Below are 59,345 nucleotides of genomic sequence, written 5' to 3'. Positions count from 1 at the left end.
TTATTGTCGTCCAGCGACCGTCGTCGGCTCATGACGTCGGTATCTTCTTGCGAGCAGATGTCCCTCGACCAATGAGATAAGAGTGATTCTGTATCGTCAACTCGTGTCTGTCAGCTCATTGGTGAAAAGCAGGAGAGAGGCTGGGATCAAATTTACCGTAAGTTTCCATATAAAGCGCCAGTCAATTCCATTGACATTTTAGACTTTTTGATTCTCACAGAAATACGGGACAAACTGCGTCCCGTTTCAGGTCAATACGGAACACACACTTTTATTTCCAAATAAGGGACGATTCCGTTTTTCAAGGGACGGTTGGCAACCCTACTGCAGAGTGAAGAGTCAGCCCGCTCGTGGCGGTGGAAATTAGGGAGCTCCAGGTTCCCGAGCCAGTCTTGAGAATGAACTGAGATCTTGGAATGTCCAGAGCCGAGACCAGGAACTAGGAGAATGGAGGAGAAAGATGGTGAGTGATTGCACTCATAACACTGGAAGCCTTAACAGTTCACAGGAGGCTTAAAACAGAAATGTTCACAGTTCTGGAAATAATGTTCTCCACTTAGGAAATAAGGTTTACAGTTCAGGAATTATCTTCAGAGGTCAGAGGTCAAGTGCTGCGCATGTGTGACGCAGTTCCAATTAAGCAGGACTCGATGATGCCAGAGTTCATATAGTTCTTGTATATAGTTCTTGGAACAGTTCTTAGTCATGCACAGTCACTGGCATGTGAGAATATGTGAGAACGGAATCCCACAGAAACATGAAGGAACTTAACTGGAGCAAAGCACAGCAGCGTGCTCTGAGCTGAGAGCCAGAGAGTTCCAAAGTGATGTTGCGGTGCAGGTAGCCGTAGGACCAGGAGCCGGTGCAGCATGGGAGCCTCGCAAGTTAGTGTCTGGGAACACCATGAAAGACCATGCTCGAATACTGGAATTAGATAGCTGGCCAGGTTACCTTGAATATAGCTGCGGAAAGCTCCGTCGTCTTAGCGAATGGAAGCAGCAGGAAGACAAGGTCAAGTTCAGGCCTCTCGGAGGAGCTGGAAGCCTCAGGAATCATCAACAAGCTTCAGGGAATACCGGGAGCATCTGGAACCTGGAAGGATCTAGTGAACTCAGGGTTTATGTAGCCCGCTGCTCATCAGCCTCTCATAGACTGCTGGTGTCTGACCGTGATCACAGGTGAAGCGCAGCAGGTGCAACTTGGCTCTGAGTGTGCCATCTGGAGACAAACCTCACAAACTACAACAGGATTAAAAACAGGAGGCACACCATGACATCATTAATGACATGACACTATTATTATTGTTATTATCATTATTAACATTATCATCAGAATTCTTCTTCTTATTATTATTACTTCTATTTTGTCATTTGATTTTTACTTTGTAATGTGGAGTTGCGTCAGGAAGGGCATCCGGTGTAAAACCTGTGCCAATTCAACATGCAAATCCAAGGTGAAGTCATGAGGTCACTGGACAGAGGTATTTGGCAATGCTGATATCTTTGCAGGCAAGTAAAGGTCCACATCTTTAGGATCCTGGTGCTGCTTGTATTGCCGTATGGTTGTGAGACTTGGATGCTCACCAGTGACCCAAGGCGACGACTCTTTGGTACTATGCGTCCTTGAAGGATCTTTGGGTACCACTGGAATGACTTGGTATCAAACGAGCGGTTACTGAGAGACTAGGAGTATCCCTTGTACTGTGAGGGATTATCAGCTCTCACATTTTGGCCATGTGGCCCATTTCACTGTGTATGATGATCCAGCACGCATGTACCAGAGTGTCGAGGACCTCAGTAGCTGGAAAAAGCAGAGAGGAGGTCCATGTTTCACATGGTTATTTTAGAGATGTGGGTATGACCAGATGTCTGCCTGAGTGGTTGCCACCCAGGACTCGAGGCGGTTCCGTGTTGTGGAAGTGGATGCAGCGCATGTTCTGACTTGAACATAATTTCATTATCATAAATACTGGCATTACTTATAAGGGAAACTGAAACACCAAAAATTCTCTGCGTTTCAGATTCTACTTTTAAAAGTGCTGCCACCTAATGAGCTCTAAGCGCCACTTGACCCCTTTCCCAAAGCTGTCAAATCTTTACCTTTACATCCATGGACAACATAGTTTGGGATATAACATAATGCTGACATGAGATACTGTCTTTTTAAAGACAATGGAGGTGTTACATCCACATCAATTTAACAGTATATAGCAAAGGAATGATTTCTATGACTAAAATGTGCTTACTGAGTACCGTAATTAGGCCCAGAGGCCCATTGCCAATGCGTATCTCCTGATTCCGTAGCATGAAAGCAACTGAGTGTACAACTCTATGATACAATTCCCCCTGCTGTGGACGGGAGGCCAGAGTAGTTCCCCAGCTGAGGCAGTACCTATTTACAGCTGGATGGATTGGGGCAATGCCAATTAAGTGCCTTGAGTTGACCCAATAAACTACACTCAACAAAAATATAAATGCAACACTTTTGGTTTTGCTCCCATTTTGTATGAGATGAACTCAAAGATCTAAAACTTTTTCCACATACACAATCATGGATGGATTATCTCAGCAAAGGAGAAGTGCTCACTATCACAGATTTAGACTGGTTTGTGAACAATATTTGAGGGAAATGGTGATATTGTGTATGTGGAAAAAGTTTTAGATCTTTGAGTTCATCTCATACAAAATGGGAGCAAAACCAAAAGTGTTGCGTTTATATTTTTGTTGAGTGTAGAAACAGTCACATTTGTAGTTAATTGGGCCTTTATCGTATTGCACAGGTCGATAAGAGACCAACTACTTGTACAAATAAAAGGTTCAGATGCACAACCCAGTTAGTCTCCCCCCTGCCTACAAATGGAGGAAAATACCTTAGAAAACTGAGCTTTCTGTAAAAAAAAAAAAAAAAAAAAAAGGTTGAAATTCTTTCATATTTTGCACACTGATCATTACCTAATAAGCAAAGTGCATGCTGGCCTCCACTAAGAATTTATGATTTTTGCATCTGAACCCTTCAGATGCTTATTGAAAATTAATGAGCAACAAAATGCTGCACTTTATAGCAGTGGTTCCCAACCTTTTTTGTTTGATGCCCCTACGCCACCACCACTTTCATGTAAGAAACGTTGAGCATCCTCACAGCCCACAGGACACCACCTGCCTTAAGAACAATTTGTGGTTGAGTAATAATTATAATTGGTTTTTACCCTTTTTCTCTTTGAATCATACAAAGAAGAATAATTTTAAATCAGATTTGTCGACTCAGTGTGCATTATGATTATTTAATATTTGCGCTTCTAATTTTGACAACCTCAAACACTCCCTGTAATCTTTGGCGTCCCCCTGAGGAGGGCTTGGACCCCAGGTTGGGAACCAGGGGTTTGTCGTATGCTATTTTATCTTTCCTTACACCTACTGTTGTTGTTACATAATGTAACAATTAGAATCATACAGCCAAACAAATACATGCATTTTTAAAATGCCTATATTTCTACATTAAGTTTTGGTTATCTGTCATACAACAAAGAAACACATATTTCAATATTTAACTAGTGGAATCTAGAATCAGTTGACTGCAGACCATCCCACTTAATTTAGCCAAACAGAATTTTAATGACTGAACACAGTGCAAAAACAGTTAAAACAAGAAATTGTGAATAAAATCAGACTCGATAAATTTATAATGCAGTGTGTACAGTTTATGGACCACTTAAGGCTCAACGTCAATACGAATTTTTCCAATAATCTGATCAGACAGCAGGCATTTCCAAATTTCTGTAGGTACATATTGGCTCAATTCCAGCTCTGGTAAATCTGTTGTGTTGTGGAAATGTGCAGTGCAGCCGGTTAACGATCATACAGCTCCTTCATCTCCTTAAGGACTTTAATACTCTCGCTGTATCTTAGCTGGTTCCTGTTGGAACATTCTTTCCATCTGTGAGTGACACACACACACACACACACACACACACACACACACACACACACACACACACACACACACACACACACACAGAGAGAGAGAGACAGAGGGAGAGAGAGAATGTATAAAAATACTTGTAAATACATAAAATAATATGCAAACCACTCAAATACGTTAGCAGGAGAAAAAGAAAAATAGTACTGACTGCTGAGCTTGTGCATCAGCACTTTACAAGCATTCCGATTCTAAACCATCAGGGCAGGCACACAATCAGTAGAGTCAGTCAGTGGGTTTACAATATTTGTGCAAGTAATTTCATTTAAAAATACCTCTTATGTTGAGCAATGCTGACATGTTTTTTTGTAACTTATTTTTACTCAATTTTCTTTCAGTATATAAAACAAAATATCTGTACCAACTGGCACAAAAACACGTAACATGGGGAGGATCTGAATGTAAAACAAGACAACAGATTAAAAATAAATATTGTATACATACACAGACACATGAAACCACACCTCTACTTGTCCCAGCATTTTAGACAGTGTACACCTAGTACGCATACAGTGCCCTCCAAAAGTATTGGGCCCCTTTGTTTTTTCACACATTTTAATTTGTTTACGCCATTTCAAATACAAAAACTAAATCAGGCTTCTCAATACAAAAATTTTTAAAATTATCCTCCATAAACTCAAACTCAAAACAAATCTCTACAACTTGATATAAATTGATCAAAAACATAAAAGCCAAGATGATGTGTTGCATAAGTAATGAGCCCCTTTGGTATAATACCTGTAAATAGTCAATTTTATTGCCAGTTTTCTTCAGACAAGTCAGGGGATAGATACATGAACATTTCCAAGTCACTGAATATGTTTTGGACTTTATTTACATCAATTATGAAGAAATACTCTTTTAATTCATTTTATTAGTAATTGGAGTGGGCCGCAGCCTCAACTGTACCTAAATTCTGGGTCTTTTAGTGAAGTTTAGGGCTAGTGGCCGGCGATCTCCTTAGTATTTCTCTGTTTTCTTGTGTTTAATGCTGACAAATTATACAGTATTTCTTGTCTTTTCTGATGCTGATTCTGTTTTTTCTCTCTGTTTAAGGTGCAGCTCCATCCAGAGATGGGAGTTGTATTCGTGTAGGCGATCCTCCTGTCCTGTGCGCCAATAGCATTTCTTGTATATTCGTTCGTGAATTGTTCTGTGAATTGTTCTGTAATTTATGTTTTGTAGCATGGCCCAAGCAGAGGGTCACTACTTGAGTCCTGGTCTGCTTGAGGTTTCTTCCTCAGAGGGAGTTTTTTTCCTACCACTGTTGCTCTGGGGGGTTGGTAAGGTTAGACCTTACCCTGTGTGAAGCTGCTTTTGAGGCAACTCTGTTGTGATTTGGTGCTATATCAATGAAAATAAATTGAAATTAAATTGAAATTGAAATACAAACAGCACAGCGCTCTATGGTAAATCTGTATGGCATAAACAGTTCTCAAAAACTGAGTGACTGTGCAAGAAGGAAACGAGTGAGGAAAGCCACCAAGACACCCAGACAACCCAGAAGAAGTTATAAGCTTATGTGTCTGTGACTGGAGAAATTGTGCATAGTGCATGTTTGCATTATGTATCATCAGTATTGCCAGCTTCATGGTTTGTGCATGTCAGCAAAAGAAGAACCCTTATTTAAATAGATAATGATGGTGACCAATCCCACCTATCATAATGTCCTATCTTAACAAAATGTGTGTCCCACTTGCAGATCACAAAAACATGCATAATCTGTTTTATTAGTGCATTAGTGCAGTGATTTTCAACCTTTTTTGGGCCGCGGCACCCTTTTTATATTTACAAAATCCTGCGGCACACCACCAACCAAAATAATAGAATTCTATTACCTCTGGTTTTGCGCAAAACCCAATTATCACAATAGAAAATTGATACAGAAAACACCGCATTTCGAAAATCCTCAAGCATTTTGCGCTCTGATCTCAAGTGTTTTTTTTTTTAGACGTGTCAACACTTTTATTCACAATAATCTGCCACTCTAATATTCACGGAGTGCAGAGGCTGCCTTCAGCGAACCCAGTTGTGAGCGAGAAGGCCCAAGTCTGACCACGGTGACATCAACGGAGGTCAGGGCGCCTTCCCCGCACACCTCCACAGTCAACGCGGTTTCTCCTTCCCCAGAGGAGCCATGCTCCGTGAGCAGCTGAGATTCACGCTGTAGTCAGCAACCCATAACCATGGAGATGCACAACGCTATGTGCGCAAGTATGTACAAAACCACCATGTACGTATGTAAACTTAGGCAAGTCAATTTGACTTTATCGACACTTCAAAAATATGGCTTTAATTATGCAAAATTCTGTAATGGAGAAATTGTAGCTCTTCACCCAGTTTTGTTTTGGTTTGAGACCACGTTCATTTCACTGTGTGGGATCAGCATCATGGTCCCTGCATCCAGTCGTCTCCTGCGGTCGACTGCTCTCTGGCGGGTGCAGCACCTGTCCACTTCACCTGTCGGGAGCAGCCACTGTGCTGGAGAGGCCCATAGACCCCCCGGGACTGTCACTCTGGAGCGGCTGTAACCAGCTCGCCCGGACCAAGACCCGTAATCTGGGCCTCCCGAACCATCACCCGTGTGTAAATGTTAAATCAGTTTGCTATGACCCGCTAAGAGGCAGTAATTTTTGTCTGTTATTGTTACATAAAAGGCCTGTTCTGGTGTAAATTGTGGTTCTTAATTGTAAGTATTTTAACAAATATTAAATCTTGTGAAACACTTCCCAGATACTTCCTTTGTTGTATTTCATTTGGTATGCATTTGTTAAGTATTATTTCACCCTGTGGGACAATTTTTATTTAATGATTTTTATTGTTTTTATATTAAATACAATTTTAGTTTAACAATTTTCCACCTTGTTTTTTGTTACGCAGAAAAGTTATGTTAGTAGTACAGCGCTTTGCTGCCATCTACTGGAATAAAAGAGCATTACATCATCTGCCACACTATTACAGCACATACACCCGATAATGGTGATATTTGATAATTGCCCACGGCACCCCTGACGATCGATCGCGGCACCCTAGGGCACCCCGGTTGAGAATCACTGCATTAGTGTATATTTTGGAATAAATAATTCTGTTTATCAACAGCATAACTCTCCATTACTTAATATTTGTACATTTGTTTTGGCAAAACACGTCAGTAACATTTTGTGAGCGACATACCTTTGCCTTATCTTCTTCCAGCGTTCCATGTGTTCACATATGAAGTGACCTGATGTAAGAGGTGAATCTGGCAACTGTGGAAACAGAGTTCATTTTCATTAGATAATTTTAGTGTGCAAATAAACATCATAATGCACTTCAGTTAATTCATGCACGAGCAATCCTCAGCAATACACCATCAGTGATTCTCATGCACACATTATACAGTGCCTGTGTAACAGTAGGTTTGTCGGTCTGTGGGATCCTGAGATTGACAGGTTCACCGGAGGAGCTGACTGGACACAAAGTTGGAGGAGGGAGTCTGTACACATCCTGACATTTTCCGTTGATCATGTCAGTAACCTGGCAAAACAAACACAGCACATACACACACACAAAATGGGAATACAACAAAAATTATTCCTGTTCTTTCTGTTAGTTGTCTCAGTGAATTTGCTTTTCTGAAAATTACTTAAACCTATTAATGATAAAAAAAAAAGATTCAACAGACAGGCAAAGTTCCTTAGCTTACAATGTTTATTCATTCGTTAATTTTTTATACCTACACAAATCTGATCCCCGCACTGGCATGGAATCTTGCGTGCCAATGAGTAAACTCATCATAAACCGTGCAAGTCTGCGTGCCAGTATGCAAAATTTTTTGGAAATGTTAAAATTTTTTGGCACGCATAAATTTCGTGCCACTTGTGCAAACTAGTTGTGAACATTGCTCAACCTATTCACAAACACTGCGTGCCACTGCACATCACTGCATGCAGGGCCACACAGAAAGGACCAGGTGGAAAGTAATCCCAGGTCCTTCTTGTTGTGAGGCAACAGTGCAAACCTCTAAACCACCATGCTGCCTACACACTGTTTAATAAAAGAAATTAAAAAAAATTATGGAACAATTCAACTAACTGAGAAACAGAAGGAGGAAAGCACAACCTCTTCAGCAAGATTAACAAGAGTCATCAGGAGATGACATATCCACCCCAGTCCCCACAAAACAGTAATACAAGTGTTTGGGGACCACCCAACTACACCCTTATGCTAAATATGAATGAAACTCATCAACTGGTTATTGAGATATCACGTTAAGAATGGTAGTGATGGAAATATCTTGAATATCTCACTGTGACCTTGAAATTAATAACCTAAACTTAGGTCAGACCTTACTTGTGTAAAGGGCCTTGAGGCAGCTTTGTTGAGATTTGGCACTATATAAATGAAATAAATTGAATTAAATTGAAGTCAGGGGATAACCCAAGTTTACACTTGTGGTAAATATGAATGAAATTGGTGAAAAATCAAGCTAACAAGCAAAAACAGTTGGACGGACACCTTGATCGCTATATTCCCCTGTATTTCATTCCATGGGCATAACAATGGATGAGAATGGATTTACAGAGTTTGTTGTATACCAAAAATTAAACTGATTTGTCTAATTACACAGTAATTAGCCTTTTCCAAAACAACGTCTCAAGATAATGAGTTAATGGTTTTCATTGGTTCTCAAGAGAACCATTCTCTCATTACTTATTCACTTGTTAATTTCATGTTCTACTAAGTATAAACTGAAATGGCTAGTTATTGTAGGACACTAAGGAAGGACAACAGGAGTGACTGAGGTTGAACGACATGTCATCTGGGTTTCACTGGCAAATACAACCTTATCCACATGCTCAAAATATTCACACAACTCAAATAAAAGCAGTAAAGTATGTGTGGGTGAACCACAGAGCAGTTAAAGAAAAGTTGATGAAAGGGTTAGGAAAATTACTAAAACCTGAGTCCAAACATATTCTAAATAGAGTCTTGCATGACCAGGAATTCTCATTTGCACTTAAAAAGAGGGCTGTTATTTAGTCATTATATATAACACCTAAACAGACATTTGATTGGCAGATTGAATGTCATATGGCACCGATTATTTGTTCCATTGTACAAAAAAGGAATAATCAATTACATGTTTAATGTCATTTATCGTGAATTTTGGTTCCATACATTTCACTCTATTGAACAATTCCACTACCTTTTTTAAAAATACATCCATGATACAAGGGAGCTACTCCATAACCTGATTAGAAGCTAATGCAGTGTTCTCAGGGATATCTTCAACAGTTCACGATTTTTCACTGGATTGAGGAAAGCAGATGTGTGCTTCCACACTCCGTTTCATTCCTCAGTGGTGCTCACTGATTTCAAGGGTGTGCCAACACCTTGCCTGGCAGACAGTGTGAACTGTTGTGCTGGCACAGAGCCTTCTCTTCCGCTTGTTATCCTTAGAGGTCTAATTTTAAGGAAAATATAAAATGACATATACTTCCAGCCTGGGGCGACACGGTAGTTTAGTGCTTAGCACTGTTGCCTCACAGCATGAAGGTCCTGGGATCGCTTCCCACCTGATCCTTTCTGTGTGGAGTTTGCTGTTTGCCCGAGTTCCCATGGGTGTTCCTCTCACTTCCAAAGACATGCAGATTTGGTGAATTAGTGATTTTAAACATTGACTGGTGTTTGCTTATGTGTGGCCCTGCGATAGCCTGGCAGTCTGTGCAAGGTGTACCTTGCCTCTCGCCCGCCCTATTCGGTGTTTCATCGTTTCCCATAATGCCCCTGGCGGCCGCCTACACTTCCCAGAATGCACCGTGGTGCCAGCAGAGTTGTGCTGTCTCACAGCGCATGTAAACAATGGCAAAGCGAGGATGTGGATGGCGCCGATTCAGCGAGTTCACGGGCGATTATGATGACATGTTCTCTCAAGTTGAGAGGGTTATCTGGAGGAGGTGTAGCACCTGTGATAAACTTCTGCTGTGCGCCGATGTTGTCTTGTTGTTCACACTTCACGAGGTGTGCCCTAAACCGGAACTCAATTATGCTACGAGAAGTTGTTGTAATATGGACGTATAATAACTTCCCACAATTTAAAACTGGGCCAACATTGAAAATGAACTCTAAAAAGCCCTTTTTTTATATATACCTAGGTAGCCACTGTTTGCTACTAGAACAGATAATGTTCTGAACGGGAATTATTTTTCAGTGTTAAGAGGCTCACCTCTTCCTCCACCATAGTATGTGGGGGACTTGGGGAAGGAGGTGGTTCTCGGACAGAAGGATTGTTTCTCATCCATGCACGGCAGATAGGATACAGTGGTGTGCTGGTGTTAAACTGAGCCAGATCCACACTGCGATCAAACAACTTTATGATGTAAGCATCTGGCAAAAACAAAACAAAACAAAACTAAGAAATAAGACGGTTGAAATAAACATTCAAAAATATACACTGAAGTCAAACAGGTGGTCACTAAATGAAAAAGCAGACAAATAATACATTTTCTTGCAGTACTGCTTGCATGATCAGTGTTCCATCATTATGATATAGCAGTTGAGTGGTGAGTCCTCATCACGCGACATGTTACCATAAGCGATATACACTGCTCCACTTTCAAATGTGCCAGTCTTCAGTGATGATATCCTAATGATGGAATGAAGACGGATTTGCGCCGTTTTCAAAAATAAACTATGATCATACATTCTAGAGTAACAAATTTAAGATTTTTAAAAATATGGATGAGGATAAAATAATTAACCCTCCTATGAAATTTTAAGTATTCTTCTAAATTTGGCTAAGTGCTTTTTTAACAAAGCAAGGAATATTCAACACATCATTTCTAAACATCCTAGTTTTATTTTGGATAGTTACATAATTTTATTTTGCACACAGAAACAACATTATTTCACAAAAACCAAAAACTATTAGGTTAAACGTTAAGTCAATTGCGGATCCTTTTCACTGGATAACGGCCTGCAGTTAATGTTAATTGTAGTTTTCAACATGTCTCCTGAGTCGCAGTTTCGTCCCTATGCTAAAGCCAATAAATATCTAGCTGGTTCCTATCATAACTGCGTGAGATACTGCAAAGTCATACATTACGTGTTGATATTGCAATGATTACAGCAAAATAATAATGGTTGGCACCGCTTTTTTTCACTGCGCTAGAGGTACAGCCAAAGTTGCTGCTTTCCACCGCCCACTCATTATAGGAAAGCAGCATAAAAAAATCTGCACTTTACTTTGCTTATGCTGATTGCTTTCTGGTATGCCCTCATCCATCTCTTTTCGCTTCTTCCTCCTGTGCTGTGGAAACCGTCCTGATGGCCTGGAGAAAACGATAAATACAAACATTAATCAATGAATGATGAGGAAATTTGGACATAAACGTTCAATGTGCTAAAAGACTGCTTCAATTGCACTTATGTATTTGCTAGAAGGAAGAAGTTTGTATCTGATCTGCAATATCAAACTTGCTGCAATGACTACAGTTATTACAAAAAATAAATAAAAATAACAAGCAAAAACCAAACATACAAAAAGAATAAATTCTTCATGCAGCTCTAGGTACAGCTCCTGATAATGATTCTTCTATTTTTTTTTTTAGGTATCGCTCCAACTGTGTTGTAGTACTAAATACAGTTGTGGTTCAGAATTACTGACACCGCTATATTTTATTGACGCATTTTAAAATATGGAAATAAATAAATGCAAACAAAGTAATTTTGTCTAATCAAAATACTTTAAAAATGTCCAGTTATTTGGCAACAAGAACAAAACAAAATACGTTCATAAAGTGAAATAAAATAATCCTGACATAATGCATACTGGACACAGTTCTTAGCACCCTTTGATGAATTTACAGTAAAACATCACTTTAACAGCCAATTTTCTTTAGAAAACTCAGGGGACGGATACATAAACATTTCCAAATCACTGAATATGTCTTGGATGTCAATTACAGAAATCTTTAAGAAATACAAACAGTATGATACTGTGTGGTAAATCTGTGTGGGGGAAGCAGTTCTCAAAATGGCAATTGACAATATTAATCTTTATGAGATGAAGCATCTGTTACAGTTTTGTTATGATGCAGACCCAGAAGCAGAGCTTTTACTTACCATTATATCTAATAATGTGAAGCAAGAAATATTATATAAAGGTGTGTGTGGGGGGGGGGGCAACAACATGTGGCTCAAATGACTGACATGACATACGATTTGCCAATTATAGTGTAAAATTAGCGATACAGGAAAAACAAGACTATAAAAAATGATGTAAACATTATGTAATTGGTAGAAAATGAAAGGAAAACTAAAGACACTTGCCTTTTCCCAGCAGACGATGGAGACAGATCCCTATGGAGAGCACAGGGAATATATATATTCTTACAAAACACAAACATTTACACTTTGAAGCAACATAACAGATGTGCAATTGCTTCCCAGCATCAGTCACAGAATTTCACACATGCAGCTGCATTTCGCAATTACATATGTAACCTACAACGGAATATTTATACATACTTGCTTAAGGAGTCTGGAGGCATTTTCCCAGCATCACTGTCATTTTGTTCTCTGCCCAAAACAAATTCACATGAGTTTCTACAGTACTCCTACAGTAATCAGATAGGCCTAAAAAAAGTGACATTTACTAACCTTTCTGTTTCAGTCTTCTCTACTAATCCCTTTAACACAGCATCCAGTCGGCCACGAGGACTATTCCCATCTAAATCTGCAAAATGTGGTAAATACACATTGTAGGGGATCAAATTAACAAGAACAGAATAGAGCCTTTATTGTCATTGTACAACCCCTGGCAATAATAATGGAATCACAGGCCTCGGAGGATGTTCATTCAGTTATTTAATTTTGTAGAAAAAAAAGCAGATCACAGACATGACACAAAACTAAAGTCATTTCAAATGGCAACTTTCTGGCTTTAAGAAACACTATAAGAAATCAGGAAAAAAATTGTGGCAGTCAGTAAGGGTTACTTTTTTAGACCAAGCAGAGGGAAAAAAATATGGACTCACTCAATTCTGAGGAATAAATTATGGAATCACCCTGTAAATTTTCATCCCCAAAACTAACACCTGCATCAAATCACATCTGCTCGTTAGTCTGCATCTAAAAAGGAGTGATCACACCTTGGAGAGCTGTTGCACCAAGTGGACTGACATGAATCATGGCTCCAACACGAGAGATGTCAATTGAAACAAAGGAGAGGATTATCAAACTCTTAAAAGAGGGTAAATCATCACACAATGTTGCAAAAGATGTTGGTTGTTCACAGTCAGCTGTGTCTAAACTCTGGACCAAATACAAACAACATGGGAAGGTTGTTAAAGGCAAACATACTGGTAGACCAAGGAAGACATCAAAGCGTCAAAACAGAAAACTTAAAGCAATATGTCTCAAAAATCAAAAATGCACAACAAAACAAATGAGGAACGAATGGGGGAAACTGGAGTCAACGTCTGTGACCGAACTGTAAGAAACCGCCTAAAGGAAATGGGATTTACATACAGAAAAGCTAAACGAAAGCTATCATTAACAACTAAACAGAAAAAACAAGGTTACAATGGGCTAAGGAAAAGCAATCGTGGACTGTGGATGACTGGATGAAAGTCATATTCAGTGATGAATCTCGAATCTGCATTGGGTAAGGTGATGATGCTGGAACTTTTGTTTGGTGCCGTTCCAATGAGATTTATGAAGATGACTGCCTGAAGAGAACATGTAAATTTCCACAGTCATTGATGATATGGGGCTGCATGTCAGGTAAAGGCACTGGGGAGATGGCTGTCATTACATCATCAATAAATGCACAAGTTTACGTTGATATTTTGGACACTTTTCTTATCCCATCAATTGAAAGGATGTTTGGGGATGATGAAATCATTTTTCAAGATGATAATGCATCTTGCCATAGAGCAAAAACTGTGAAAACATTCCTTGCAAAAAGCCACATAGGGTCAATGTCATAGCCTGCAAATAGTCCGGATCTTAATCCAATTGTAAATCTTTGGTGGAAGTTGAAGAAAATGGTCCATGACAAGGCTCCAACCTTCAAAGCTGATCTGGCAACAGCAATCAGAGAAAGTTGGAGCCAGATTGATGAAGAGTACTGTTTGTCACTCATTAAGTCCATGCCTCAGAGACTGCAAGCTGTTATAAAAGCCAGAGGTGGTGCAACAAAATACTAGTGATGTTGGAGCATTCTTTTGTTTTTCATGATTCCATAATTTTTTCCTCAGAATTGAGTGAGTCCATATTTTTTTCCCTCTGCTTGGTCTAAAAAAGTAACCGTTACTGACTGCCACAATTATTTTTCCTGATTTCTTATAGTGTTTCTTAAAGCCAGAAAGTTGCCATTTGAAATGACTTTAGTTTTGTGTCAGGTCTGTGATCTGCTTTTTTTTTTACAAAATTAAACAACTGAAAGAACATCCTCCGAGGCCGGTGATTCCATAATTATTGCCAGGGGTTGTAAAAGGAGTCATTTGTCCAGTGATGGCATTTTTCTGCAGATTTAGTTGATGCTTCACATGAATGACAGGGAAATGGACACGCACACCCACACAAGACAAATCCAAACTGACGAGCATGAAAAATGAACCATTTACTAATTAGCTCTTTTTGTTTGCTCTTTCCCTCCCTCATCTCACTCTCTCTCTCACTCAGTGTGCACGTACATTGAGGAAATATGATGGTAAATCGCTCAAAATCCAGCATATGTCAAAAAAGCAGCAGATGTCTGTGGAAATATGACATCATCTATAGCAGACAAACTCCACATGAGATACCAACACACACAAAAGCAGATGAAGCAGTTACACAGAAAGGTGTTTTTGTGCCACCAGCTGTGGATCGGGTGCATTTTAAGCCACATGACAGACTCACAACTGCTGCTGTTTTGTGTAAAGGTGGCTTAGTGGTTAGCACTGTTGCCTCACAGCAAGAAGTTCCTGGTATCATTTCCAGCCTAATCATTTCTGTGTAGAGTTTGCATGTTCTCCATGTGTCTGCATGGGTTTTCTCCAGGCATTTTGGTTTCCTCCCACATTCAAAAACATGCTTATTTAGGCCCTTGACCAAGACAGCACCTCTACATCTAGAGTTGGTTCCGAGTGCCGGACTGTGGCTGCCCACTGCGCCAAGTGGTTGGACTGTTTCTAACTGTAATTAGAATGTGTTAAATGCAGAGGACATATTCCATTGCATGTATGTACAATGACAATAAAGGCCATTCTTCTTCAAGCTATACAAATTGGTGTAATTCCTAGAGTCAACACTATTTTTATTAAGGAGGTGGCTATTGATAACATACATACATTCTACCACTTCATACGGCATCCAATAAGAAACTGCTGCAACCATAAGGTATCCAATAAGACACTGCCATGATTATCATGAGATAAAGAGGGACATCATATGGTCAAAGCTCTACAGGAGGTAACTAACAATTTTTAAGATCAAAATTTAGGGTTAGAGTTAAGATTCTGTACAAACAATGACATTGGGTAGTTTAATTAACAATGGGTGCCGAACTAATAATTCACAGTTTGCATATGGCATTGATGAGCAGGGGTGGTGGCCAAGTGGTTCGTGCGCTTGGTTTTGGTGCAGAAGGTTCCTGGTTCAAATCCCACCTCTGCCACATTTTTCCTTGTAAAGTGGAGTTGTGTCAGGAAGGGCATCCAGCATAAAACTTGTGCCATTTAAACATGCAGATCCATCCCAGTTTTGCTGTGGCGGCTCCCAGTGCAAAAACAAGGGAGCAGCCAAAGGGACTTACTTATATGGCACCAATAGCAACAGCATTTTAAACCCATTTGAATTAATGCTGAAAGTCTACACTACAAACAGTGAAGGTCTACATTACAAACACATCTGAACAGTTTCATTTCAGCTCCACTGTACAAAGGCAAAATTTTTAAAATTGTGTCTGTCCAACTACTTATATAATTAACTGTAATAATTAGGGCAGGGTTTTCACAGATTTTGTCTTTTGTGTAAAACAAAACAAAAAATCCTTAAAAATAAGAGAAAGAAATTAAATGTTGCTTGTTTTTAACGGTAAACAAAAGAATGCAAATATGTTACTGTAAATACACAATAAAGGACACGGTCACATTTCACAAACTGGGCCTAAAAAGTGTAACAGTTCAAAATGGTCTTTTTTTTTTCAAAATTCATTATGTAAAGTATACACATGTATCCCTTTCAAATACAAGCTTCTGGATTTAATTATTCCATTTAGTTTTAGAGAAAAAGCCAATTTATGTGACATAAATAAATATATATTGGAAGTCAAAACGTTTTGTCGATTTTCTCGGAATTTACCTTTTTTTTTGACAAAAAATAGCATTATTCAGTCAATTTTCATACAAAATCTATGAACTGGTGTCAAAATGTTCTGAAGAACCTGTTTTTTCATAATATACCATATTTAAATACATCTGGGCAAAAAATTACTATTAACTACTGAATTAATTATTGAATCACCATCACCACCGCCACCATCTCCGAGTCCACCCCTGATAAAATTAATTAAACGGACCAGAAGTTCCTTGATTTATGTCCAAATGTTATGACATACATATCACTGGAAAGAGAACATTCCAAGCTTTAAAATGACACCAAGACTGCCTTGATAAGTCTTCTATTCTCTAAGAAATTACATCTGATGTTCAAATTAACCAGAGCGTTACAAGTCCACCCTTTTTGATACACCAGTATCGATAAAGATCTTAACACCGTTTTGGTTGATGAATTCATTTCACTAATAAGTTCAACCAGATCGGACTTCTTTATCTTTCGTGTTCTTCCTGTCAGCTTGTGTTCTAGACGACACGTTTTGGGTCACTTTTAGTAATGTGACACACTCACCTGACTTCTCAGTCTTGATCCTGACGTGATGCATTATTTCCACCTTTCGAAATTCCACGCGATTAAAAAAAAGGCTTACTCTAGCGTTAAAAATTTACAACGATCTCAAACGTGATGTTCGAATGCATTTGTATGAAATTCTGCTAATAACGATGCAAAACTGAAGCTATTACATGGTAATAAAACTGCTACAGCCTTCGGTTGCTAACGTCAACTAGCTGGTTAGCTGGGTCTGACTCGAAACGTTACAACACCTTCATGTAACTTTGCGCACTTTCTATAATTCACTATCAAGTAAGCGGATCCTTTATTACGATATTAAATGGAGTGCTAGCTAAAATTGCCCATGCTAACTTAGCTTATTTTTGTCCGTCGACTAGCTTTCCTCTTCCGCGCGCTGTGGGTGTTTAAGAAAGCGATTGGCGCAAATCGGGTACAGAGCTTTTACATGATTGGAACAATGATGTGTCAGTCATGTTAAACCATGTCCCTATTGGCTAAATATCTTGTCGTAATGGACATAAATGATGTCTGTGTCTTTTCTTGCTTTTCGGATGTTGGTTTTAGTTGTTAAAGCGAGCAAATATTAACTTGTGTTTGTTTTTCGAAGTGATAAACTTATGGGATATTTTGGTAGCCAGTAGTAATCTACAGTGTTGTCTTTCTTGTATCCAACGAACACATTGTGGCGAACTGGGGTTTGATCCCATGGTAACTTTGTGCTGTGGACGTGCCAAGTCGACGCGGAAGGCGGGTAATTAATGTGTTTTAGTCTCATTTTTTGACATTAAAAAGATAACTCAGATATCCTACTCCACCAGACTGAGCTCAAAAAGTCATCCCATCGTATGCTTTATCCATGACAAGCCCTTATGAAATCCAGGTAAGGTTTCCAGACCACATTTATGTTACCCTATCATTCACAGTTAATCGTGTTAATATCTTGACAGTGATGCTGTGTTCACAAAGCAGAATCCTTTCTGCCGAAAGTCTCCGCTGGGTAAGACGCACTACCACCCATCATGCGTTCGGTCCCTGTCGAAGACGAAGAAAAAAACTGTAAGTTTAAGGTTGATTTTTTTTTTTTTTTTTTTTTTGCTCTGTCATATTTGAGTACATCTTTAGAAGTTCAAATTAAACATGTTGCACATTGTTTTTGCAGTCTTTGAGTCCAGTCCATTTAAATAAGCAAGGAAGGCCACAATCACACACTGTGGGCCAAGAGACCCAACAGCAGTTTGACAAACTGGATGGACAGTCTACCGTTTCAGAGTCCTGGCCGGTCAACAACTGCAGATTGTCTCCAGACAGCGATATGGTTTTGTCTGCAATGGTACCACAGAAACTGTCTGTAGCAGCAAGAAACACTAAGGAATCTTCTGACCTAGACATTCAGGAGTCGTCGTTGCTGGCAAGGTAACTTCAGTTTCTTTGAGTCTGGAACAGGGGGCACCAACCCTACTCCCGGAGATCGCCTGCTCTGCGTGTTTTCCAACTGTCCCTGTTCTACTCACTTTTAATTAACCAAGCCATATGTGCTCAAGACTGTGGAAACACCAGTTTGACTAATTAGGTGTGGTTGCAGCAGGTGCACAAGGAAAACGTGCAGTGCAGTTGCACCAACCCTGATCTCCAGGATCAGGGTTGGTGACCACTGGCCTAAAATCTAGATTTTAGATCAGCAGTACCCAATTCTGGTCCTCAGGGATCCCTTACCTGCACATTTTTCATGTCTCCCTGCTCTGCTAAAAGCTGATTGGCTCACTGTGGTGTCTACAGCAGGGTCTGCAGCAGGGGTGGGCAAGTGTTTACCATGAAGGTGCCAAGAGAGTGCAAGTTTTACTTGCTACCAATCACCACAGCAGGTCATTATGTCACAAATTATCAGAATTTTGAGTTGAGGGGAGGAGCTAATCTGTAAAACCACCTGCAGAGTAGACTGGTTGCAAGGAAATCCTGCACTTTTTAGCTCTTCGTAGCACACTGCTGCCCACACCTAGTCTAGAAATCTAGTCAGTGGTTTACAATTCCAGTCCTTGGGTACCCCTAACCTGCACATTTTTTAACTCTGCTTTGCCAAACGTATTGGCTCAGTCAGGTGTCTGTTAGCACGAGGCACACCTGAGTGATGTAAATAGCTTTTGGTAGTGGTGCTCCGTGACTGGGATTAAGACTTGCTCCTCTACCTCATATCCTTAAGCATAATAGAAACAAAACTCTCAATTTTTGCACCTAAAGCTTCAAAAGTTGCACACGATGTCAACTACAGTGTCATGAAGTGTAAAATTGGACTTGTTGTAAATGGTATTAACTTTTACTATCTCAGGTACATTGAACATTTTCGACATGGTCATGCTCCGAGTCAAGAGGCTTGTCAGCAGCTGGTTTCAGCCACTGGAGAGGAGCAGGGACCTCCCTGGCATATATCACCTTCCAGTTCAACTCCAACTAAATCCAGTAAAAAAGGTGTCTTCAAATTTATCATGAGCATCCTAGTATAATTTGAGTTTGTTTATGTTTGTTAGCATCTGTTCACAAATGTCACTTTGGTTTCAAGCTCTGCCGACATGAATTGTTACCAAGTAAATGTCCTCAAATGACTCTGCTGGTGAAGTTACCCTAAATGTGCAAGTTAACAGACCATTAGGTCACATTTGACTGGCATAAAGAATATATAGACTTTAGAAGGTTACATGTGCCATCATTAACATTGCACAGTTATATTCAAAGCTACTAGATCATCTTTGTGAAAAGCTTGAATTACACATCTTTGGGTTGTTAATGCTTAGATTTGGATGTACAATATCGGCAGCTGTCTGATGCAGCACTTTAAAACAAATTGAAAATCTTAACACTTCTCACAGCCTGCAGCTGCCAAAACAACTTTTCTGACACATTATTTGCGTTGATGGTAATCCAACTGCAGAGGTTCTCAAAAGCGTGATGTCTTCATTGGCAACTATTGACATCACAACAATTCAGAAAACATGTAAATAAATAATGTCATTGTTCAGAAAATGAAAATATTTTATTTTATGTAGTTAAGGTCACTAAGATGTATGCTTTTGTTATTAACAACAAAAAGAAGAATGCCAGTGAACTTGAATTTCAGCCAACATAGTGGTTACTAGGGATGGGTATTGATAAGATTTTATCGATATCGATGCCATTATCGATACTGCTTATCAATCCAATTCCTTATCGATTTCCTTATCGAATTTTCTGTGTACTAAAAGTAGGCTTTACAAGTTTTCGATGTTAACAGCATTTTATTGAGTCTTAAAGTAAATAAATATGAAATTGGTCACTGGATCCTTAAACTCTGGACATAAATAGAAATAAACAAAATCTGTAGTTTTTGTCCAAAGCATTTCCTTTCAGACATTTTGACATGAATGTCTCTCCATACCTCTGAGCTGAGCTCAGCCGGCTGCTGCACGTCAGCGCAGGACGTCTCATTTTGGGAGGAAAAAATGTTTTGATCGATTGCAGTTTGTTTGTATTACAACATTTGGAAAGAGTCGAGGTCCCCTAAGGGGGGTCCAGGGGCATGCACCCCCGGGAAATTTTGGTGAAAAAAAAATGGTGCAGTTTGGTGCATTCTGAGAGCATTTTGGTCAGTTTTTCTTGGTTTAAAACCCAGTGATATTTGACTCTTACCCTGGAACAAAATATGGCTCAAGTCTTGATTTCATTAACATTTATTGACTGTCTTGTATGTATTGTCTGTAATAAGTTCCACAAATAGACTGACTGTCTGCATTAACTGACTTTAATTCTGCTTTCATTGTTTTCATTCTACATTTACAGTGGGGCCAAAAAGTATGTAGTCAGTCGCTGATTGTGCAAGTTCTCCTACTTAGAAAGATGAGAGAGGTCTGTAATTTTCATAATAGATACACTTCAACTATGAGAGACAAAACGAGAAAAAAAATCCAGGAAATCACACTGTAGAATTTTTAAAGAATTTATTTGTAAATTATGGTGGAAAATAAGTATTTGGTCAATAACAAAGTTCAACTCAGTACTTTGTAACATAATCTTTGTTGGCAATGACAGAGGTCAAACGTTTCCTGTAAGTCTTCACCAGGTTTGCACACACTGTAGCTGGTATTTTGGCCCATTCCTCCATGCAGATCTCCTCTAGAGCAGTGATATTTTGGGGCTGTCGCTGGGCAACATAGACTTTCAACTCCCTCAACAAATTTTCTATGGGGTTGAGGTCTGGAGACTGGCTCGGCCACTCCAGGACCTTGAAATGCTTTTTACTGAGCCACTCCTTTGTTGCTCGAGCGGTGTGTTTGGGATCATTGTCATGCTGGAAGACCCAGCCACGTTACATCTTCAGTGCTCTCACTGATGGAAGGAGATTTTGTCTTAAAAGCTCATGATACATGGCCACGTTCATTCTTCCCTTAACACGGATCAGTCGTCCTGTCCCCTTTCCGGAAAAACAGCCCCAAAGCATGATGTTTCCACCCCAATGCTTCACAGTAGATATGGTGGTCTTGGAATGCAGCTCAGCCTTCTTCTTCCTCCAAACACAACAAGTTGAGTTTTTACCCAAAAGTTCTATTTTGGTTTCATCTGACCACATGATATTCTCCCAATCCTCGTCTGGATCATCCATATGCTCTCTGGCAAACTTCAGACGGGCCTGGACACATACTGTCTTAAGCAGGGGGACACGCCTGGCACTGCAAGGTTTGAGTCCCTCTCTGCGTAGTGTGTAGCCTTTGTTACTTTGGTTCCAGCTCTCTGCAGGTCATTCATCGTGTTCCTCTGTGTAGTTCTGGGATTTTTGTTCACCGTTCTCATGATCATTTTGGCCTCACGGGATGACATCTTGTGTAGAACCTCAGATCAAGGGAGATTATCAATGGTCTTGTATGTCTTCCATTTTCTTACAATTGCTCCCACAGTTGATTTATTCACACTAACCTGCTTGACTATTGTAGATTCACTCTTCCCAGCCTGGTGCACATTTACAATTTTCTTCCTGGTGTCCTTCGACAGCTCTTTGGTCTTGGCCATGGTTGAGTTTGGAGTCTGTTTGAGGCTGTGAACAAATCAAATCAATTTTATTTATATAGCGCCAAATCACAACAAACAGTTGCCCCAAGGCGCTTTATATTGTAAGGCAAAGCCATACAATAATTACGGAAAAACCCCAACGGTCAAAACGACCCCCTGTGAGCAAGCACTTGGCGACAGAGGGAAGGAAAAACTCACTTTTAACAGGAAGAAACCTCCAGCAGAAGCAGGCTCAGGGAGGGGCAGTCTTCTGCTGGGACTGGTTGGGGCTGAGGGAGAGAACCAGGAAAAAGACATGCTGTGGAGGGGAGCAGAGATCAATCACTAATGATTAAATGCAGAGTGGTGCATACAGAGCAAAAAGAGAAAGAAACACTCAGTGCATCATGGGAACCCCCCAGCAGTCTAAGTCTATAGCAGCATAACTAAGGGATGGTTCAGGGTCACCTGATCCAGCCCTAACTATAAGCTTTAGAAAAAGGAAAGTTTTAAGCCTAATCTTAAAAGTAGAGAGGGTGTCTGTCTCCCTGATCCGAATTGGGAGCTGGTTCCACAGGAGAGGAGCCTGAAAGCTGAAGGCTCTGCCTCCCATTCTACTCTTACAAACCCTAGGAACTACAAGTAAGCCTGCAGTCTGAGAGCGAAGCGTTCTGTTGGGGTGATATGGTGCTATGAGGTCCCTAAGATAAGATGGGACCTGATTATTCAAAATCTTATAAGTAAGAAGAAGAATTTTAAATTCTATTCTAGAATTAACAGGAAGCCAATGAAGAGAGGCCAATATGGGTGAAATATGCTCTCTCCTTCTAGTCCCCGTCAGTACTCTAGCTGCAGCATTTTGAATTAACTGAAGGCTTTTCAGGGAACTTTTAGGGCAACCTGATAATAATGAATTACAATAGTCTAGCCTAGAGGAAATAAATGCATGAATTAGTTTTTCAGCATCACTCTGAGACAAGACCTTTCTAATTTTAGAGATATTGCGCAAATGCAAAAAAGCAGTCCTACATATTTGCTTAATATGTGCATTGAAGTACATATCCTGATCAAAAATGACTCCAAGATTTCTCACAGTATTGCTAGAGGTCAGGGTAATGCCATCCAGAGTAAGGATCTGGTTAGACACCATGTTTCTAAGATTTGTGGGGCCAAGTACAATAACTTCAGTTTTATCTGAGTTTAAAAGCAGGAAATTAGAGGTCATCCATGTCTTTATGTCTGTAGACAATCCTGCAGTTTAGCTAATTGGTGTGTGTCCTCTGGCTTCATGGATAGATAAAGCTGGGTATCATCTGCGTAACAATGAAAATTTAAGCAATGCTGTCTAATAATACTGCCTAAGGGAAGCATGTATAAAGTGAATAAAATTGGTCCTAGCACAGAACCTTGTGGAACTCCATAATTAACCTTAGTCTGTGAAGAAGATTCCCCATTTACATGAGCAAATTGTAATCTATTAGATAAATATGATTCAAACCACCGCAGCGCAGTGCCTTTAATACCTTGGGTGACCAAATACTTATTTTCCACCATCATTTACAAATAAATTCTTTAAAAATCCTACAGTGTGATTTCCTGGATTTTTTTTTTTGTTATTGTCTCTCATAGTAGAAGTGTACCTATGATGAAAATTACAGACCTCTCTCATCTTTCTAAGTAGGAGAACTTGCATAATCAGGGACTGACTAAATACTTTTTTGCCCCACTGCATCAAATTCCAAGTGTGTCTTTAAAAACAAATCTATAATTACACCCTTTCTGTTTTTAGTAAACAATACACTTAAAGACAACTATTGTCAATGAAATTTCTTTGGCCACTTGTAATTTAAAACTGATGCAATAGCTAAAAATGTAATTAAAAATGACCATCAGCACATCAGTACTACATTTTAATGTCAAATTCCACCACCAGACCAATTGATTTCTAAATAAAGTGTTGTGAAATGCCATCACCAAAATGCAGTGCTTTCAAATGTTGTAAAATAAATAATGGAAATCATGACCAATGAATATACCTGTACAGTATTTAGCACAGTGCTTTTAATTTTACCTCAATATATTATTTTACAAAATCTATCAAGTCAATTTTGAATGGTTTATCTGTTAAAGAGTAAAAAGTGAAGGAAATCAATTGTAAGGCTTGAAAGAAGTTTCTGTAGGAAGTATTTTAGCCATAAGGTCAATTAAATACTTTAAATACTTGACCCTGGACTCATCGAGAGGATTTAGTGCTGCTATAACAGACTGATGCAGCAGGTGGCAGCAGTGCAACAATAAGGATGCCAGCTGCCATTAAACACCGTAGAAGAAGAGAGGGGTACTAGATTTGCTTCATCAACATAGCTGTCTCTGTCAGCTCCAAATGTAAACTGAGAGAGAACCTCTAATGTTCACGTACCACAACATGGCAGGGGCTGTTCACTGACACCAAAATACTCAACATGTTCTCACAAAAATAAGGTACATAAAATATCACTCCTTTGTTAATACAAAAAAAGCCTCACAATAACGTTATGATTGATCTAACATAATAAAATGATGTATGAAAATCTGTAAACTCCCTCCCCTCACTGTCAGCAATTGGAACATACTGTTAACCATTCCTGCTTCAGTCTCCAAACTCTTTTAGTTGGGGGACACAGGGGAGATCTATCCTCCAGGGCCGAAGGCAGCTCTTCCTCCAGGGCTAACTCCCTCGAACGTTCCACGCTGCTATAGTGTGGTGCGGCACAAACAAAGCAAGCAGTACTGTGCTGAAGACTTGCTGCTTTAATTATAACTATACTGTTTACAGCACAAGCCCTGCTACCTGCCCGACCGCCGTCGCTAAACTTCACCATTAACATACACTGCTACATGCATCACGCCACTCAGCCGAGTCTCTCTCTCTCGGCGGCGTGTGCCACCATCACGTGCACGCTCTCTCTCTCTCACTCGCGTTCACACACACACACACACACACACTCACTGAGCTAAACACAACACATTAGACACATCCCACAACACTACCCCCACCATGGACTGGCAATTAGCAATGATTCCATTCCATATTATAAAGAAAAGTTACCACACAATCTCTATTAATGTAGGCCTAAATATGTGAAGAGATAGCTGTGTCCAACCAGTACATTCTAATGTAAATATTAAAGTAGGTAGGTTTAACTGTAAGCACAAGTGTCTAAGCAGTGATAAATTTTAGCTCATTTCACAGTGAACAAGTGAGTAGAAATATATATAGAAAAATGCAATGACCTTGCTAGGAAAAGAGTACATTACATATTAAGCTGCACTTCTACGACGGTCGTGAATAACTGACTGGTCTTATAACCACAATACATGCAGATGTTACTGCAAGAATATAAAACATTGTCTCTTCAGCTTTTTTTTTTTTTTTTTTACAATGAAAAAGTGCTTTGTAGCGGAAATGCAAACATTGCGAACAAGACTCGAGTCTCAACAGAACTATAACGTCTCTAGTGCAAATATTAACCTCAAAAGTGACTTACTCAGTGACCCAGTCCCCATACTGATTTGGTCTCCTGTGCTGACGTTCAGGACGTGACACGGGCTGACTCTGGTGGTCTGGCTCCTCCACCGTACCCCCACCATGGTCAAATATCACATGGGAAGGAGTGGATGGAAGCAACCCGATGACATTGGAGTCATTGGCAGGTGGAGTAGATGGCTGAGAGCTGCTGGGGCCATCACTGGAGGCAGTAGAGTAGAGGTGGTGCAGGCCGAGGTCCTGGAATGCTGGGTCTTCGTCCAAGGCTGGTGGCTGGATCTCAGAAGGTGTCCAGTTCTGGGCTTGGTCCAGTACCCAAGTGTTGTCCAGGGGCTCGCGGCTGCAGTAGTGTTTCAGTTGGTCATGGTGGACGACTTTGACTTTGGCTCTTGGGCTCTTTTTTTTTCTTTAATATTTTATTTCATTCATTTAAAAGAAAAACAGAAAGCAAAAAACAAAGCACCACAATACCAGAATGAAAAGGAGCAGAAAGAAGAACAAGTCTTATGATTTCTGCCCCTTTTAACAATACAATCTTTCAATATACAGCATCATAGTCAACATTATTTAACAGATTGCATTTCTTTAACTTGTCACATACCACTGACCCATTTCATAATTATGACCATTAATTAATAGATTACATCACTGACAGGTTACATTTAAACTTAAGACACTCCAAACATTATTAACAGTTTACTTTTTTTTTTTTTTTTTGACTTTTTTCAGCCCACTGACTTACTTCATAGTTTCATACTTACTTAATACATACATTTTTGGATCCTGTAGACCAGATTGTCCAGCTGTCCCATGACAAAGAAAGGTCCTTCATAGGAGGGGAGAAACGTTTTGACTTTGTTTCTGACATGACGAGTTCCTTTGATCAGATACCACACAGCATCTCCGACTTTATACTGTGCGTGGCAAGCATTTTTGTCATATTGTCTTTTAGCATGTGTGACTGACTCACCCAGGGCTTCACGAGTGATGCTGTGAGCCAGTTCCAGCCGCTCACACATTTGTTGTACAAACTCTGGGGCTGAAAGTGCACAATCAGAGTCCAGGGGCAAACCAGCAACCAGGTCCACAGGCTCATTTATTTCACGTCCGAACATCATGTAGTTAGGGGTGAAGCCAGTAGAACTGTGCTTGGTTGCTCTGTAGGTCATAACTGCATAGGGATCATCAAAGTCCCAATCCCAGTGACAACGATTCCGCAGTGGAGGCCAGAATCTTTCTGTAGAGTGGCATTGAAACGTTCAACTTGGCCGTCGGACTGTGGTCTGAAAGGTGTCCGTTGGGTTTTCCTCAATGCCAAACAGACGGCACATTTCCTGAAAAACCTCGGATTCAAAATTGCGTCCTTGGTCGCTGTGTAGCTAGTGAGGCATTCCGAAACGACACACCCATTCGGTTGCAATGACCTGTGCCACTGTCACAGCTTTTTCATCAGGGATGGCGAAAGCTTCAGTCCATTTAGTGAAGTATTGCTGTATGACAAGCACATAACAGTTTTTGCGTTCTGTCTCGTTAAGTGGGCCCATAATGTCCAGTGCAATGCGCTCCATGGGGGCTCCAACCCTGACAGTTCCCATGGGCGCTTGAGGGGTTTTGTGGGGTCGGGCTCTGCACGCACAGTTTATACAAGTCCGGCACCAGAGGGCGACATCTTCCCTCGTGGTACCAGTAGTATCGGGTTTGAAATTTGGCCACAGTCCGTTCAATACCAAAATGTCCACCTACTGGCCCCTCATGCAATTGGCGCATAACATCGGGTTGCATTTTGCGTGGCAGGACAATTTGTGGATAGAACTGTGTGTCGTCCAAACAATAAAAACGACGAACCAGGACTCCATCTCGGAAGTACAGTCTTTTCCATTGACTCCAGTACGTTTTGGTGGCTGGGCTGCATGGGGCAACGGTAGTCCAAGGGGGGCACTCACTGCTGGCCTCTAACCAGGATCTGACGGGGGAAATGTCTGGATCAGATGCTTGGGCCTGGCGCAACTCATCCATGGTCCAGCCAGGAAACAGTGTAGTCTCGTTTGTATCAGTCACATAGATTGTCTCTGTTTGTTTTAAAGTGTCAGTGGCAGTAATGTTTTCGCTTACCCCCACCGGACTCAAGGCTGCGGTTGTAGGGCATGCCACTACCCTGACCGAACTCAATGACAGGGAGCTGGTGTTGCAGTCCAAATCACCCTGAATCGCTTGCTGACTTTTAGCATTTTGCTGTGAGGAGGGCTCCTGTAGGCTACAAGGGCAGGATTGGCAGCAGGGCCTGCGAGAAAGGCTGTCAGCATTAGTGTGTAAACGACCTTGGTGGTGAAGGATGTCAAACTCATACTCCACCAGCTTCTCAAGCCACCGGGCTAACTGACCTTCTGGCTCTTTCATTTTGGTTAGCCAACGGAGACTGCTGTGGTCAGTACGCACCTTGAAGGACCGCCCAAGCAGATACTGACGGAAATGTGACGTGAAATCTACAATGGCAAGCAGCTCTCGTCTTGTAGTGCAATAGTTCTGTTCAGTCTTAGAGAGTTTGCGGCTGCCGTAAGCCAACACACGTTCAGCGCCATCTTGCATTTGTGATAGGACGGCACCGATGCCTGCGTCACTAGTCGGTGTCAAGGAATCTCACCATGGTCCAGCGGGTAGCCTAAGACAGGGGCGGTGGTAAGGCGGTGTTTGAGTGTGTCAAAAGCTTCTTGGTGTTCCGCGTGCCACTGAAAGTGTGCATTTTTCTTTGTCAGGTTGTGTAACGGTTCAGCAATCGAGGCAAAGTCTTTCAAACCTGCGGTAGTAGGAGGCGAGGCCCACGAAAACGTCTGACCTCCTGGACAGATGTGGGAGTAGGCCAAGTTTGGACTTTGTGGACCTTATTGGGGTCGGTGGCTACACCACGCTCGGACACAATGTGACCTAGATAGGCGACTTGGCGGCGAAATAGGCAGCATTTGGTTGGCTTTAGTTTGAGGTTTGCTTGTTTAAGTCTCTGGAACACTTGGTGCAACCTCTGCAGCATCTGGGGCACGCCTTTGGCCAGCACGATGATGTCGTCCAGATAGACGAGACAGGTCTCCCACTGCATGCCAGCTAGGATGCGGTCCATGAGGCGCTGAAACGTCGCCAGCGCGTTGCATAAGCCAAATGGCATGCATTCCATTCAAATAGTCCATTTCGCGTACAGAAGGCAGCAGCACGCCGGGCTCTGGGTGTTAGTTCGACTTGCCAGTAGCTGAGGCAAGATCCAGGGTGCTGAACCATTTGGCAGTGGCAAGTGTGTCCAGGGTGTCTTGGATGCGGGGCAGCGGGTATGTGTCGGTGATGGTGCGGGCATTGAGGGCCCTGTAATCAACGCACAGGCGATACGTACCATCCTTTTACAAACCATAGCGATCGGTGAGGCCCAACTGCTGTGGCTGCGGGAGGCAAGGCCGCTTTGGAGGCTCTCACGGATCTGCTGGTCTGCATCCTGCTGCTTGCCCCCAGCCATCCGACGAGGTTGTTGCTTCACTGGAGCCCCAGGCCGGGTGATGATATCGTGCTGCACAAGGCTGTCCGGCCAAGCACCAGGTCCCCTGGAAAAGACACTTTCATATGCAATAACAGGTTAGACAGTTCAAGTTTTTCACAGTCATTAAGGTCAACGGAGCTCTGAGCATAAAGTTCTTGGAGGTGCTCCAGCACTGCCGGGGAGCTGGCTGGACGGTCTGCCGCCATGGGGACACGGGGTGGCGGCACAATTTCAGCCGGTTGGAGGAGGCCTGCAATAGCACCTTCTTTAATAGTCACAGCCTTGTTGCCAGGGTAAAAGAGGCGTAGTGGAACAACACTAGTGGGCTTAGTGTCAACTAGGGCTCTGGCAGTGAGTACTTTATGCTTCTCAACAAAACCTTTTGTGGGGCTAAGCATCATGTCTCCCTGAGCAGCTTTGTTACAATGCACAGTGCCCTTGACGAGGTACTCTTGTCCGGGCTCAACCACAACAGTTCTGGCTACTCTCACAGCATGCGACTTTGGGATGGTCTCAGGGTGAAAGTAGGGCACTTCCTCTCCAAACAGAACTATGCGGTGCTTACCGAAATCCAGACGGGCCTCTGGTTGGGTGAGGAAGGGGTGACCAAGCAGCACTTCGTGACCCGCAATGTCCGCCACTAGAAAGTCCACTTCGACTTGACGGTTGTTGACGCTGACAGGTACTTTGGCTTCGCCAAGTACTGCTACGTCTCCGGGTCCCACACGACCAAGGTCTCAACGGTGGATGACTGAAGCGGAGGCCTCATCTCTGGATGAATGGCGTTGTAATGATGAAGGGGCAACACGCTCCTCCGCGCCCCACTGTCCAAGACTGCGCACACCTCCAGCTCGTACATGTGTAGGTGGATGCTCATTTCACAATTCTGTTCTTTAAGGTGGAGTACAGCGGCCTGGGAGTTTTCTCGGTTGGTGCTTGGAACAAAAGTCTTTACGTTTCTCGAAGAGGAGGGGCACTGGCTCTGCTTGTGACCCCAACCCTTACAGTTGTGACAGCGGATCTCGCCCTTTTTATAGTTCTTGTGCGGCTTTGGAGTTTTAGCAGGGATGCTTGGGACAAAGCGGTTAGTTGAGGGGCTGGTTGCAGGTGTAACAGCAGTGGTCATCTCATTTTCTCCATTTCCCTGACAACAGCAGCACAAGGTCTGCGTTCAAGGGTGTTGCGGGCCCCTGGCTGCATCATGCTGGTGACATAGGATGCGGCCCTTTTTGTGGTTTCATGACGGTGTGCTATTTCATATGCTCTGGCTAGTGTAGCTGGACTTTTCTAACAGTCTTTGGACTAGCTCAGCATGCCCAAGCCATTTGTGAAAACCTCAACAGCTATAGCATCTTGTTCAGACTCTGACCAATCTCCATAAGCTACAGCAACTTTTCCATAAATGTCATCTCTGAAAACATGAAGAGCTTCGCCAGATTTGCGTACTCTTTGCCTCAGCTCCACTGCCACGGCGCTGCATGATCTGAAGAGGGCGTATGCGTATGCAGTCCAAGTTCCTCCAGCAGGCACGGTAGTCCCATTTGGATGAACGAGGGTTTCTGTGGACAATAGCGCCTGCAGCTCCAGTAAGACAGAACTTTAGCTGGGTGGCCTTTGTCTTTGCTGACCAGTGGTTTGCCTCAGTGCAGCTCTCAAATCTGTGAAGAAACTCTCTCCATGGTGTATTGCCATCGTACTGGCCAGGGCGTAGCGTGGGGACTCTCTCTTTGGGGTCGTAGTCCTCATCGCTGTCCGATAATGGAGGCAAACAGGGCATGGGCCGGCTCTTAGATAGAGCTGAGTGACGGGGGTGGCTTACTGAAGAATGTCCATAGTTAACAGTCTTTGCTGGATAGATGCATGGATAGGACACGGGCAGTGCTTTTGCTTCTGGTTTGGATGTAGCTGGTGTACTATGTATAAAACTGTCCATGTGTGCAGTAGCAAAAGGGTTAGTGTCTGCATAATGCACCTTTAATGACATGTCTGGAGGAGGAAACAGTGGCATACTGACATCTGGTACTCCCACGAAGCCGTGGCGGTGACTGTTAGCTTCGAAGAAGGGATTAGTGGGGGAAAATTGAGCGGGACTGTCAGACGGCGTGAACAAATCTTCTCCATTAGCATGTGTGCTAGCGCCGTTTTCAGCGCACAGAAATGGGTTATAATGTTCATATTTGCTCTCAGTCCTGCGTTCATAAGCTTCCACAGTACCTTGTACATTGTCCTGACCATTGGTAAATGACATGAATGGATTTGAGAAGTTGGTTTCTTGTCCGTAAACATCGGGAGGATAGCATGCGGCCGCCATGTTGTTGTTAGCTTAGCCACGCAGCTATTTCAGTCACTCGTCTTTGGCTTTTAATCGTACTCTTTTTTTTTTTTTTTTTTAAAGCTCACCACTCTTATAACAGCACGAGTGTCCCTTTGTGGTCGCCAGTGTTAACCAGTCCTGCTTCAGTCTCCTAACTCTTTTAGTTGGGGGACACAGGGGAGATCCGTCCTCCAGGGCCGAAGGCAGCTCTTCCTCCGGGGCTAACTCCCTCGAACGTTCCACGCTGCTATAGTGTGGTGCGGCACAAACAAAGCAAGCAGTACTGTGCTGAAGACTTGCTGCTTTAATTATAACTATACTGTTTACAGCACGAGCTCTGCTACCTGCCCGACCGCCGTCGCTAAACTTCACCATTAACATACACTGCTACACGCATCACGCCACTCAGCCGAGTCTCTTGGCGGCGTGCGCCACCATCACGCGCACGCTCTCTCTCTCTCTCACTCGCGTTCACACACACACACTCACTGAGCTAAACACAACACATTAGACACATCCCACAACAATACCAACTCACTTAGTGAACGGGGGCTTAAAGTTAGCTGGAATACCAAAACACACTATTACGTCAACAACGATGAGAACCTCCGCTCAAAGCCTCTACCACCTGTTCCACCGCGACGAACCAACAATTTATTTGGGTGAGTTTAGTTGAACCTCACCCCAAAATGCATTAGGAATTAGCAAACCATGGAAGAAGGCAGGTTAGCAGTGCTAGCTACCTAATGCAATGCAACAACAACAAAAAGTTATATTATTATTTTTTACTGTACCTCTGTCTTGGTCCCGTTTTACCTCCTTTTCATTTTTTTTGTTTTGTTTTTTTTTCCCTTCCCTTGGCACCAGACAGTTTGGGCCATTTTGACATTGTTATGCCGCACTGATGTAATGACCCGGAAGGGCTTATGGACATGAGGAAACGATTATCATCGTAATTACTTAATAGGCTTTGCTATGCAGTTAAATCAGTATGGGCTTATATTTATTTTATACCTTTTAGCAGACAAAAGGATCAAGCTTAAGGTCAAGGTCAGCAAGGTCAAACACTAAATTCAATAAAAACAACTTTCCTGGTTTGCAGTTTTTGAATTTTGCGTCCAAATTTGGGATGTGCCATTACCTGGGATAAAGGATTGACCTTTACCTTCAGGGTTTACCATGAGGACAAAAGTGAGCTAAAGTATGTGAAATTTCAGATTTGAGTAAAACATGTTGTGTAATACATCAAATTATAGTGGTTGATGAGAGGATCCAGAATAAATAAAAAGTTTTAAGTTATGACATAATTTTCTGACATCATAACAAAAAACCTGGAAAAGTTAGATTTTCGCAGGTTTTTAAAATCCCAAGGAAAAAAAAAAAGAAAAAACAAGTAGCAGTTTGGTAGTAGCAGTTTGTGCTTTTTTGCTCCAAATTTGGCATGAATATATTCAATGGCCTTGCCCATCGATCCCTGGTGGTCGTTCCTCATGGTAGTCTCACTTGTTCACCTATTGTCAAGCTACCCATGACCCTCAGGATGACAGTTTTCATATTAAAAGATAAATGGTATTAACTAGTTTTAGTATATAGTCAAAGCTGACTTTCTTTTTTTCCTTCATTTATGGCGCCCCCTGGATGGATGGCACCCTTAGCAATTGCCTATACTGCCTATTGGCTGGGCTGGCCCTGAAAGTAGCATTAGTAGAGATAAAGCATTAATATAAAATTCTTTAAAAAAAACCCCAAAACACTTAGTCGTAATGACTTTAGTCAAGCTGTAAGACATGGGTGTCAAAATCATTTTGGTTCAGGGGCCACATACCACCAATCACAACTGGGCCGGAGCAGTACAGTCATTACTTAATGACCTGAAAATAATCATAAGTCCATGTTTTTAGGGCCAGAGTACGAAAAAGTCCTATGAGGACCCTATTGTAATTGCGCTGTTTATTATTTTGAGGTCATTTTTGCCATTTTTGGCCATTTCCACTACTTACATTTGAACAAACTCATCCTAGGGATTTCGTCCAATCGTCTTCAAATTTGGTCAACATCATCATGACCCCATGGTGATCAAAAGTTATCAAAAGAATGTAATTAGGTCAAAAGGCGTGGCTGCTAGGGTTCGTCAAACTTTGGCGAGCTTTTCGGAGCACGCCGTTTCAATTTGAAAGGCTGTCACGCCCACATACTTCATCGTAGATCCTTCAAACTTGCTGGAAATGATGAGGGCTCCGCCCTGAACGTCCGCATCTATTAACTTCCCACCTCCGCCATAGCGCCCCCTGGTAGTAACAGAAAATGTCCTATTTTTACTTTAACAGGTCCTGATGTCTCATAGTTAACCCAGTCAACATCATTCCACTTCTAAAAACATGCAGAACAAGTTGGTGAACGTAGGAGATGATCGCCATGAAGTTACGAGTAACGGCGGCTGTGTGGCGACGTGCCGAATATTGCCCCTTCGCCATGAAATTACGTTCTTCCTTATGATGGCTTTAATTTTGTCATATCATCATGAAAATTGATACACACGTCAAGCATGACAACCTTACAATTCATAGGGGCGCCGCCCATGGGCGGAGCAAAATGCCTCAATAGCACCCCCTTGAAACTTTCAAAAACCCCGCCCCATAGGGGTTTTTTTGGAGTAGGGAGATGAAAATTGGTACACGTGTGACTTGCATAGACGTACAAAAAAGTCTCTTGCACCGTGGGTCTACTCCAAACAGGAAGTCGGCCATTTTGAATTTTCTTGTCATTTTGGCATGATTTCCACACGTTGTATTTGAACGAACTCCTCCTAGGGGTTTTGTCCAATGCACTTAAAATTTCTTTCACAGCATCCAGAGATGATACTGACCAAAAGTTATCAAAAGCTTTTCTCTATGTTGAAGGGTGTGGCCGCTATGGCGCCGCCATTTTGACCCTTCGCCATGGAACAAGTCATGATAACTCCTTCATGCTTTGTCTGATTGACTTGAAACTTCACATGTGTGATGACAGTTGGCCCCTGAACACACCTGGCCCTTCTGTTTCTGCTCTGCGCTCCTCCTAGTGGATGAACAATCAACTGGTCATAACTCCTTCATGCTTTAACTGTTTGACTTGAAACTTCACATGTGTAATGAGGGTCAGCCCGTTACCACACCTCGCCCCTCTGTTTGTACACTGAGCGCCCCCTAGTGGATGAACTATCAACATGTCATAACTCCTTCATGCATTGTGTAATTTGTTTGAAATTTGAACTGTGTGATGAGTGGTTGCCCCTGTATGCACATGCCCACATCTGGTCACAAGGGCACACGCTGGCCTGGGTAGGCAGTCGTGTGGAACGAGGGCACGTATATGACTGCTTGCAGTCCTAGTTCCCTTTGTTTTCATTCAAAGAATTACAAGTACATTAGAAAATCTTCATATTTAATGAAATATCCTTTGACAAAACATATTAAAACATATGAACAACCTCAGATTTCTTAAGACAACTGTTTCCACAAATACAAACAAAACTTTAGTCAAAGATATTTGGAATTGGAACTGAAAATATAGTAGTGTCACTATACTTTAGCTGTTTTGACTTCCTGTCACTCTCATCATCTTCATCTTTTGCCCTTTTTGAGAGGGACCAGGCAGTGGATCTTCATCACTGTCAGTGTCAGCAGTGTCACTGTGTTTTAGCTGTTTTGACTACCTGTCACTCTCATCATCTTCATCTCTTGCCCTTTTTCTGGAGGGACCAGGCAGTGTATCTTCATCACTGTCAGTGTCATCAGTGTCACTGTGTTTTAACTGTTTTGACTTCCTGTCACTCTCATCATCTTCATCTCTTGCCCTTTTTTGACAGGGACCAGGCAGTGGATCTTCATCACTGTCAATGTCAGCAGTGTCACTGTGTTTTAGCTGTTTTGACTTCCTGTCACTCTCATCTTCATCTCTTGCCCTTTTTCTGGAGGGACCAGGTACTGCTTTTTCATCATTAATGTTGTAATCATTGCTATCTGTATTAGCAACAGGGATACTGCTGTCGTCATCAGCTTCTTCTTAAAGGAAATTCTTCACTACTGTAGTCATCATAATAAAATTCTTCTTGAATGCTGTCATCATCAGTAACAATAACTTCTTGATCTCTGTCATGAACAGCAACATTGTCTTGACTGTCATCATCAGTAACAATAACTTCTTGATCTCTGTCATGATCAGCAACATTGTCTTGACTGTCATCAACAAGTTCTTGATCTCTGTCATGATCAGCAACAATGTCTTCACCAACATTAACTTCTTGATCTTCATTTTCAACATCCTCTTCATCATTTTCCATGCCAACAGCAATTCTAAAGGTCACGGGAAGAAGGATCTCACCATGACCATCTACGAGCTCGTGTACACGAACATCATAACGTGTCACATCATGGCCAAATCCATCATTAAAACCAACTGCACTGGAGTCTCCATCTCCCCGATGGTCACTGGGAAAGTTCTGTGCTGGCATGATGTCAAAGTGCCCAACTATGATTTGTTGGGCATCAAAAAAACGTCTAAGCTGCTCTTCTACCGCAGATACACGACCTATCCCATCTCCATCCATGTTTCAAAGAAAAAAAATCACCCTTTCAAAACTGGTTGTTGTGAAAGTGTAAGAGCACGGACCCACAACAGGGGGCGCAAATGAACGGACAATGGATAAAGCCAAATACAACACTTTACTGTTGTGAAATTGCACAACAACAACAACAGATTACAATATGAACTCCAATATACACAGTGTTATGTGGGCAGGCTCGAAGATAGGAGACGTCAGTCCAAGTCGAACCGGAACCACATGATTTCCACCGCCACCGAACCCCGGGAATACTGGAGCCGCCAAGTCCCGAACTCCCAGGTGGCCACTGCCTACGCGTGTTGGACCTGGTACTGCTGGCGAGGAGCAAACACAGTTAGAAGTGGGTGCGTGTGCACCCAGCAACACGTATGGTGGGAAATCACCTCCACCTCTCGTCGAAAAAGGAACAGAGTAAATGCTGTCCAAGTCACACAAGCAACAGTTATTCCAAAATACAGTCAGCTGAGTATTTACCTCTTCGTAGAGCGATATCTCGGCAATGAGGTGGAGATGCCGTCTTGCTGATATACCACTGAAGATCAGATGATCGATGACAGCTGTCGTCGGTGATAAGTGACAGCTGTCACCCCGGCTACTCCTGTGAGGCGGCAGCGCCCTCTGGTGCCTGGAGCCCGCACTCCAGGCAGGGCGCCCTCTGGTGGTGGTGGGCCAGCAGTACCTCCTCTTCAGCGGCCCACACAACAGGACCCCCCCCTCAACGGGCGCCTCCTGGCGCCCGACCGGGCTTGTCCGGGTGGCGGCGGTAGAAGTCGGCCAGGAGGGCCGGGTCCAGGATGAAGCTCTTCTTCACCCAGGAGCGTTCTTCGGGGCCGTACCCCTCCCAGTCCACCAAATACTGGAAGCCCCGGCCCATCCGTCGGACATCCAAAAGCCGGCGCACTGTCCAAGCCGGCTCGCCATCGATGATCCGGGCAGGAGGTGGTGTCGGACCCGGAGTGCAGAGGGGTGAGGTGTGATGCGGTTTAATCCTTGACACGTGGAACACGGGATGGATCCGCAGTGAGGCTTCAGCTTCCGGCCTCACTGCGGGACTGATGACCTTGAGGATCTTGAATGGACCTATATACCGTTCCTGTAATTTTGGGGAGGCCACTTGCAGTGGAATGTCCTTGGTGGACAACCACACTTCCTGCCCAGGACGATACATAGGAGCCGGGGTCCGCCGCCGGTCTGCATGGGCCTTTGTCCTCATCCGGGCCCTCAGCAAAGCAGAACGGGCGGCACGCCACACCCGACGGCACTTCCGCAGGTGGGCCTGGACCGAGGGCACACCGACCTCTCCCTCAACCACCGGGAACAACGGGGGCTGATACCCCAGACACACCTCAAAAGGGGAGAGGCCGGTGGCGGACGACACTTGGCTGTTGTGGGCATACTCGATCCAGGCCAGGTGGGTACTCCAGGCCGCCGGGTGCGCAGCTGTCACGCAACGCAGGGTCTGCTCCATCTCTTGATTGGCCCGTTCTGCTTGCCCGTTGGTTTGGGGATGATACCCGGATGAGAGACTGACCGTGGCCCCCAGTTCCCGGCAGAAGCTCCTCCAGACGTGCGAGGAGAACTGGGGACTACGATCGGAGACAATGTCTGTTGGAATCCCATGCAGCCGGACGACGTGGTGGACCAGGAGGTCCGCTGTTTCCTGGGCTGTTGGGAGCTTCGGGAGGGCCACGAAGTGGGCCGCCTTGGAGAATCGGTCCACTATCGTGAGAATGGTGGTGTTGCCCTGGGACGGCAGGAGGCCCGTGACAAAATCCAGGCCGATGTGGGACCAGGGGCGATGAGGCACGGGCAGCGGCTGTAGCAATCCCGAGGCCTTGCGATGGTCGGCCTTGCCCCTGGCGCAGATGGTACAGGCCTGGATATAATCCCGGACGTCGGCCTCCAGGGACGCCCACCAGAAGCGCTGCCGGACAACTGCCACGGTTCTTTGCACCCCTGGATGACAGGAGAGCTTAGAGCCGTGACAGAAGTCCAGGACTGCAGCCCTAGCTTCTGGTGGGACGTAGAGTCTATTCTTCGGCCCAGTTCCGGGGTCCGGGCTTCGTGCCAGGGCCTCCCGGACGGTTCTCTCTACGTCCCAGGTGAGGGTGGCCACGATAGTGGACTCCGGGATGATGGGTTCCGGTGGATCCGACAACTCCGTTTTGACTTCGTCTTCATGTACCCGGGACAAAGCATCCGATCTCTGGTTTTTGGTCCCGGGACGGTAGGTGATCCGGAAGTCAAAACGGCCGAAGAACAGTGACCAGCGGGCTTGCCTGGGATTCAGCCGCTTGGCGGTCCTGATATACTCCACGTTCCGGTGGTCAGTGAAAACCGTAAATGGCACGGACGTTCCCTCCAACAGATGTCTCCACTCTTCAAGAGCCTCTTTCACCGCAAGGAGTTCTCAATTGCCGACGTCATAGTTCCGTTCGGCCGGGGTCAACCTGCGGGAAAAATAGGCACACGGGTGAAGGACCTTATCGGTCTTCCCGCTCTGGGACAGCACAGCTCCTATCCCTGAGTCCGAGGCGTCCACTTCAACCACTAACTGGCGGCTAGGATCGGGCTGCACCAGAACTGGTGCAGACGAGAAGCGCCGTTTCAACTCCTTGAACGCGGCATCGCAACGATCCGACCAGGTGAAGGGGACTTTTGGTGAGGTCAGGGCTGTCAGGGGGCTAACTACCTGACTGTAGCCCTTAATGAACCTCCTGTAGAAATTAGCAAAGCCGAGGAACTGTTGCAGCTTCCTACGGCTTGTGGGTTGGGGCCAGTCTCTCACCGCCGCAACCTTGGCCGGATCAGGAGCGACGGAGTTGGAGGAGATGATAAATCCCAGGAAGGACAAAGATGTGCGGTGGAACTCACACTTCTCGCCCTTCACAAACAGCCGGTTCTCCAACAACCGCTGCAGAACCTGACGTACATGTCGGACATGGGTCTCAGGATCCGGAGAAAAGATGAGTATATCGTCTAGATATACGAAGACGAATCGGTGCAGGAAATCCCGCAAGACATCATTAACCAAAGCTTGGAACGTCGCAGGGGCGTTTGTAAGACCGAACGGCATGACCAGGTACTCAAAGTGACCTAAGGGGGTGTTAAATGCCGTCTTCCACTCGTCTCCCTTCCGGATCCGAACCAGGTGATACGCATTTCTAAGATCTAGCTTGGTGAATATTCGGGCTCCATGCAGGGGCGTGAACACCGAATCCAACAGGGGCAACGGGTATCGATTACGAACCGTGATTTCGTTCAGTCCCCTGTAATCAATGCATGGACGAAGTCCGCCGTCTTTTTTACCCACAAAAAAGAAACCTGCACCCATCGGGGAGGTGGAATTCCGGATCAACCCGGCGGCTAAAGAGTCCCGGATGTAGGTCTCCATTGATTCGCGCTCAGGCCGTGAGAGGTTGTACAGCCTGCTGGACGGGAACTCAACGCCTGGAACCAAATCAATGGCACAATCGTACAGACGGTGGGGGGGAAGGGTGAGCACCAGATCCTTGCTGAACACATCCACAAGGTCGTGGTACTCCACCGGCACCGTCCCTAGATTGGGTGGGACTCTGACCTCCTCCTTAGCCTGGGAACCGGGGGGTACCGAGGAACCTAAACATACCCGATGGCAGGTCTCGCTCCACTGAACCACTACCCCGGACGGCCAGTCGATCCGGGGATTGTGTTTCAACATCCAGGGAAACCCCAAGAACACACGGGAGGTAGTTGGAGTCACAAAAAACTCGATCTCCTCCCGGTGATTTCCTGACACCACCAGAGTTACAGGTGGTGTCCTATGTGTGATTGGAGGGAGGAGGGAGCCATTTGGTGCTCGTACCTGCACAGGCGAGGTAAGAGCCACCAGAGGGAGCCCTATCTCCCTGGCCCATCTGCTGTCCAACAGATTCCCTTCAGAGCCCGTGTCCACCAGTGCTGGGGCCTTCAGGGTTAAATCCTCATACAGGATTGTAACTGGGAGTCGTGTAGCAATGTGGGTGTGTCCCACGTGAATGTCTCGGCCCACCCCTAGCCCAGTCTCTAGGGGCGGGCGTTGGTGTTTAACCGCTCGGGGCAGTCTCTCAATTGATGCTCTATCGAGCCACAAACAAAACACGCCCCGCGGTCCAGCCTCCTCTGTCTGCTTGGTGCTCTAAATGTGGCCCTGCTCGTGTCCATAGCTTCGCCAGCAGGGGGAGCTGTAACCACACGAGGCGCAGGGGCCGTGGAGCGTGGGGAGGGCGGAACGCGATCGGAACCGGAAGGGAGAGGGACGGTGCGTGCCAGGCCACGCCCTTCGTCTCGTTCCCGACGGCGTTCTTCCAACCGATTGTCTAATCGTATGACGAGATCGATAAGCCCATCTAAATCCCGCGGTTCATCCTTAGCCACCAGGTGCTCCTTTAGAACCAATGACAGTCCGTTTACAAAGGCGGCGCGGAGGGCAGTGCTATTCCAGCCTGACCTCGCAGCCGTGATGCAGAAGTCGACTGCATAGGCAGCTGCGCTCCGGCGCCCCTGTCTCATTGACAGTAGCACGTCCGAAGCGGTCTCTCCTCTATTTGGGTGATCGAACACTGTTCTGAACTCCCTCACAAACCCATCATATGTCTGAAGGAGCCGTGAATTCTGCTCCCAGAGCGCTGTAGCCCAAGCGCGTGCCTCACCACGAAGCAGATTTATCACATAAGCTACTTTGCTAGCATCAGTCGCGTACATGACGGGACGCTGTGCGAAGACGAGCGAACACTGTATAAGGAAATCCGCGCACGTCTCCACACAGCCTCCGTACGGCTCTGGGGGGCTTATGTATGCTTCTGGGGAAGGTGGGAGGGGTCGTTGAACGACCAGTGGAACGTCACTGTTACGCACAGGGTCGACGGGAGGGAGAGCCGCAGCGGCCTGCGCGGCGAGAGCCTCCACCCTGCGGTTCAGGAGGACGTTCTGCTCGGTCATCAAATCCAACCGAGTCGTGAAAGTGGTGAGGATCCGCTGCAACTCACCGATCACCCCTCCTGCGGACGCCTGTGCGCCCTGTTCTTCCATTGGCCGTTCAACAGCCGGTTGACGCCCCTCGGGATCCATGACGATGGCCGAGATATCCTGTTGTGAAAGTGTAAGAGCACGGACCCACAACAGGGGGCGCAAATGAACGGACAATGGATAAAGCCAAATACAACACTTTACTGTTGTGAAATTGCACAACAGGTTACAATATGAACTCCAATATACACAGTGTTATGTGGGCAGGCTCGAAGATAGGAGACGTCAGTCCAAGTCGAACCGGAACCACACGATTTCCACCGCCACCGAACCCCGGGAATACTGGAGCCGCCAAGTCCCGAACTCCCAGGTGGTCACTGCCTACGCGTGTCGGACCTGGTACTGCTGGCGAGGAGCAAACACAGTTAGAAGTGGGTGCGTGTGCACCCAGCAACACGTATGGTGGGAAATCACCTCCACCTCTCATCGAAAAAGGAGTAAATGCTGTCCAAGTCACACAAGCAACAGTTATTCCAAAATACAGTCAGCTGAGAATTTACCTCTTCGTAGAGCGATATCTCGGCATTGAGGTGGAGATGCCGTCTTGCTGATATACCACTGAAGATCAGATGATCGATGACAGCTGTCGTCGGTGATAAGTGACAGCTGTCTCCCCGGCTACTCCTGTGAGGCGGCAGCGCCCTCTGGTGCCTGGAGCCCGCACTCCAGGCAGGGCGCCCTCTGGTGGTGGTGGGCCAGCAGTACCTCCTCTTCAGCGGCCCACACAACACTGGTATGTCGTAACCTGAAGTTGGACCTATAATATCACCAATATTGCAACTGTTGGCCTTGGTAAAATCCTGGAGTTTATGTTATCCGGGCTTTGCTTTGTTAAGTACCTTGAGGCAGCTTTGTTGTGATTTAGTGAGAGAGATTAAAGTACAGTTCTTCTTTAAAAAACACTCTACAATCATAATGACCATATGTAGTATGACATAGTGTAGAACTTGATATTAAAGCAGAATTCTTCTTTAATAGTGTAGAGCTAGAGATTAAAGTAGCCAGTGCCAGCCCTAACCAATATGGCCCCCTGGGCAAGATTTGTCATGGCACCGCCCCCACACCCATCCACAGTAAATTCCACATTTATACATTGTTTTATATAACGGCTAAAATAGATCATGTCATTTGATATTTTATTAATTTAGAAACAACAGAAAAGGGACTTACATTTTGGTGTTTCACTGTAACGTGCAGTCCAGTGATGCTGTGTATTGACTTCGGACTTCCATATAAAAAAAAAAGACTTTGTGTAGTTCCTCAGTCCAGCCAAAAATCACATCAGCATTTCATGTGAACAGCTCATGCATCCAGACGACTTACAGCGGAGTGGATTTTGTGTGTGTGTGTGTGTGTTACAAGCAGCGGTAGTTAGCTCAATCAAATCATCATGTCGTTGTCCCCTGCGCGCACACAAACACGCAACCCAGTCGGTCGACTGTGTACGTCCTCAGTGCAGCAAACAAAAAAAATCACGTCAGGGTTAGGATTAGGGTTAACATGTCCCCTTGGGCCTACCCCTACGCCAACCCCTTTAAAACAAGGGGTAAGGCGAAGGGGTTTGCCTCTAGCCCTATGAACTGAGACACCCATGGAAATATAGACCTGGAATGGACGTACGCACCTCAGTCTATTAGTGTCGCTAATTAATTTTGAGTGAAGAAGATGACTTGACAGTAGGTTTTTACCATATCCCTTTTTTTATTTTTTATTTTTTTTCTTTAATAGATGTTGTGGTAACTATTAAAGATGACCATCTAAGTGCATCTGAACACTGTCAGCATGACAGCACCTCTTCCCCATGCAGAGGATCCCTTAGTGTAAGTGCATTTGTCTGTTTTCTTCAAATGACAGTAGACTTAAAATTTGACAACAAATATGTATTTTTTTTCCATTCAGAAACAATGAAAATTACATGCTAGACCATTGTTTATTCATTTTATATTTGCTTATATTACTTTCAATTACCAGGTCACCTATCAGTGGTTTGTGGCAGTTTTGTTAGAATGCCATAGATGCAAAATGCCTGCTGGGGACATGTTACTTAGCTGAAGTGTGCATATAAATATTTACATTTCAACACTTAAGCCAGATGCCTATCTAGAAACCTCTGTGAATACTGAAATACTTGGAAAGTCATTGCTTATAAGACAGTACTTCATACATTTATGGCTTGTTGAGTCTGTACATGTCATTGTACTATTTTCATAAAATTATTAAAACCTGTGTGCATTTGCACATACTGTGCAACCACAAAAGTGGTTGAAATATTTTGCATTCAGCATGTTAAAATTAAATTTTATTTTCATATATACACTTAATTGGAGTCCACCTGAGGTAAACTCAGTTGATTGGACATGATATGGAAAGGCACACACCTGTCTACATACGAGGTCTATTAGAAAAGAAACCAACAGTTTTGTAAAAGTAAAAAAAAAACAAAAAAAACTATATGGATTTGAATCACGTGCGATTACACCAGACATGCTTGAACCCTCGTGCGCATGCGTGAGTTTTTTCACGCGTGTCGTGTTAAGGTCTGGACGCAGGTTGAGGAGCGGTCCAGCGTCTGACTGAACCCAGCACTAAATAACCAGAAGCAGTTCCAAAAGAAACAAATTTATTTTCTTCCCACTGTGCTGTACACAATATACAAAATAAATGAGTCTGGTGGGGTGAAGAGGCGGCGCGCTCTCCCAGCGCCTCAAAGGATCGGAGCCCGAACGTTCTGGACTCAGGCGTTCCGCCGACACCCCCCAGGTGGTTTTTCCCAAGACTGTACTCTGTGAAGGAGGAACAGAGGTGAGGTTATTCAGTACTTATATCAGGAAACACTATTTAGAGGCACACTTATCAGCAACACGTTCAGGACTGATTTCAGGCTTAATTCAAAAGAACAGCTTGTGGAGGATTATCAATCCGCACGCCACAGCCGCGAGGAGCAAACGAGACAATTCTTTTCAATACTAAAATTTAGCTGCGCAACAACGCCACATTATATTCACAGATAAGCTTTTAAGGATAATCACCTCTGACGTGTGCTGACAGCGCTTGCCTCTCACCCTCGTCCTCCTTCACAGGCGCAATGTCAGCTTCTGGAGCGGCCCTCAGCGTCCTCAAATGGTCGTCACACGGTCGTATTCTCCGGCCCCTAAGCCCAGATCACTGCTGGCTTAAATGCAGTTCTTCATCTCTTCATTGGTACCAGCTGAGAGTCCTTAGAACTGCACGCGAATGTCACAGGTGTCGTAGATCGTCCCAATTAGAGAATCGCACGTGAGTGCAACAGGTGCAGCAGATCACCGTGACAGAGGTGAGAGACTCTTCTGCAGCACATTCTCCCCAGAGATCAGCCCCAAACCACCTGGGAAGGAAAACAAACACAAAAACCACAAAACAGTGTCCAGCCAAGCCCCCCAACACACAACATGTCGGTGACGTCATTCGCCTGTGGGCAGGCTTTGAGTGAGCACTGGTCCAGCCCTCTCAGCTGAAATCCTTTGTCTGAGACGCTGCTGGAGATGGCGCGCGTTGGTTTATCAAAATGTTTTCAGGACCTGTGAGGGATATCCGAGTGGACACTATTCGAGAAATTCTGCTGGTTTTCGGTGAAAAGTTTAACGGCTGATGAGAGGTTGTGGAGTTTCTTTCGCTTTAAGGACAGCTCATAAAGTGGATCGGCGCGGTCGGAGGTGGCGTCCGTCTGGCTGTTTCGAGCTGAAAACATCCTAATTTAAGGCTCTGTTCACCCAGGACATCGTCAGAGAACAGAGAAGTTTCAGAAGAAGTCGGCATGAGGACTTTATGCGGACATTCCACTGTTAAAGGAGATTTTGTAATGAAAGAACATGCGGGCAAATTCGCCGAGTCGGTTCCGTGACGACGACGCAAATCTGTCTGCGCCGCGACAGGAAAAACACCTCCGTGTTGAAAACCATTTGTAAAATTCAGGCGGCTTTTGATGGCTTTCAACAAGTGAGTATCTGAGAAATTGTTTAACAGCTGGGCATGTTCCAACTTGTCCGTTAAGGTTTCCAATGGAGGTGTTTTTCCTGTCGCGCCCCCCCGCGGTCGGGTCCGGCCCGACATGCGAATCTGCCCGCACGTTCTTTCATTACAAAGTCTCCTTTAACAGTGGAATGTCCGCATAAACTCCTCATGCCGACCAATTCTGAAACTTCTCTGTTCTCTGACGACGACCTGGGTGAACAGAGCCTGAAATGTGGAAGTTTTCAGCTTGAAACAGCGAGACGACGACGCCTCGGAGCGCAGGCACCGTGGGCTGTCCTTAAAGCGACACTTACACACCAAAATCTCTCATCAGCCGTTAAAGTTTTCACTGAAAACCAGCTGAATTTATGGAATGGTGTCCACTCAGTTGTGCCTTACAGTTTTTGAAAAAATTTTTATCAAACAAAGCAGCAGTCTCTGAGCCATTCCTAAACAATGAAAAAAACGACGAGAGGGTGGGCCACTCCTCACTCAAAGACTGCTCACAGGCGAATGACATAACCGACAGGCGTGAAAAAACTCTCGCATGCCCACGAGGGTTCAAGCATGTCTGATGTAATCACACGTGATTCAAATCCATATGGTTTTTGAAAAAAATAATAAGGTCGGATACTTTTCTAACAGACCTCGTATAAGGTCCCACAGTTGACAGTGCATGTCAGAGCATATACCAAGCATGAAGTCAAAGGAATTGTCTGTAGACCTCCGAGACGAATGTCTCGAGGCACAAATCTGGGGAAGGGTACAGAAACATTTCTGCTGCTTTGAAGGTGAGCACAGTGGCCTCCGTCATCTGTAAATGGAAGAAGTTCGGATCCACCAGGACTCTTCCTTTAGTGGGCCACCCGTCTAAACTGAGTGATAAGGAGAGAAGGGCCTTAGTCAGGGAGGTGACCAAGAACCTGATGGTCACTCTGTCGGCACTCCAGCATATGAAAGCTACTCCTTAGTAAAAGGCAGGTGGCAGCCCACCTGGAGTTTGCCAGAAGGCACCTGAAGGACTCTCAGACCATGATAAACAAAATTCTCTGGTCTGAGACAAAGATTAAACTCTTTGGCGTGAATGCCAGGCATCATGTTTGGAGGAAACCAGGCACCATCCCTACAGTGAAGCATGGTGGTGGCAGCATCTTGCTCTGGGGATGTTTTTCAAAGGCAGGAACTAGGAGACTAGTCAGGATAGAGGGAAAGATGTACAGAGTCATCCTGGATGAAAACCTGCTCCAGAGCGCTCTTGACCTCAGACTGGGTTTTTATACTGTATATAGAAAATATGATCCATATTTGTTCTTATTTAATTTTGCACTTTTTCCTCAGATTTTGTCAGACATGTCCAGTTGGGAATTTGATGACACTGAAATACAACACATTCAGGAGAAGGCCAGCAGACTTCTGCAAAGAAGGTCTGAAAAATAACCAGTTATTATAGTGAGAAATGATTTAATTCCTTCAGCTATATGTAAGCTGTTTTCTGTCTTCTTAGTGATTGGCCTGTCAGTGATGCATCTGTCCCTGTCAGCCCAGACATCCTGGGTTGCTGTGGTTGCTCTTCTTCACTAAGTGTAGATGAGCCCGTGAAAAGACCTTTCATTTCCAGTAATTTCCCAAAAAAGTCTACTGCAGGTAAGACAGTAGAATTTGTCAATATGGAGTCGTGGCTTTGCTAAGATGGTTGTGTTTTGCCAGAGTGCATTTTTGTTAAATGTTCCTTTTCTTTGTCTGACTTGGAATATAAAGTATTATATTTTGGGGACGATCAACTTAAAGGGACACAGCAAAGAAATACAGCATTTTGGGCCTGAGCAAAGACATGCATTTTGAAGTGTGCCTTTCTAGTTGTTAGAACTGTCTTCCAAAATAAATCTGTCATGCCTTTCATGCTGTGGCAGCGTTAATGGTGTAATGTATTTCTTAAGGTACTGTGAAGCCCAGCTCTGGGTCAATCCAAGCTGGATCCAACTCCAAATCCTCTGCCATTCCTTCCTTCGTGCCCCCAACATGTCCAGAAGAGGACATCCTGTTCCAGTGGCGTTTGAGGAGAAAGATGGAGCAGGCCGGGGAATGTCCTCAGTCACATCAACAGGCCAGTACTTATGGATCCACATTTAGTTTGCAGGGTCCCAGCCAACATCATCCTTCAGCCAGCGGACAGCGTTCCAAGGTTACAGTCACACACGCATGTGTTGGACAGTATGTCTCGTGACATACTGTGTAAAAAAAAAAAAAAAAATTCTCTGCAAACATACAAATGTGTTCAGTCAAAATTTACTTAATGACTTCTCATTTCTTTTCCTCTATATTGACTTAACCAACAGCAGGATTTCCAGCCTCCTGAATCCTCAAAGCCACAAATCAAAGAAACACTCAGACCATGCCCCCCAGCTTCAAGTCACCCTCCTTTTCCTGCCTTTGTTGTCTCAGACTTCTCTGTTTCTCAGCCTCAGACTGTCGTGCATGTGCCTCCTCATATGCATTTCCTCTGTGATGTCTTGCCATGTCCAATCCAGTCATCTCGTCTTGTTGAACAAGAAAGGATTTCACAGAGGTTAGATGAGTATCCAACTTATCCAACTACAACTGTCCCTAAGAAGACTCCAGTCACAGACACCTCCACTGATGAACACATTAGTAAGCTGACAACACCTCCAGCACCTGCTTCATCTGGAGGTGTAGAAGAACAGCAGCCTAGTCATCAAAAAAGAGCAGAGAAGGACAAGAACACGAAGGCACGGTCAAAGGAGACAGAAAAGAATGAGAAGAAGGTCACGTCCTTCAGAAAGCAAAAAAAGTCATCCAGGTGCAGTGTAGACCAACATGCACCTAGATCAGAACTGCATATTTGAACGCTGAATTAACTTTTATTTTTCTTTAGATGCACCGTGGAGCTTACTGGTGTGCAGAAGTTGTCAAACAAGAGTTCTTCACATCACACAGCTACCAAGAAGGCAAAACCGCAAACAGAGCAGCATCAAAAAGAGAAATGCAGTCGATTTTCAAGTGAGACCTGTTCTCGTGATCATGCACCACCTTCCTCTCCAGTTCACAGTGCATTAGGACAGGTCAGTACGTGAGCAGTCTGCAAAGATTTCCAGTCAGGTTCTTTCATTTTGTTCATAGGTTGAATTGTTTAAGCTCTAGACAGACAAATGGCCTATTTTGTTTTTATCCCCTTATTGTTATAATTATGTGATAATCCAGAACAGCAATGATGCCTTTTTTTTGTTTGGTGATTCAAATTTTTAATATTCATTTAAACCGTCCAGAATGCAGCTGCCAACCATCAGCCATGGAGCTCAGTCCACATTCAGATCTTATCTATTACATTTGTGCAACAAGTACTCTCCCGCCTTTAATTATTTGATTAAAATAATTAATGGCCCTGCAACAGAATGATGTCCTGTCCAGGGTGTATCCTGCCACTTACCCTATGACTGCTGGGATAGGCTCTAGTCCCCCATGACCCTCAGTTGGATGAGCCTACAAAATGAATGACTTTAATAATTATTTGACTAAAATATCTGTTGCATTCTTCCAGCAATTAAGACCTTTTTCCTCTAGTAATAACCAGTAGTTCCATGTAAAGTGGTGATATTTGATAATTACTGCCGTTTTTTGTTTTTTTTTTTTGCAGATGTGGGCCCTATTCGGTCTAAATCATTTCCCATGAGGTGCAGCTGGCCCTCATTTATTAGTGCTGATTAAGACCCTCTCAGAGAGCTTTACAATCATGTCTCTCCCATTCACACAGTCAGAGTACTGCTATGAAAGTTGCTCAGCTCCACAGCAGGAGCAATTTTGGGATTAGGGACTTTGCTCAAGGGCACCTATATGATGGTAATGAAAGTGAGTGAGACAAGCCACGTCTTCACCTGTTGTTTGGGCAGGGTATCTCAAGGGCTCTTCACTAATTTTTAGGCCACTAATTTCTCTTAATACCATTAATTGGTGGCTTTGAGTCTTCAAACTTTACAATAAAATTGATCATCTTAGCTCCGCACAACTACAATACAACAGAACACCTGTGCTGAACATTTTTAAGGATTATACATAAAGGTTGACAATTTAAAATGCACAACCATAATACCATAATTTTAACTACTTTTTCATTTTGGTGTACAATGAATGAAACCAGTGGCTTGTCAGTGATATTGAAATGGCTGAAAGTAAACTGATGATGATGATACAGACTTTACATAATTGATAAAAGGAAGCCAAAATTAACAACAACGAAATTAACTTTTGGCCTAAAGGTTCAACAGAACCTCTGGATGGCAAACATGTGACTGGAGTGGGAAGGAGCACTGTGTTCCTCATGCGCACGTGCACACCAGTGCATGTGAGACACACACATGAGGCTGCAATTATCACTCAGCTGTGTGTCTGTCTGTGTGTGTATGCATAACGCTGCATGAGCGCATGTGTGAAAGTTTGGTGGCATTGGGCCATGCTGTCCCACGCGTCAGACGAAGCCTTTCCAGGGAACTTTAATTTCTTTTTCTTTTTTGCTCACTTCAGGAGCACAACACAACTCTGGACACCGCGATGGTTGAATTATCACATGGGATTTATTGTTTTATTTTGGGTGAGAGGATTTTAACCACAGGCTGAGGTCCCGGCTCTACGTCCACGTCCGGGCTGTGAAACACTCCTGGACCACTTTTGGAGGTGAAATTCATGTTTATTAATGCACAGCCTGGCACAACATTTCCATGTCATATCTCCTACAGAGTTAGAAGGTGATCATGTATTACATGGGTGAGATCCGTTCAGCTCCGAGCATGACGCGTTACTGCGCACCACAGAGAGGTGCAGCTGCCTGTGTTATATACAGTTATGATGGACACAGTATTCACATTATTTACGTCAGCCATGGGATGGAATGGACAAATATCTGTACTGTAAGGTGTATTGTGGATATAATAGCCTGTTCAGAATTGAGGTGGTGTGCGCACAATGCTTTTGGTTTGATAGCCGCTGTTCACATTCACTGTACATGATAATAATTCATAATTATTATCATGATGAAGTGTGTCACATTTCAACAGTTCCTTTGCACTCTTGGGGGGGGGGACATTATTATACATGACACGTGCAGGTCATACCGGCAGGCTTTGCCATGCCAGATCCATCACGAGGTTACCTCATACGTGCTCAAATCGTTTTGGATCCCATTTTGCCACCATAGGAATATGTTAATTGCAGTCAGATGGTCCTCAGATTGCACATGGGCTGCCGTCGAGATGGGGCACCTATCTGACGGTGCCTGGAGGATTTTCAACATGCGCATCACACTCAGGCCGCTGGCCGAATTTGACCAACTGTGTGGACTCTTGCAGATGGCTGTCAGAACGTTTTGGAACTGAAACCCGACACTTTTCGGATGTGTGCCGATACGTCATTCAGGCGCCATTCTGCATGATTCTGGCTATGTGTGACGGGGTATAAAGGAAAACAGAAGTAGCCAACAACATAACTTAGATGTCCCCCTGACATCTGATATCCAGTAGGTTTCACCAATATTTGACTGATACCGATCTAAAATACCATATCACCACACCCCTTATGAAAATATGACATGGTGAATAAAACCTCAAATAAATCTATGTTGTCTCTATCTAGCTAGGCATAATAATGAACTTAACATGTATTGTTTGAGAACATCGAGTTTAAGCAATTTTAGCTGACGTGATCTGTATGTAGACTTGTGTCCACGACACCATTATGTTTGTCCCTTCGGCTGCTCCCTTGTTACTACTCAGGGTTGCCACAGTAGATCCACCTTGGATCTACATGTTGATTTGACACGGGTTTTACGCCGGATGCCCTTTCTGATGCAACTCCACATTACATGGAGAAATGTGGCAGGGGCTGCGTTTGAACCGCGAACCTTCCACACTGAAACCAAGTGCAATAACTACTTGGCCACCACCCCTGCCTTAATGCATCTATGACAGTATATTGAGGAGAATTAAATGTTACATTTTTATCATTGTTTTTTGCAGGTAGTGTCAGAAGTGTTGTTTGCTACCGTGGATACAGCGCCTACACACAATACCCCAGTCACGTCATTGGCTCCTGTGTGTGCTGCTTCTGCACCTTCACAACCCTCAGCTTCTCTAAACGATACCCAGAACTCACTAGAAGTCATTTCACAGCTATTGCAAGAGGCTGAAGGTGAAAATTTTTACCTTGTAGATATTTGTGAAGAATATATTATTTACTTTGCATGCTGTTGCAGCATTTGCATGTGAAATGTGTTGTTTGTTTCACTGCTTGGTTTTTTCCATCAGTAATTGAGTCATAAATGGTTATTTCCTGGTGGAGTTCAATGGAAACATGTGATACCTGAGAAAACAGAAAAACATGTTACCCCGTCTGCTTATTTCACCCTTGGTAACTTTGTCTGTTTAGATTCAGATGAAAAGGAGTTTGAATCCGATCCTTTGCTACAAGTTCTACGAAAACAGAGAAAATGGGTAAAGGAGCAGATCAGGTACATTTGTTGCGGCTATAAATGGAAATGTTCAATTAGCTAAAAATGTTGGCGGAACATATGTGTCATCATTAAGCAAGATTTATGTACAACGCTGCTAGAGTGGTGCCAAAATGAGGAAAGGGTTTTATTTAAAGAAATACAGGCAAATGTGAGGAAAAAGTAAATGGTCGTACTTTGTCAATTTGAGTGTGCTAAATCCAAATCTGCCATTTGCCAAACTGTATCTGTCCTCTGACCTTGAGAGGTCATTGAACTTTATACGTGTTGACCTGACTAAAAATCCCACTTTAAATACGAATTATCAACCTGAGCTCATTCAAAACACAAAATGCCTACATAATTGTCCAATTTTCTAGATTTGAATATTTTGAATTCTAATCACCAACATCCCAGGATGTGCTTGACCTCTGCTGACCTTGCAAGGTCATTGACCTTTGTAATTGCTCTGTTGAACTTTAATTTGAGTTCCTAATCATTGTGTCTCAAGTTTAGATAATATCTTGTTTTAAATATCATATCTATAAAAAATACCTTACCTGACCTTTTGTAACCTTGAATGATTATGACATTAGTCATGCAAGTATGACTGCTAATCCAGGCTTGACCATGTTTTCAATGTGTTTTCAATCTGAATCCTTGTGCAATGGACTTTTCTAGAACTTTATTTTATTTATATACTTAGGTATTTCACAAACTAATCATTGAAATGTCATTCTGCACATGATCTTAAGAGGTCAATGACCTTTCATGACTGCACTGCTTTGGAACATCAAACTGATAAACAGAACATTAAAACTTTTTTGCCCTGTCCTAAATTGTAATATTTGTTTATCTGTCAATGCAGGGACTTTGTAGTTAGATGCAAAACAATCACAGACATTTACCTCCCTGTGCACCATAAGGTCAAGAGTGATCTTCCCATTTGTGGCACAATTTCACCTCTGGAAAATCCCCATGGACTCTGCTGCTATTGTAGGCACACCACAAGGAATCAACTGCTCTTAACATTTTCCAAATGTACATGGTAATGTGTTTTAACTGCTTTCACTGAGTAGCTAAGAAATAGCCTAGTTCAGAAGGGCTTTTGATTATCACTTTATAGCTAAAGTTTTTCACAATAGTAGAAATGAGAAATGGCCCAGTCAGTATGGGTCTGTGATTTTCATTCTGCTGTAGTACTGTGGATATTTCCCTCCAATCCTCTTCGTATGTAAATAAGTATACTAGTATTAAGGCTTTATTAGTTTGTGCAGTAAGTAGCTGGTGTATGTGTGTGTGTATATATATATATATATATATATATATATATACATATATATATATATATATATATATATATATATATATATATATACATATATACATATATATATATATATATATATATATATATATATATATATATATATATATATATATATATATATATATATATATATATATATATATATATATATATATATATATATATATATATATATATATATATATATATATATATATACATACATATATATATATATATATATACATACGTATATATATATATATATACATACGTATATATATATATATATATACATACGTATATATATATATATATATATATATATATACGTATATATATATATATATATATATATATATATATATATATACACGTGTGTATATATATATACACGTGTGTGTATATATATATATATATATATATATATATATATACACGTGTGTATATATAGTAGAAATGAGAAATGGCCTTGTCAAAATGGGTCTGTGATTGTCATTCTGCTGTAGTTGTGTGGGTATTCTGTCCAGTACTGTACATATATAAATACGTATATTGGTAGATAGGTTTTGTTTATATTTACTTTATACAGTGAATAGCTGGTGGTTATAATATATAGCATTGTATATCTCATATTCAAATTGTTGTTGCATCACTCACTCACTTCAACAAGATGTCCTGCAAGAAGGTTTGGATGAAACCGGGGAACAACAAAGAAACTCAAGTATATCCCCATTCACATGCTAGCAGCAAGTCTTGGAAATGATGTACTCAGTGTACTTCCAACATTTCATGCTATCACAGGTTGTGACACCACATCATTTCTAGCTGGTCAAAGCAAGAAATCCAGCTTTAGACATTCAAGAAGTGTTACAACCTACTGTCAAACCTTGGCAAAGGGAATCTCAGTGACCACACCTGTGCAGGTGCAGAGGCATTCATCTGCAAAGTCTTTAAGACTGACTGCATTTCGTCAGACAACGCACAGGTAACTTTCTTTGCTCAGACTCATTTACTGGAAACCTTACCACCAACTCATAATGCCCTGTGTTTTGACATACAGAGAGCACATTACCAAGCATCTGTGTGGAACCAAGCAGACCAACAGCAACCTGTGCAGCCTCCGCCACAGCATGGGATGGGGAATTGAGAGTGGTGCACTGGTACCAGTACTGACCTCAATCCCTTCTATACCACAAAGGCTTGTCAGTTTGGTTACATGTCGATGTACAACTCACTGCATATTTGGTAATTGTACATGCAAGAAAAACAAGCTTCAGTGCACCGCTGCATGTAGTTGCCGTGCATCTGTAAGTAGAAACAAGGCATAGTAAATGTAACGTAGTCAGCTGGTACATGAGCTTCATTTGGATGACCTCTCAAGGTCACCACGGGTCAAATAGGGTTCCAAAATGATGAAGTGATATTTAGACTATGTTTAAAATACAAGATACTAAAATTGTGTGATATTTAAACAACATTTTGATAATAAAAATATTTGACTGTCACAACCACATATTAAAGTTTTAACACAGCAATCTGAAAGGTCTGACCTCTCAAGTACATCCTGGAAAGTTGGTAAATAGAATTTGAAATATTAAAATCTAGAAAATTGGAAAATTTTGTAGGATTTTGAATGAGCTCAGATTGATCATTCATGCTTAAAGTGGGAATTTTAGTCCGGTCAACAGGTACAAAGTTCAGTGACCTCTCAAGGTCACCAGAAGACATACAGTTTGGAAATGGCAGATTTTCAAAAAAGTAAGACCATTTGTCAACTTTTTCTGACATTTGCCTGTAGATGTCAACATTTCCAATTTTGGCACCAGTGTATGCGGGAGGTGATTTCTGTAAATCTTAACATTTGTTTGTTTGTTTTTCAGTGAAGTGAACTCACTGTTGGAGGAATTCCTGTTTGAGGAACAAGCTGCTTGAGCTCTGGCAGAAATTTAACACAGAAGCTTTTGTATTTTTTAGATAAATAAAGTTTACTTGTACTTTATTTCCCAGAAGAAACATTTTTTTGTGCATTAAACACAATCACATTAAAGTGCACCTTATGTATGAAGTGGGCACAAAATGAAACCCTTTTTAATTGTGAGCACAATATTTACAAAGAGTAGTTTGATGTGGAAACATTATGCAAGATTGAGTAATTGCAGGACAGTATATACAAATCTCAGAAGGAATACAAGAGCATAACAGATGTGTTTTGGCAGACGTTAGGTGTTGCTGTGGCTGGAAGAATTTTGTTTGAGCCTGTTTATTTATTTATTTCACATGGTGAAGTTAACTGGTATGGAAGCCCGTTTGCGCCACTTGAAAAAAAGTTTTTTTGATTAATTGCGAGATAGTGTCTCGCAATTCTGACTTATCTCGCAATTCTGACTTATTATCTCACAATCCTGAGTTACTATTTTGCAATTCTGAGATACTTTATGTTACGAAATGCATTGCCCCCTACATGGTCATTCCATTAGATTATTGAAAGCTATTTTCGGTGTGGTTTCACAAACAGTGAGATTCGGACGCTATTACATGAGGAGGATGACATTGAAATAAGCCTCCGAACTTTACAAAGAACTTTGGCAAGGAACCATCTCTGGCGCAGGTGAAATAAAACGGATGTTGTCGAGATGGCGGAGTTAACCCATCAGCAGCTACACATGTCGGGTCAACAACACGGCTGGGTGATTCTTAGACTACGGGCACTTATGTCCTTTGATCATATTGTATGAAAAACAGAAAAAGGGGAAATTTCACACTTTTATCAATCAATTTTTTTTTTATATAGCGCCAAATCACAACAAACAGTTGCCCCAAGGCGCTTTATATTGTAAGGCAAGGCCATACAATAATTATGTAAAACCCCAACGGTCAAAACGACCCCCTGTGAGCAAGCACGTGGCTACAGTGGGAAGGAAAAACTCCCTTTTAACAGGAAGAAACCTCCAGCAGAACCAGGCTCAGGGAGGGGCAGTCTTCTGCTGGGACTGGTTGGGGCTGAGGGAGAGAACCAGGAAAAAGACATGCTGTGGAGGGGAGCAGAGATCGATCACTAATGATTAAATGCAGAGTGGTGCATACAGAGCAAAAAGAGAAAGAAACAGTGCATCATGGGAAACCCCCAGCAGTCTACGTCTATAGCAGCATAACTAAGGGATGGTTCAGGGTCACCTGATCCAGCCCTAACTATAAGCTTTAGCAAAAAGGAAAGTTTTATAGTTATCTTTACAATGAAAGTATGTTAAGAAATTTGTTCTAGTAGTCTATGATGACTTTGTCACCTTTTTTCAGCATCATTATATGCAAATATTGCCGTTTTGTGCTTGTCCCACACCCAGACTTTTGGTCTTCAATGATAAAAATGAATGGTAAAGAAACGTTTTTTTCTAATGTTTTAAAATATCTCTGAATAAAATATCAGTAAAATAATCAAAACAATTGGGGTATTCAATGTCATACAACTGTTGTGATTTTTTTTTAAAATAAAATGTAGTTGTCCCATACTATTGCTGTAATTTCCACCAAACACTGTAATGTCCCTAAACAGTTTGTATGAAAGATTGTTTGGGTAGTTTCTATGGAGATAAACAGTGACATCAGAGCACATGTATATAGCGCCAAATCACAACAAACGGTTGCCCCAAGGCGCTTTATATTGTAAGGCAATGGTGTGGTGGAAATTACATTTACAAGGCCAATAGTGCCCGTAGTTAAAGAATCACCCGGCTACAGATGGATGCACCAGAAGTGCTGGATGGCTGGCATAACCACGGACAGAGAAACTGTCCGTCTGTTGTTAAGACTCATGGACGGTGGTGGCGTAGATTTACGAGCAAGGCATCGCTTGAGATGTGTTGTGCCAGATTCAGCACCCCTGCCGTGAAAAGCACCCCCTTCGCGGGAACGCGCATTTGAACCTCGTCGCCTTTAAACTCACATTTAACAGTGCAGATATACAGTTTGCACAACAAAAATTTACACAAATCAATATGATCCTTATTCTATCTCACGTTGTCTCCAGATATGTGGGAGTGAACAGAATACGTATGATCATATTTACGAGCACTAATTGGCTGGTTTTGTTCAGTAGGAACGAAGCGTCTGATATTATCATGTTTGTTTTATGACGTTTCATCACACGGTGTTTGTTTTAGTGTTTATTTGTTTAAATGATTTTAATTTTATTCATTGACATTATAAATGAATATGCAGCTTGAATCACTGTGGAACGTTTGAGGACCCCGTTGAAATTAGCGTCCATTCCTATTGTCTGTATATGTATTATGTCTGTATATAATATATTAATTTATTCAGAGTATCCTGATCATCATCATAATTATTATTATAAAAATGTACACAAAACAATGGTTATCATTCCATATAATAGTAACTCAGAATTGCGAGATAAGTCAGAATTGTGAGATACTATCTCACAATTAATCAAAAAACGTTTTTTCAAGTGGTGCGAACGGGCTTCCATACACAGCTTGCTTTACTTTGTAAAAAAAAATAAAATAAAATCCGCAGGCCAGTAGGCCATCAGGCCAGCGGGCAAATGCCCGGTGTGCAATACTATCAGTCCAGCGGTGCCAGAGGGAGTTTTTCCTTAACGGTTCCACCTGTGTGCTTGCTCGGGGGTGAGAGATTGGGAAGGTTGGGCCTTACTCGCGTGTGTAGCACCTTGAGCCAGCAATGTTGTGATTTGGTGCTGTTTAAATAAAATAAACTGAACTGAAATGGAATTTACTGATCACATAATGTGCACACAAATAACTGATTCAGTGAATAAATAACTGATAACTGAAACAAAAACAAGTAACTGATTGAATCAGTCATTTGTTTATTTTTTAAATATGTAAATGTGTCTGTTGACATTTATCAGGAGCACAATTTGCAACAAGCAGTATATATGACCAAAAAAAAAAAACCTACCCCTTTATGACATCACTTCCTGTTTTGTATTCAAGTTTTAGAATTTTGGACCTTTTTTTATGTTTTGGCCTGGTATTGATCTTGGAATAAGAATAAAAGTACAGATCTTATGATGGTATGGTGAACCCACCGGACCCTCCTGTGGGTTCACCACCTGCAGAGGGGGCCATGGGGGTCGGGTGCAGAGTGGATTGGGTGGCGGTCGAGGGCGGGTGGCCCGGTGGCCCGGTCCATGCTCAGGGACATGGAATGTCACCTTGCTAGGGGGGAAGGAGCCTGAGCTTGTGCGGGAGGTTGAGCGATACCGACTAGAGATAGTCGGACTCACCTCCACGCACAGCTGGGGCTCTGGTACCCAACTCCTGGAGAGGGCTGGACGCTTCATTTTTCTGGTGTCGCCCACGGGGAGAGGCGGAGAGCTGGGGTCGCATTGCTTATTGCTCCCCAGCTCAGTCGCCAAGTGCTGGAGTTCACTCTGGTGAACGAGAGGGTCGCGTCCCTACGCATTCGGGTCGGGGACAGGTCTCTCACCGTTGTCTCAACCTATGGGCCGAGCAGCAGTGTAGAGTATCCGACTTTCCTGGAGTCCCTGGGAGGGGTACTAGATAGCGCTCCAACTGGGGACTCCATTGTTCTCCTTGTGGATTTCAGCGTCCACGTGGGCGGCGACAGTGAGACCTGGAGGGGGGTGATCAGGAAGCATGGCCTCCCCGATCTGAACCCGAGTGGTGTTCAGTTGTTGGACTTCTGTGCTAGTCACAGTTTGTCAATCACAAACACCATGTTCGAGCACAAGGGTGTCCATAAGTGCACGTGGCACCAGGACGCCCTGAGCCGAGGGGTCGATGATCGACTTTGTAGTCGTATCATCTGACCTTTGACCACGTGTCTCGGACACTTGAGTGAAGAGAGGGGCAGAGCTGTTGACTGATCACCACCTTGTGGTGAATTGGATCCGCTGGGAGGGTAGGAAGCCGGTCAGACCTGGCAGGCCCAAACGTATCAGGAGGGTCTGCTGGGAACGACTGGCGGAACCCTCTGTCAGCGAGGTCTTCAACTCCCACCTCCAGGAGAGCTTCTCCCAGATCCCGGGGGAGGTTGGAGACATGGAGTCCGAGTGGACCATGTTCTCCACCTCCATTGTCAATGTGGCTGCTCGTAGCTGTGGTCGCAAGGTCTCTGGTGCCTGTCGTGGCAGCAATCCCTGAACCCGGTGGTGGACACCGGAAGTAAGGGATGCCATCAAGCTGAAGAAGGAGTCCTACTTATCTTTGTTGGTAGGTGGGACCACAGAGGCAGCTGACAGGTACCAGCAGGCCAAGTGTGCCGCAGCCCGTGTGGTCGCAGAGGCAAAAACTCGGGTCTTGGAGGAGTTCGGGGAGGCTATGGAGGACTATTGGTCGGCCTCGAAGAGATTCTGGCAAACCGTCTGACGCCTCAGGAGGCGGAAGCAGCTCTACACCAGCACTGTTTACGGTGCAGGTGGGGAGCTGTTGACCCTGACTGGGGATGTTGTCGGGCAGTGGAAGGAGTACTTCGAGGATCTCCTCAATCCCATCGTCACGTCTGAGACTGGGGACTCAGAGGCGGACTCATCCATTACCCAGGCCGAAGTCACCGAGGTGGTTAGAAAGCTCCTCGGTGGCAAGGCTCGTGGGGTGGATGAAATCCGTCCTGAGTACCTTAAGTCTCTGGATGTTGTGGGGCTGTCTTGGCTGGCACGCTTCTGCAGCATCGCGTGG

At 43.3% G+C, this 59,345-nt stretch overlaps 2 protein-coding genes across 4 annotated transcripts; one reads left to right on the top strand and one right to left on the bottom strand.

Annotated features, from left to right (window-relative positions):
- Window positions 1-3,587: 3,587 nt before the first annotated feature.
- On the bottom strand, window positions 3,588-17,237 carry lin37 (lin-37 DREAM MuvB core complex component). 2 transcript variants are annotated; one of them, XM_034175084.1, is made up of 9 exons: window positions 16,855-17,237; window positions 12,619-12,694; window positions 12,487-12,537; window positions 12,289-12,318; window positions 11,203-11,288; window positions 10,184-10,344; window positions 7,348-7,491; window positions 7,150-7,223; window positions 3,588-3,933 (listed from the first exon to the last, which is right to left on the bottom strand). In XM_034175084.1, the coding sequence occupies exons 1-9, from the start codon at window positions 16,886-16,888 to the stop codon at window positions 3,846-3,848; spliced, it is 744 nt and encodes a 247-aa protein (XP_034030975.1). In that variant the 5' UTR covers window positions 16,889-17,237; the 3' UTR covers window positions 3,588-3,845. The 2 variants fall into 2 exon arrangements, with proteins under 2 accessions (XP_034030975.1, XP_034030976.1); XM_034175085.1 differs by having other exon boundaries at window positions 7,360-7,491.
- Window positions 17,238-17,389: 152 nt separating this feature from the next.
- On the top strand, window positions 17,390-54,963 carry proser3 (proline and serine rich 3). 2 transcript variants are annotated; one of them, XM_034175083.1, is made up of 13 exons: window positions 17,390-17,737; window positions 17,805-17,913; window positions 18,017-18,270; window positions 19,181-19,320; window positions 42,602-42,693; window positions 46,202-46,287; window positions 46,368-46,507; window positions 46,801-47,045; window positions 47,203-47,681; window positions 47,757-47,943; window positions 50,887-51,058; window positions 51,296-51,377; window positions 54,549-54,963. In XM_034175083.1, the coding sequence occupies exons 1-13, from the start codon at window positions 17,727-17,729 to the stop codon at window positions 54,598-54,600; spliced, it is 2,049 nt and encodes a 682-aa protein (XP_034030974.1). In that variant the 5' UTR covers window positions 17,390-17,726; the 3' UTR covers window positions 54,601-54,963. The 2 variants fall into 2 exon arrangements, with proteins under 2 accessions (XP_034030974.1, XP_034030973.1); XM_034175082.1 differs by having other exon boundaries at window positions 47,200-47,681.
- Window positions 54,964-59,345: the final 4,382 nt, after the last annotated feature.

Source organism: Thalassophryne amazonica, chromosome 7 (genome assembly GCF_902500255.1).
Source record: "Thalassophryne amazonica chromosome 7, fThaAma1.1, whole genome shotgun sequence".
In the NCBI taxonomy this organism is placed as follows: Eukaryota; Metazoa; Chordata; class Actinopteri; order Batrachoidiformes; family Batrachoididae; genus Thalassophryne; species Thalassophryne amazonica.
Note: the sequence above shows the minus strand (reverse complement) of the source record. Positions and strands in the feature narration are given on the sequence as shown.

Bases quoted from the DNA above. Each gene is read 5' to 3' on its own strand.
- lin37 (XM_034175084.1), bottom strand. From the start codon at position 16,888: ATGCATCACGTCAGGATCAAGACTGAGAAGTCAG. The intron at 7,224-7,347 runs GTGTGCATGAGA...CTGTTTCCACAG, and splicing joins TTACACAGGCACTGTATAAT to TTGCCAGATTCACCTCTTAC. The intron at 3,934-7,149 runs GTATGTCGCTCA...TGTCACTCACAG, and splicing joins TGGAAGAAGATAAGGCAAAG to ATGGAAAGAATGTTCCAACA.
- proser3 (XM_034175082.1), top strand. The intron at 19,321-42,601 runs GTGTCTTCAAAT...TTTCTTTAATAG, and splicing joins AACTAAATCCAGTAAAAAAG to ATGTTGTGGTAACTATTAAA. The intron at 47,046-47,199 runs GTTACAGTCACA...CTTAACCAACAG, and splicing joins CCAGCGGACAGCGTTCCAAG to CAGGATTTCCAGCCTCCTGA.